The sequence below is a fragment of the Morus notabilis genome, unplaced genomic scaffold, assembly GCF_000414095.1.
Source record: "Morus notabilis unplaced genomic scaffold, ASM41409v2 Scaffold2106, whole genome shotgun sequence".
NCBI classification, from domain to species: domain Eukaryota; kingdom Viridiplantae; phylum Streptophyta; class Magnoliopsida; order Rosales; family Moraceae; genus Morus; species Morus notabilis.
Window position 1 is genome coordinate 66581 of NW_010358656.1, and position 71359 is coordinate 137939.

A 71359-nucleotide genomic window follows, 5' to 3' on the forward strand; every position below is an offset into this window, starting at 1 on the left:
CAAAATAACCCACTGCTGGAGACAATCAGACATCAATCATTTGAAGGAACGAAAGATTTATTTCTTTGCAGAATTATGACACACCAATTGAAAAGAGTGTACGAAGTCATTCTTGCTATTTAGTTTAACCAACAAGGCTTGTTTAGACAACATTTTTTACCGTGAGACTCAAAAAAATCTTTAGCAGTGGAACCCCTACTTTTAACCATTAGAATAATTTTTCAAACAGTCAGATCTGAAGCGATGTGCTGTAAACTTTTAATACAGACCTGTATAGACCTGACTATTAAAAAATTAGTCTAACGGTTAAAAGTAAGGATTTCACTGAGGATTTCACCATAGAGATTGTTTTTTTAGACATATGGCAAAAATTTTACTAGTCATTTTGAAATACAACAAAAAAATTATAATATTTTACAAATAGCAAAAAATGATATTATTGAAATAATTACAATTTTGTAGAATAAAACATGGATATTATCATAAAAATTATCATGTAATTTTACTATTTTGACATTTTAAAAAAAAAATTGTTATTTTCAACGCCATTCTCAAAAATTTGCGATGTGGTGTAATTTTCACGTAAGTATTTTACATTATTATAAACGATGTTTAATTATATCCATCTCGGTATTTCTAATAGATGTAGTAGATCTAAAATATAATCTATCTTTGATCTAATAAAAATACCACCTATGTTAAAAGAAATAAAAATATTAAAAAAAATATTAATAACCCCTTGGCCCCACTAGGTCCCGCTTTGTCAGTTTATTATATAGTGTATGCATTCATAAATCAGCTATAAATACGCCCAACTTTGGGTTCTCTTCAGGCACGCATCAAGATTTCTAATTAAAGCACTAGCTATCACTAGAAAAACAGAACTTAACTACCCCTCTCTATTTCTCCAAAGACTTCTCAAGTGCACAGAAGAACATCAATGGAGTCTATTGGAGCTTTTCCGGAAGGAGATTGGGAGTCTTTTAGCAGAATGTTCTCCGAGGATCTTGACTTCACACCTCACTTTCTGGGTCAGTGTTCATTTCCCAATTCTCACTTTGGCCAATCTTCTTCATCATTTTGCCCCAATATTTCTCGTGATCATGATCAAGCCAACACTGAGAGCCTATTTCACACATTAGATTCCCTCAACTCTAATCTCCAATACCTTTCTCAAGAAAGTAGTTACACCAGTACTTCCGCGACTCAGGAGAGTTATTACTTTAGTGATTCTTGTCACATTCCGGTGACAAATGATGTTTCATTGCCTATTTTCCTTACGGATCATGAGAAGAACAATGTTGATGGGTCATACAATATCCCTGCATTGAGTGACATTAATGTAATCATGGGTGAAGCTTTCTGCAATGTTAAGGAAGATTATGGTAATCATCGTAAAAGAATGTCCGATGCAGCGGAACTGGACAAAATCAACCCCGAATCACCGCCGAACCCGAAGAAGAAAGCCAGGGTTTCGAGCGATGTAAGTTCAGTTAATGCTGTTATATGTTTCAATGACTTTGTTTTTAAGGAAAGTTTTCTAATTAATCGTGTCACCATTTTTTTTTTTCCTTTTAAAAATGCAGGCTCAAAAGAATAAGAAAAATGTGGAGTGGCCAAAGAAGAGACAATTAAAAGTGCAGGCTCCAAATGGCAAAGAGGAAGAGAACAACACCGGAATAGATGGACAGAGCACTAGTAGTTACAGCTCAGAGGATGACAATGCTTCTCAAGAGAATAACGGCGGAGCGATTTCGGACACCAAGTCGTTAACGGCTGTTAATTTGAGCGGCAAGGCCAGAGCCAGCAGAGGCTCTGCCACCGATCCCCAAAGCCTATATGCAAGGGTACAACTATAATTAGTTCATCACCTTCAAAAATAATAAGAATGCAGTAATACATTCTTGAGCAAGTGCTCAATTTATAATAGAATGTGTCACTAATTCGTTATTGATTAAATCTTGCAGAAAAGAAGAGAGAGGATTAATGAGAGATTGAAGATCTTACAAAATCTTGTCCCCAGCGGAACAAAGGTTAGTGATATTTAGTATCCTAATCTAATAATCTAACTGTTCTTATCTAAGACATATGATCAAAATCTAATACTGATATGTTTCATAAAAATATGTCACAGGTAGACATAAGCACAATGCTTGAAGAGGCTGTCCATTATGTGAAATTTTTGCAACTTCAAATCAAGGTGAGAAATTAAACAAACGTGAAAAAACAAAAAACAAAAAATTTGCAAAATTTTGATTTTTGTTTTTATACATTGTTACTAATTCATGTGTTTTATTTTTGCTTGTAGCTTTTGAGTTCCGATGATCTATGGATGTATGCTCCGATAGCTTATAATGGAATGGATATCGGCCTCAACAAGAAGCTTTCTGAACTTGTATGACATCAGATGGAAGCTGTTGTATTAATTTTTTTATAATTTTTAAATGTCAAATTCAATCAGTGCTATAAAAAAACGAAATGAGAGGAAAATGTTTTTATTTTGTTACTTTAATGAGTATAAGTTGAGAATCACGAGGAGAATCCCCAGTATTTTCTAATGTACACGTCATCTACAATATGGAAATAATACTAATTTATAACTTCCGGCCAATGCATTATCTACGTATACCAAGCAAAAATCGAGTATTTCTTCCAACACTATTTGTGTATACGGTTTGGATTTTTTTATACGAATATATTTAACTTAGAAAATTAAAAGGAATACGCTTCTTTGATTTCCTTTTATATAATTATTTTCCTGTCTGTTAAATTTCTCTCTTAAATTGAGCCCTTCTTAATAAGAATACTGTTTAAGAAAGATAATAAACCTTGGAAATGATCAATTTCCAAGGTTTGGTAATGCAGTTTCTCTCGATCTCTTCATGCATATTAATATGTATGTCCTTAACACGAGAGTACATAATTCATACGTGTGATCTTGGAAATGATCAATAAATAATATTTGGATAAAATATATAATTAGTAGCACTTTTTCACAAAATTATTTGGACATTTTAGCATCTAACTATATAGTACGTAAGAGTTTTAAATTAATAATGGCTGGATTTGACTTAACAGGTGTAACACGTATTCAGGTTTGTAGAAAAATATATATTACTAATTAATTAAAATCTGGCTAATTTAACAAGGTTTGACTACAAGAGTGGGAGACATGATCATTTCATAATTAGTTAAGAGTTTACACGTTTACTTGTACATACAACTATTCTTCCATATCTAATATTCAGCAAAAAAAAAAAAAAAAAAAAAAGGGACGCTCATGATAAACGAAGGAATGACTTCGATTAAATCTCAATTGCTATCCGTAATATAAATACGGTTTAAAATAAATTGATTTAATACAAAGAAGTTCAGCTCAGCGTGCAAAAAGGAAAAGATCTTTGATCATGATAATATTTGTGCAGTAATATGAAAACGATTATTCCCGCAGGAATTTCATGATTGAACAGAATGTTGTCGAGCTATGCATAAAGGGTTATGATAATAATGTTATTTATATATGCATGTTAACACACATTTATAGGCATCATAAAAATACATGAAAAAAGTCGGAAGAAATATTAGTGCCTTGAAGTGAGATATATTCAGTTATACTGCACAATTTGTCCTTTTGTACCCTATAAACGTTTTAAAGTTGTTGAAGAGTTCGTTATAAAAGAGCACTAGTTGACCTTTCATTCCGATCCTGGGCAAATATCATCCATAGGCCAATTGGATTTGGTCGTTGTTGCTGAATATCTAGCTTCTATCTTAAAATGTCCGAGTCATACATCATTTAAATACAAACTTAATCACAGCTATACAAGAATATTGAGAAATCTCACTTAAACAGGTTATCCTAAAGTCTAATACCTTATAAAGTGCAATTCTTCTCCGTGACTTTTATTCTCAAATTCTAATATGGTTTCAGAACTCATTACTTAAACGAGCTGGGTCGATCCATCAAAACAAGATTAGTGACTCCTAGCGGAGCATAATCTTACAGGAGCGTATTAAGGGTAAAATGCACGAGTCTCACATCGTCTAAATACAAACTTAATCACACTCATATAAGAATACTGAACCACCCTACTTAAATAAGTTAACCTTTTAATATAGAAACTCAATATCTTATAAAGTGCAATTCTTTTCCCTCAATTTTCTCTTCAAATTCTAGTAGTATATTGGAATGTAAATCTGGATCCTTAATACGGTACTTATATTCTCATTAAAGTGTTAGATTTGTGGGGTGGTCATGAAAGAAAGTTAATTTCATTGGTGCAGATTGTGAACTTTCAGTATTTGACAACTTACACTTCGAATTTTTAATTTTGACAGATAACATTTTAAATTTTAAAATTTGTAGCGATTGTGGTTAAATAACTAATGGATGTCAATCGATAGCCGGAAATTGTCCAAGATTTTTAGACAAATGCATCCTTAACTTTTCATTGCCAATTAGACCCTGATTTTTTTAAAATTTTGACATTGTGGATTTTGATTGTAATCCTTTAATTGACGTTCGTTATTGATTGGGTTGTATTACTAAAGATATTAAAGTTTAGGGTCTAAAATGTTAAAACCAAAAATTTACGGTGCAATATGCAGATGATGATATGCTTAAGGTACATGGACGCAATTAGTATTGTATGACTTTTTTACTATTAATAAAAAGGAGTGTGTGATCAATAGGCCTTCTTTGTACATATATTGTGATTTTTACCATGTTAATGAGTGTTGTAACAAGTGAAACATTCATTAGTTGTTCTGTTTCGTTTTAGCTTTTTATTGAAGTATATCCTTATTGAAGGATATCCTACAAGTAGTGTATGTTCACGAATGTTTTGCTTTTTGTTTTTTGTTTTGTTTTAAATAAATATCTGATTAAAATCATATTAAAATAAAAAATAGTTAAAATTATACAAATGTTATCATTCAAAACAGAAATATTCTATTATTTTTCTCCCGTATCATACCATAAAATTTTGATAGTTTTCTCCCCCTTCTAAGGGGTGGTTTTTATTTTATTTAATCAAGAAACGAGGTTATAGTTACCAATAGAGAAACGAGGTTATGGAGAAATCTTTTATAAAATCTTTTGTTCTCTTCTTTTATTTTTATTTCTTAAATGAAAAACTTAGATTGAGAGTTTAAACTCCAGGCTAAGGAAGGTAGAAGTGCAAACTTACCTTTTCATATTAGTCTCTTTTTTGTTATTGACCTTTCCAATTATAATTACCCATTTATTAAAGTAGACCAACTCAAGCAACTTAAATAAAAAAAAGGGACGATTTTGAATAAAACAATATTGATTTTACATTAAATTCAACATCATACAAAATAAATAAACTTATTAGAAAGATTAATTTTATTTTTCTGCCATTTTTGGTCTCTCTTTTACCTCATCAAAAATTTTAGTGTGCTCATCAAATTCACCAATCCGTTCAATCCTCATAATTCAATATAATCTGACGAATTAGATTGGATTGATAAAATTTTAGACTCGGATTGAGATTTTTTCAATCCGCATTAATGGATTGAATTGTTGATTGAGAAATTCTCTATCTGTATAATCTGACAATCCAAATTATATATACTATATTTTGTATATATTTTTAATAATAATATATAAGAGATTTTTTTTTAAATTGTATATATACATATTTAACTATAAATGTATATTATGAGTAGTGCTGGAACTTTGGACGGGCCGCCCGCGACCGCCCGAAAAGCCCGAGGATTTGCCCGAGCCCGAACCCGACCCGCCCGAGATTTTGGGGCCGCCCGCCCGAGCCCGAATTTCACCTTGAACGGGTATTTTTCTCCCAGTTTTGGTCTCTCTTTTACCTCATCAAAAATTTTAGTGTGCTCATCGAATTCACCAATTCGTTCAATCCTCATAATTCAATATAATCTGACGAATTAGATTGGATTGATAAAATTTTAGACTCGTAACGGATTGAGATTTTTTTAATCCGCATTAATGGATTGAATTGCTGATTGAGAAATTCTCTATCTGCATAATCTGACAATCCAAATTATATATACTATATTTTGTATATATTTTTAATAATAATATATAAGAGATTTTTTTTAAATTGTATATATACATATTTAACTATAAATGTATATTATGAGTGGAAAAGAGAAAGACTGAATGTTATACTGCATATCCAAATATAAGGCCCAACCCAACTCATTTTAGATTTTTAGTAGAACAGAACAGAACCCTAATCAATCATGACGCCGCATCCTCTATTCATTCTCTACTGTCTTAAATTTTATGTTAGATTTTGTGTTGTAATGGATTGTGAAACTATTTAAATTTTATGTTATGTTTGTGTTTAATTTTGTATTTAATTTGATGAGAATATCTAAAATATAAGTCAATTTATGAATACGCATAATTCAATTTACAAAATTCAGATTGGATTAGATTAGGAGGCTCACAGCTAATGAATAGGCTCACAGTTAATGAATTGAGATTTTTTTCAATCCGCATAAACAGATTGAATTGCATATTGATTCTTAATCCGCATAATTCGATCGGTGAACACCATAATCAAATTTATTATTTTCTTTTTATGATTATTTTTATAAATGTCATCTGATCTATACCCTATTTAATATACCCTTTGATTTTTGAAAATCGTTCAAAATACCCCATACTGTATAGAAAACAGTTCAAAACACATTTTCGGTTTAATTCTGTATATTCTCTTAACTCATCTGATGATGTGGCATGTCTTTAAGAATTAAATAAAGCCATTAAAAATGATTTATTGACATGACGTGTATTAAAAATTAATTAAAATCATTACTATTATTCACACACAAAAAAAAAGATTTAAGTATTAAAGTATAACAATAGAAAAACTTTAAAAAAAAAAAATTATATTCTCTTTCTTTCCTTTTCTCTTTTCTCTCCCCCTCTCTCTCTCTCTCTTCCTCTTCTCTGTCGCAAGAAATACGTTTAATTCTTGTTTCAAACACAAAACCCAAACATCACTGACACAACAAAATCACCAAATTCATTTTTTTTTTTCAGGGAAATCAAATTCAGATTCAATCCCACTAAAACATGCGTATACATGGCGATGTAATCCCAACCCTACAAACCCTAATCTTAGAATCCCCAAATCTTCAAATCCAAAACTCCATCGAAGCACCTGTGGAAGCTCGACCAAAACGAAGTCGAACCAGAGGGATTCATGATCTGGGTTGCGAGGGGGCGCAAAGGGGAGGGTGCAAGTTGGGGCTGCAATGAGATCTGGCTTCGCGTGCGGATGAGGGCGACATGGCATGGGCTGCACGGCTGTGGGGGTGGCAGGGGCTGGGTCGTAGAAGGGCGGGGTCGGAAGGCATTGGAGGGGCGGCGGCCGACGAGGCTTAGGTTTTTTCCAAACGAAACCCTTGTTTTTATTTTGGACGTATTTGGGTGAGATTGAATTTGGATATGTTGCTTTTACTGGTTTGAAGGTGATTGAGCTTTTAAGACGTGACTTTTAGGAGAACTTATACCAGTAATAAAAAAAAATTAAATATAATTTTTTATGAAAATTTTTAATTATAATAAAATTAAAATTAAAAACTTAAATTAGTAAAATAAATTAGATTTTAATATAAATTTGACAGTTATTTAGGAGACGTTTAGTTGGAGGATTCAAATTATGATTTGAATCATAATTCATGATTCACTATAGTGTTTTCTCTTAAAAAAAAATACACGTAAATCAAAAATAATTTTAATCACATGATTTTAATTCATGAATCAAATGTCTCCTAGTATGCACTTTCTTCTTTTCTGAAGGATTAGTCTGTACTTTGAGAGGTAGAGGAAGAAGACATTTTATGAAAAATAATTTGTTGATTTATTTATTTTTTAATATTAAATTATATTTTTATAGCCAGGTTCAATCACAATTTAATATCTTAAGTTAATCTTAATGAGATACAATCGACTTTTAATATTTATTTTTTATTGCCACGTATTCACTTTCCGACCATTAAATACACGAAACTGGATGAAAAGAGAATTTAACATGTTTTTTTTATAGATCGGGAGTATTCTAATTTATTTTACAAAATCAAAGAGCATTTTAAAACAAGAGCATTTACAAAATAATCCTTCTACTTAACATACAAAACCCGCGCGTAAATGAAACGGTTGATCGGTTCTTTTGTGGTGGGACCCTTCTTCCCCTACTTGAAATGAGCAGGTTAGATCTGTAATTTCACGACTTCCTAGCCGCAAAGAGTCCCATCGATGATCGAATTGGAAATGTAACGCGACGGCAGTTCGAACCCTCAAAACCCCTCTTCTTCGGACACAAATACAATAATAATGTCTGATGATATAGTTTAGTCACCGACCCAAATATCTGAACGGAGCGCGCGTTTCCTTCGCTCTCTTTGTGGCCATGGCCGCGGTAGAGCAGCCTCCAAAGAAGCGGAGGCTATACGAAGCAGTCCAGCAAGAACCAGAGCCAGAACCAGCGCCGCCACAAACCCTAGTCACACCGCAAAACGCCGCCGTTTCGCCTCCGCCGTCGCAGGAGGAAATTCTCAAGAAGCGGAGGAATAGGGAGGAGATTCGGAGCGTCTACGACTGCTACAAGCGAATTAAGTTTTGCCTCTCGCAGAAGAAGGAGTCTTTTATCGCTCCCGACCTAGAACAGGCTTATCTCTCCCTCATCACTGCTTCTAGAGGTCCGTCTTGCTTTTCGCCCTTTTGGTCCAATCGTGTTTCCATTAATTCGCGAACTCAAAATCTAGGTTTGATACTGCTCTAAGTATTAAGTTTTAAAAATTGCTTGGGTTTTTCTTATCTCGTGAAGTAGAATCTGATTTTTGATAAGCTTTTGTGAAATTTGATAAAGTATATTTCGTGTTTTGAGATTCTAGTAGCTGATTTTTACTGTTTTTTTTTTTTCTTTTTGCGTGGAAATGGTGAATGGAATTATAATTTAGCTTTTTAAAAACAAATTTTAGTTCGTTTAAAGTAAAATTCCTAATTTCATTAGGAACTTTGGGGAATTAGGGTTTTGGCTTTGCCGTTTTTTATGTGATAATTGCATTTCCCACTGTTATAATGCCTTAAATTCTTATACTGATTGCGAAATGAAAGACTGGATAGTAACTTTCCTATGCATTAGAATCGAGTAGGTTCTCAAGTATAGTGTCAGAGACAACATCAGCACTTAAACTATTAAACTGCATATATATTTGCTTCCAGTTGATTTGTGCTAGGGTCCCATTAGCAAGAATATAGTCAAGAATGATTTGCAATGATTCAATCAATGAGATTTTTCACGCAAAACGTGAAAAAGAAGATAATATGCAGGAATATGTTTAGGTTTCAAATTATTTTTTCTTCAATGTGGTGACCTGCCTGCTAACGTTGTAGGTTCTACAAGCGTACAGCGCATTGTGGCTGACCTGATTCCTCGATATGCATCATACTGTCCAACTGCTCTTGAAGCTGCGGCTAATGTTGTCATCAACATGCATAATTGGAGCTTGGCCATGATAAATAGCGGAGAGGATGCTGAAAGTATTGCGTTTCAGACTGCTAGATCCTGTATTCTTGGCCTCTCTGATATTTGTTGCGCGGCTTGTTCAGAAGCACCAACATCGTCTGTGATCCAGGGAATTTGCTCTGAAGTTTTGCAGAACGCTCTCGCCTTTTTCATATCCTCCATTGAGGAGAAGGACATCTTTCAGTTTTTTGGAAAAGAAATTGTACAAATACAAGATTCTGCTGATAAATTTAATGAGCTGAAACAAAAATTTTCAGATGAAAATGAATCTCCGCTTATTGTACTATTCAAATTACGTGTTCTTAGTCTGTTTAGGATTTTCTTTCGTTATCCAAAAAATTTGCTTGCTGCTTGTTTTGATCTGTTCAACACTACTGCATCAGAGGGAGTTCAAAAAGGACTTTATTTTCTAAGCCAGTTGACAAGAAAGCTCGATCTTGATGAGACCCCTCCATTTGAAAATACTAGTAGTGAGCATAGACCGAGTACAAGTTCCATTGAAACACTCACCGGAGGCAATAAAGCCATTGGTGAGGAGCTTGTATCAGATGGCAACAATGTTTCTCCAGACGCATCGTCGGTTACAGACAACTGCTTCTTGGCACAGGTATTATTTAGGGTGGTTCTATGTCATTTACTTAAGCGGACATCCTAATATTTTGTGGCTAGGCTAGAATACTTTTTTTCGCTTTCGGGGTCAGAAAGTACTATTCTATTAATCAAGGATGGTGTCCATTTGCTCTCATCTTAGCTCACTAATTGCTTCCGTGACTGGATTTCTTTTTGAAATATCAGGTTCTTGGCAAAGATCCATCCTTTCGAAGTTGGATATTCTCAATGTATAATAAGATATCTAAAGTGTCATCTTCCAAAGCCTTTTCAGAGTTAAAATCTGTCATGAAAGGTATTGTTGAATCATTTGCGGAAATATCAGGTGTTGAAAACAATCGAGTAGACAGTCATGTTCGAGATTTTGATTTGTCTGAATCTTTCAGCCGATCGAATTTGGTTCCTGGTATCTCTTATCAGCATGAAACTTCTAGTGAAATGTCTGGTGTAGATACTAATACAAGAGTCCGTCGTCAATCCAGTGATGTTATTGTTGCTGAAATTGATTCAGTCCAATATTCGAGTTCTCGCAATGGAGCTAATGCCCACTTAATATCTGGCAATCAAGATAGTAGTGCTGTGAGGCCCATGGACTTTGGAACCGCAGAGCCTGGAGACATCAAGCATGGAAAGTCGTCTATGTCCAGGGATCCAATGATTCACCGAATGGTTTCACCTGTCAAAAGGACGCCATCAGAATTCCGGACTAACTCATTTGATGGTAGAAACCTTGCTGTCAATGTTGACAATAACCAAGTTACAAAAATGGACTTTTGGTCGCCCACTCTGAGATCTAGTGGAGGTGCAAGCAATCCTTTTGCGTCTCCTAAAAACCATTTGGGCACCGCTCCTCAAATTGTTTGGTATTCTGATGGAGAACCTGCAGCCATGGATGTTTTCTCTGCTTCCAGACAGCTCTGGGTGGGCCTTTTAGGACCCAACATTTCTGAAGCTCATCTAAGATTTGAACTCGAAAGGTTTGGTCCAATTGAACAATTCTTTTCCTTCCCGATGAAAGGGTTTTGTGTGGTTGAATATAGGAACACTTTTGATGCTATAAAGGCTCGGGATTATCTGCGTAGACATTTCCAATGTCGCATAAAGTTTATGGATACAGGGTTGGGTACTAGGGGTGTTATGAATGGTGTTGCTGTTGGTTCTAGTTGTCAAGTTTATATTGGAAATGTTTCAAGTCAGTGGGCAAAGGATGAAATTCTGCATGAGTCAAGAAAAGTGCTTTACAGGGGTCCTTCCATGGTTACTGATCTTAAGAATGAATGTGCATTGCTAATGGAACTTGAAACTCCTGAAGAAGCTGCTGCTGTAATGGCACATCTGAGACAGCATCGTAAGGAAAGAAGTAATCCTCCACAACCTCTTAACGGGGGACAAACTAATGTTCCACTCTGTCATATGGATGGTGCAAGATCTGCACCTACTCCTACACATGTTGATGTCGGAAACAACCATGGAAACATGTGTAACAGGTGTGATTTCCGTCATTTTCCTAACCTTAAATCTCCATTTCTTTCTTGTAGAAGTAGATTTAAAGTGGTCTTTTGGCCTCTATTGTCTTTGGATTTGTATTCTAGTACAAGTTCGTATACAGGTCCATATCTCTTCACTACTCATATCTAAGTTGCTTGATAATGAATTTCCAAGATTGCTGTCTCAAGTTAATGAGATCAACTACAGAAATATGTAAATTCTAAAATGGTACTTAGGAGTTGGGACTTGGGAGTCGGATGTATGTTACGTTTTTATTGTTTACACTGTAGAATCATGAATATACTGGTGTGGTTCTATTGAGACTTTGAATTAGTTAATCGTTTTCCTTACTGTATATTGCCTTGTTGTTTTGAGCAGTCAACAGAGAATGCACGTTTCTGCACCTTTCTCAGTGAGACCTGAAAGCCACTACATGGAGCTTGTATCTCCTAGATTAACATCAGAGAATCATGGGACTGCAGCACAAGGTGGACATCCAGTCAACAGAGCGGTGTCTGTTAGTAATGAGATGTCTGAAGTAGGTTCCAGAAAAATTGATGGTAGTGACGTGAACATGGTAGTGGATCCTTCACATGGAGGTAATAGTTTATCTCATAAGATATGAACTGGCACTTCGTATTCTGTCTCCAATCCCACTTCCTCTGATAAAGCAATTGGATGTTGAATGATTATGTTATCAGGTAGCCATGTTGTTTCTGGTGCAATGGAACAGAAGTGGATGTATACAAAACCTGAAATGGAGCTGCATCCTGCACCAGGGAGCGTTCCAAGCATTCATGTGGCAACACAAGGACCTCCCGTACCCCCTCCGCCACATATTCAGTCATCTCCCTTTATGCGACCCTCCTACCTTCCTCCGAATAGTTCTTGGGATTCACGGGGTTTGCATCACAATTTTCCGTTGAACCCGATCTCGCCAGTTGCAGTGCCTAATAATGTGCATGGTAATGCTCTTGCAGCTCCTTTTGTGCCAGCCTCTGTCACTCCACTTTCGCAAATACAGGGAACTCCAATGCAGCATTTTGACCCGACATTTTCGTTGCCCATGGTACCGCCACCACTCCCACCACCACCATTAACGTCTAACTCCAATGCAGCATTTTGACCCGACGTTTTCGTTGCCCATGGTACCGCCACCACTCCCACCACCACCATTAACGTCTTTGCCCCCTCCTCCCCCAGAGATACCACCTCCTTTGCCTCCATCTCCACCACCTTTGCCTCAAGTTCCTCCTCCACCTAGTTCTCCACCTCCACCTCCACCCCCACCTGTTGCAGAATCACTCCAAGTGGAAAGTTCAGGACAGTGTCCACAGTACCAGTGGCAAGGACAATTATGTAAAAGTGGGGTTCATTATTGCACAATTTATGCTCTGAGAGTTGATTCAGATGTTTTCAAGTATTCCAATGCCATGTCCGAACCTACAGAGTAAGGGCATTTTGTGTTTTGCTGCCATCAATTTTCCTTGAATCTGGTCTTTGTTTTTCCACCCTTTTCAAACACGGACAACATTCTGTTTACGTAAGTTTCCTGGTAATTTGGTGCAGATGGCCAGCCAAATTAGATATGACCAAACGGACAGACTTTCGGCATGTGCAGTCGACATTTACTAACACTCCACCGCATAAAGTGAGTATCATAACGTTCCCATCTGATCCCGCAATTATATTTCATCAATTTAAATGCGTTCTTGATGGATTTTTTTGGCTTGTAATGCAGAGGGAAATATGCAGACTCTTCCCATCTTCTCCCAACGACCATAAAGGAGTGAGTTATACTATTTCCATAAATTGCGTTGCAATATAGTTTCATTAGGTGGTTTTTGACCTCCTAGGCGTCCTTTGTCTATTTGCTATAGAACACGTTTCTGACATCTATTGCTTAGACTTTCATCAGTAATGTGTCTTAACAATTTTTGTTTCTGCAGTTTCAGGATTTCATATCATACTTGAAGCAGAGAGAATGTGCCGGCGTGATAAAGATTCCAGCTTCGAAATCGATTTGGGCAAGGCTGCTCTTCATCCTTCCTTACTCACTTGATGTGTGCTCTATGCTCTCAATTCCACCTAGTACAACACCAGATTGTCTCGTTGCTTTGCTTTTGCCCAAAGAAACAAATTTTGAATGGGTATAATACCGTGACAAATTAAAATTTGAGCGCGTTCTTGAGGCCTAAATTTCTTGTTTTGTACTCTAGCGCATTGCAATTTTGACAGTCCGTTGTAATACGCGGGCTTTTGTTTAGGTATGGGCACATAAGTGGTCAAGTGCTGAATTTTGTTGTGTATATATATAAGGGTTAATTTCAATAATAACACTCCTGAGAAAATGATTATTAATTTTAGCACCATTTTTTTATACTTTCACAATTAGTATCACCATGCCAGTAAAAGTGAGATTAAGTTATTTTTATTTGAGTTAAAATAATAATTGTGCCCCATTTTAATTTTAAAGCTTTGAATATATATTATAAAGCCTTTTATAATTTAAATATTCAAAATAGAGAGAGGAGGAGGAGAACCAATGTGGTTGTGCGCAGAGACCAAGAAATCCTAACGACCACTACCGTTTTTGCCGGAGAAATCAACCACGAAACAGGCGAGGTCAATGGCGGATTTCAAGACAAATGTAAAAACTTTGTTGGCTTTTCTTGTTTATTTGTTTTTTTTAGGTATTTATTATTTTTTTTTCTTTTACCATTTTTTGTCATCTTAGAAGAAAAAAAAAGCTTTGGAAGAGGAAATAAAAGCATATAAGGTCAGTTATTTGAAATTTTTTGTTGTCATTGTACTCCTTATTTGGTCTGACTCTGCTTGATGGCCAGTCATATCATTATGACCGATCAGTAGTTGTATTATGACCGGTCATAAGACAGGCACAGCGTGCAGTCATAGTACTATGACCGGCCATCAAGCAGGCAGACTCATAGTGTGATTCTTGACTGATGAGCCTGCGGTCATAGCATTATGACTGTCGATCATAGTACCGTAACCGCACTATGTGAATGTCTTATGACCGGCCATCAGTCATAACACTATGAGCGAGTCTGCATGATGGGCGGTCATAGAATTATGATCGTCGGTCATAGTACTATGACCGCTCAATGGTCAGGCTCTTAGTGTGCCAGTCATAATACTTTGGTTAACAACTTTGTTTGCTTTTCTTGTTTTTTTGTTTTTGTATTTATTGTTTTTTTTTTACCATTTTTTTGTTATCTTAGAAGAAAAGAAAGGCTTTGGAGGAAGAGATGTCGTTGATAGAATGTGACATCATAGTTAGACGATATATTCACAGGAGCTTCCCCGTCTTTAACAACATATCTTAAGGGCAAACTTTTTCCTTGTACTTAATGAAGACGTTCAATCCAGCAACCTTTCCTAAATAATTTCAAAAACAATTACTATTAATCAACATGCAATTACTCCTAGTTGTCATCGAGTCATTAGAAATAGCCAGTCATAACACTGTGTAATGGCCGGTCATAAGGCAGTCATAGTGTGCCAGTCATAACACTATGGGTTATTTCGGACGGTCATATCACTATGACTGCCTTACGGTAATAATATTATGACCGGCCATTTTGACTCATATTGTTATAATTTAACTGACTGGTCATAGTATTATGACCGGACATATGACACTATGAGTCATAATACTGTGACTCCCAAGGTCAACTATGTCTTTGACGTGTTGGTCGTTACAATCAGTTTACATATCAGTTATAAACAATCCAAAATCTCAAATTAACGAAGGATATTTTCAATTCCTATCACATTAAGTTTAACCCGGTCATTTTTTTCAAGTTCTATATACTAAGTCTCCCGAAAATAAATTTAAAAAGACAAAAGTAAAAGAAAAACAAAAAAAAAAAAATTGTGTACCAACCTCAATCTGTGCACAACCGGAATAAGGGCGTAGGGAAGAGAGAGACCAAGTAGAGAGAGAGGCCAAACTTGAGAGAAAGAGAGATAGAGAGAGCTGAAAATGGGGTGTAGAGAGAAAGAATGGACGGGAGAGAGTTGAGAGTTTCTTTGAGGTGCTTTTAAATGATAATTTTGAACTAAGTGGCATAAAAGTCATTTTACCTCACACTGCTGACATGACAATACTAGTTGTGAAAGTATACAAAAATAGTGCTAAAATTAATAATAATTTATTCAAGAGTGCTATCATTAAAATTAACCCTATATATAATCTATAACTACATATTAAATCTGAATGTGTTTACTGTGCACTAAGACACAATTTACTGTTCCTTAAGACACAAAATCAGTATTCAAACTTTAGTTAAATTATTTTGTCCTTTTGCGGTTTTTTTCCCTCTCTTTTCTCGGTTAGAACAAGTAATCCGGTGTGGTTGGGCTTACTAAAACAACACGCATAATAACTATATATTAAAATCTCAATTGCTTACTGTGCACTAAGACAATTTACTGTTTATCAAGACACATCCCGTTCATTTAATTGATTCGAGTTGAAAATTTAAGTTTTATTATAGTAAAAAAACTTTTAAAAATAATTATATTTAATTTTTTTATTACAATAAAAAGTTTTTTTATAAAGTCATATCTCAATTTAAATTAACGAAGTAAGTGGACAAAAAATTACTGTTTAAACTTTAGTTGAGTTATTCTGTCTTTTTGTGGCTTTTTTTCTCTAATCCCATGTGGTCGGGCTACTAAAACAACACGTGTCGCGAGTGGATCGGTTGTTCACTAAAGTGGATCCACGTGGCAAGCTTCGGTTAGTTCATTGACATTCCTCACCATGTATCAGCATCTGATTAAAGGAAAAAAAGAATCCCATGTAGGAACAAAACACAAAATCCCACGAAGCTCATAAGTAGTCGATCCACCACGTTTCGCGCTGTGATTGGTAAATGAGAAAGTGGCGGGGCCACTTGTTGCGCGTGGTGACACGCGTGCCCCCTGCAGTACGCATTGGAGCCGTTAACTTTTTTAATCTGGCGGCTTGAAAATATTTCCGGTTTATTTTTTTATTATTATTTACTTATTTATTGTTTAATTTTGTTCATTTTGGTACGTTTTGCACTAGATTTCTGACATTACTCAGATAAAAATACTATAAACAATAAAATTAAATTAAACTAAAATACTCTAAAATAAAATAAAATCACACCAAATTAAATAAAACAAAATAAAATTAATTTAAAACCCAACTAGTTAAAAAAAATTTCCTATGTCATCGCTTAATATTTTTTCCCGGTATTGTTTTCATTTCTTTTAAGTTGTTTTTTTAAACTTCTTTCTCTTTAAAAAAAAATAATTTGTATAGCTTTTATTTTTAATTAATCACACCCGCGTACCGCACGTTAACACTACCAAAAAAAAAAAATCTTGTGAATGTTGATAAATCTATATAATCTTGTTGATAGATTTATTAAGATACGCTTGTTTCTTCAAAGTAATAGGGTTATTTATTAAACAAAAAAAAAACGAAACAAAAAATGATGGAATTTACTACAACCATGAACACTTTTTCTTATTTTTTATACGTAAAAAGTAACGCAACAACCAAGTTATAAGTTAGATATTGTTGAACATAGACCTATCACGGTTCATTAGGCTTTAGTGGCCGCACGTGCTCAGTTAACAGAATAGTTTTATCTCAAGTCGTTTTCCTAATATATTTTATATATTTATCTTCCTTAATATTTTTTGTTAATCACATTTGTTCTATGCTTACTTGCATCCAATAGAGGCCATTTATAGATTATCATTTTTTTTTCTTCTCATGGCTCTTTACGGGGAAAAAAAAAAAGAAAAGAAAAAAGAAAAAAAAGTTTTTCTCATGGTGTTTAGATGTTGATGAATATGATATTTTTGTAATCTTAGGATAATTAGGATTTATATTTTAGTTTAAATTTTTTATTTTAATCTTATTTTGAGTTTATCATTATCATTCATATTTTAATTTAGTTCTTGTTCTATTATGATTATTAGTTTTAGTCGTATTAGAGTCAAACAACAAAAAGCTATAAATTAGATACTTCATGACCTTATTATGGCATCATTCAAGAAAAGTTGAGTCTTTTAAAATTTTGTTTTTGAGGGATGGAAAAATGATGTTAATCATATTTGTTCTATGCTTACTTGCATGCAATAGAGGCCATTTATAGATTATCATTTTTTTTTCTTCTCATGGCTCTTTACGGGGAAAAAAAAAAGAAAAGAAAAAAGAAAAAAAATTGTTTCTCATGGTGTTTAGATGTTGATGAATATGATATTTTTTTAATCTTAGGATAATTAGGATTTATATTTTAGTTTAAATTTTTTATTTTAATCTTATTTTGGGTTTATCATTATCATTCATATTTTAATTTAGTTCTTGTTCTATTATGATTATTAGTTTTAGTCGTATTAGAGTCAAACAACAAAAAGCTATAAATTAGATACTTCATGACCTTATTATGGCATCATTCAAGAAAAGTTGAGTCTTTTAAAATTTTGTTTTTGAGGGATGGAAAAATGAAGCTTAATTAGCTATTAAAAGCAACTTCCATCAGTTCGAGTGTTCCCGTGGAAGAGGATATCATTCCTTATCGCTGATGGAAGTTGCTTCTACAAGCTCATCTAACTTCAAATTTCAGTTTTAAGTTCTTTGTTTTTTTTTTTTTTTTTTTTTCCCTTTAATCGTCGTTTTTATGGGTTTAGAAGTAAGGATGTTTGGAATCTATAAACTGTGAATGAATGATTGTAAAACTATTTCTGTAGAGATTCTTTAATGGATATACTAAAGAATTAACTTTCCCCTCCTTTTTGTGAACAACTTTTTGTTTAAGCTTCTTGTACGTTTGGAATGTTAGTGTCTTTTTCAGGAATATTATATAGTTGTATAAACGAGACGGTAGATTTTATGCAATGGTGTCGTTTTAAAGTCATTGTCGTTGCTAAGAATAATTAATATGTAGAAGAAGCAGAAGAACAAAATTTTTTCCATCCATGATTGTACATGAAAATTTATACCTGCACTACTTGTATTTGTACTATTCCTGTATCAAAGAGTTTGGTTTCATGATTCGGAATCCGTTTAAAAAGTAATACTAAAACATATAACCAATAATCATGTTAATGGATTTCGAGCAAAAAAAAAAAAAAAAAAATTATCATGATAATGGATTACAACCAACAAGTTCTCTCTCTTTCTCTCTCGTGAGTCTTTTCATGGTACGCAGATTAGTGAACTTGTGTGTATTATAACTGGAAGATTTTAATTTTGAGAATCTCTTCTTTATATTGTAAAGAAAAATCTAGGTTGAGTATGCTTCGTTTTTTTTTTTTTTTTTTTTTTTTTTTTAAAAAACAGCATCTAAATGTCAATGTTAATATTGAAATTAATAAATGTAAAAATTACATATTTAAGAACCATCTTCAATACAAATGTCTATGTCTATATGATATTTAGTAGGATTTAAAAAAAAAAATACTCCTAAAGTACGTACATTGTTTCAAAGTCCATCCTGATTTTTTAAAACAGTTCAAAACACTTCCCGATCTATAAAAAACATGTCAAAATGCTCATTCATTCTAATTTCATCTATAGTCCAAACAATTTTGCTGACGTGTCATGTAATTAAAAATAAATTTATTGACGTGGCATGCCATTAAAAGTTAACTAAAGATATTAGTATTTAAAAAATAATAAAATATTAGAAACATCAATGAACGAGTAATTAAAACAAAAGAAAAAAAGAACCTTAATATTTCAAAAAAAGAAAAAAAAAACACCCTTAACCTCATGTCCTCACCCTTGCATCATCTCCTTCCACCCCCAAATCCTCAAACGCATTCTTAACTAGTATGGCTGTGCAGGGTTTGGATCAAAGTATTAGTTCAAACAGGGCTGTCATTTTTAGACTGCCGGTCCGGTTCCACGTATGAACCATTAAGAAACGGTTTAAAACCAGACCATTTTCTTAACGGTCCAGTCTAGTTTGAAATTTTATATTCCCATTTAGACCAGACCGGACTGTTAAGAATATATATTTTTTAAATAAAAAAAACCTCTAAGTCAAAACTACGTAGTTTTAACTCCTCTCATTTGCACATACCTTTAAGACTTTGGGCGACCATGTTATTTACATTTAGACTTTGAATTATTGTATTGTTATTAATTGTGGATTTAGACTTTAAACGATTGTATTATTATTAATTGTGAGCTTTTGCTTTGGATTGCATGTTGTTGTTTAATAGTTATAGACTCCTGCTTAGGACTACATATTATTTTTGTTTGTAACTTTTAGGATGCTAATTTTAAAGAATAATATGTATTATGTAACATATGATTTTACTCATTAGAAAAAAAAAATACACATATGCAATAACAGTCCAAACCGCGGTTTAATCGGATTGGACCGTTTGTTAATAATTCGGTTCGGTCCAATCTCAGCTTACTAAAGGTCTGGTTTGGTCTAGATTTTTAGAAACTGGTATTAATGGTCCGGTCCCAAAACCTAACGGTTTGCGACCGAACCAGACTGTGAACACCTCTATTAACCAGTACCAAACCCAAATCTCCACCTCAACCAACCATGCTCACTCATCTTTCCTCCTCTAGTCTCGCGATTCCTTCTCTATCCACAAAGACTATTGCAACCTCGTCCTCCCTCCCGAGTCAACTCGCTCATTTTGTCACTGCCTAGGATATGAATCCAATTGCCATTTTGGTTCCCAGAAATGTGAAGAGAGAGAAATGATTTTCTTTCCTTTTAGTTTTTTTGAATAAAGTTGGTTGGGCGATTCTCTTTCTTTTGGGTTTTTCAATTTTTGTATAAAAGTTGTTTGATTTATTTAGTTTTTAATATTTAAGGCGCTTATTTATTTATTTATATTATTTTTTAATATATAATCATATTTATTCATTTTATTAGAACTAAATATCATCAAAAAAATTTTAATTAGATGACACGTTAGCAAAATTATTGGGCTATAGACGGAATTGGATGGATGTGGCATTTTGACATATTTGGTATAGATCGAGGGTGTTTTAAAAAATTAAAGGACACTTTAGAATAAGACATATACTTTGGGGAGAATTTTTAAAAATAGTCCTATTTGGTATTAATAAGTGTAAAAGTTACAAGTTCATACTTACTATGCCTGAAGAATTAGGCCTCTTTTCAGACTAAAAAATTATTAAGGGAGATTTTTTTGTACACTTAGTGTATTGGTAGGTCAAGTTCTTTTAATTATTGGATTTGCATACTTTTTGACTTTTACGTGATGTTATGTAGATCTGACGGAAAAAAAAACCTAATCTACCTGTATGTTAGCGTATCAGAAAATGTCTCATTTATTACTTAGGTGTTTTTCTTTAGCAACATTCAATTTTTTCTCATAGTTAAAACTGAATACAAAACCGTAAAAAAAAAAAAAAAAACTGACTACAAAAAAGTACAAGAATTTTATTATAAAAAATAAAGATTCAATTTGCTTTTTGACTATTAAATAAGGAAAAACGTCTAAAAATATCTATTTCCTATTTTTATGATGAATTCATCTCTAGTTTTTTTTTTCCTAATCAATTTGCTTTTTGACTTTTAAATGAGGAAGAATTAGTAGTTTTCAGGAGAAGGTGATTTGCTATGTTGAAGGGAGTTAAATTGTTTTATCATTCTTCACGAGAAGAATTTGAAGCATCGTGCAAAAATTAAAGATGAGTGGTGCTCGCTGAACAAGTTCATTGAGTTGATTCTACACGGCGGTGACAAAATCAAAGAAGGAGTTTTATTTAAGTCCGTTCAATGTTTGTAATCGTTGAGATTTAGTGGATTGTGCAATGTCTAAGCGTGACTTTGTACATGAAGGTTTTTACTGAATCACACTAAAATTACATGTGTTCATATTCATTTCACGCTTTCGGTAATTTAATTAATTAAATTTGGTGAATTAATAAAAACGGATCTTCACTAGGAAAGGGAAAAATTGTTAGTTTTCGAAACGATTTCGGATGTGGAAGCGTGTGATTAGCAAATCGTGTATAACAAAAATTTTCAGAAAACTTTGATATACTTTATAGAATACATTAATTTATGCACGAATAAATTAATCAAATTAATTTATTTACCTAGCGACCGATTAGGACGATATCTTGAATTCTTTGATCTCGAACGTTCCTCGGTCCAAGCTAGTTTAGAACACCCGGATATTCTTTGTCATTTTCTTGAATCTATAAAGACGTGTATGTGGGCACACCTGAAATAAATCAGGATTAGTGAATAAACAATCGAGGTTTCCACTTACACCAACACATGCATGATGTGAAATTTTTAGAGAAAAATTTTTCCTTCCCACACTCTATAGAAACCGGCCACTAATGATAAGAGAGAGCAAAAATAATCTCTTATTTTATAGAGTAGTAGTCAGACTCTCAGAAGGAGTCTAATCTTTATCTCTAAGATAAAGCTTGTTAATTATCTTCCACTTCAAATTTGATTTTGAAACAAATCCACTTCTGATAATCTCTTATTTTATAGAGTAGTAGTCAGACTCTTAGAAGGAGTCTAATCTTTATCTCTAAGATAAAGTTTGTTAATTATCTTCCACTTCAAATTTGATTTTGAAACAAATCCACTTCTCCCTTACCATAATTGGCCGGCCACCACAAGGAGATTCCTCCCTGTGATAAGCACATACTGCATATAAAGAATATGGTAAAATTTTACATTTATCCTGCAGTCCAAATTTAAATTCCAAAGGGATTCACACTGTGTTGTGCGTTCACACTATGTGAACCTTCACATGTGTGTTTTAAAATTCAAATTTAAGCTTAAACTTAAATAATCACATTATTTAATTTATAATTAATTATCCTTTAGCGTTTTTTTTTAGAATTCCATAATTATAAAATTCTCATTTTGCCGTTAGTGTCTTGTAGAATTACAAGGATGACGTGTGGACTCATGAACCTATAATTCTGAGCTCCAATAAAATTAATAATTAATTAAACTCTTTAATTAATTAATTAATTCTATTAATTCAAAAAGTTACTCCACTATAAACTTGAAATTGCACTCTCGTAATTATAGACATAAATTACGTCTAAATTGTGTAGTGTCCATTTGATATAATCATTGCATATAGATTAATCCTCCATAAATAATTCATAATTAGAGCTAGGTGAAATCCGTTAACCTCTCTAATTACATATTTATCCTTGAGTAGCATTGATTCTCTAATGGACAATGATTCATAAAATAAATTTATGAATCGAAGCGCTCCTACTGGTCCAAGTACCAAATCAACCCTCAAAAAAATTATTTATCCACTTCTTTCTCAAGAAGAAATGGATTTCATCTCGTATAATAATATTCGCGGTAACTTACTTCATCATGTCTCTAAAATACATGGAATATGACTCAGGATCTCAGAATCCGTACCGAGTAAATTAAAAGACACAAATCCATAAATAGGAGTCTCTTAAGAACTCTCAGGATTAAGATCATTCTATATATGACCATCGGTAGACTCAATTAGAATTTCTATACTTAACGAAAATTATAAGAAATTCATATTGTGTATGTGTCCTTGTTCCACATAATCTCATTATGCGTAATACACTCATTCAATATCTCGTCATATTAATAGTGCGGATACTACCGTTCCATTCTAAATGGGAATGACATGCATTAGTAATGTTTTAATTAAAGATTTTGAACTTTAATTAAATTTATTACAAATATCGTTTTGATTATTATCCTTAAATATTATCCTTTCGCATATAACACTTATACATAATATTTAAGGTCACATAAATAATCATGTAATTTTCACTGATATTCATAAAATATTCATAAATATATGCACAAAAAATAATGAATACACTCTTTTATTAAATAAATAATAAATATCCTATTACATCTTATGCTTCTAAAACACCATTTCCAACAAAAATGGGTACCAATCATGGGTAGTTGGAAATGAAACATGCAAAGTTGAGAAGGGTGTCCAAAGAGCAACTAGGTTTGGATGATAAAATGATTTGGTTTATTCTCTCGTGATATGATCAAATCACAGTTAAACCAGTAGTAAAAAATGTGTGCTTCTCACGTGTGACTCATGTAATAAAATAGTTATACAAATCCACGGGAAAAAAAGGAAAAGAAAAGAAAGAATAGAAAAATATTAATAATGCATATACTGTCATTAGTGACTACATTAATAATTAAATTATATACATAATAAATTAATATGCTAAATAATTAAAAAACCGTAATTATTAATTAGTATATAAGTAATTGCTATGTTAGTAATTTAGTCATAATTTTAGTCTATAAGTAAGTAATTAGGGTATCAATAACAAATATTTAATAAATAAAATTTAAAAAAGGAACTAAAATGGAAAAATAAAGTTTTAGGGCAAGAGGCGAAAAAAAGACTAAAATGAAGAATAATTAAGTTTTATAACAAAAGAGACCAAAATGGAAAAATAAAGATTCAGAACAAAAACATAAAACTAGGGCAAAAAGGATGAAAACAAATAAATAAATAAGTTTTAGGGTAAAATGAACCGAAATGGAAAAAAATTAAAATTTAAGGGAAAAATAAAAAATGGTAAGAAAAGGACTAAAAAGAAATAATAAGTTTTTGGGTAAAATGGACCAAAATGAAAAAAAAAAATAAAGTTGCGTGGTAAAAAAAGGGTCAAAAAATGACCATATAGATGAAATACGTAAGTTTTAGGGCCAAAAAAAAATCCAAAACGGAAAAAAAACTTTATGACTAAAATAAAAAAGGGTAAAAAAATGACTAAAATGAAAAAATAAATAAGTTTTAGGGTAAAAGAAACTTAAACAAACAAACAAAAAAGAAGTTTTAGTGCAAAAATTAAAAAATAAAAATAAAAAAGGTCCAAAATGAGAAAATAAAAAAGTTCTAGGACAAAAGAAACAAAAATGAAAGAAAAATTAGATTTCAGGACAAATATTTGAAAAAAAAGGGTTAAGATGAAATATAAATAAATTGTAGGACACCAAGTAAAGATAACAATTAAAAATATAAAATTTTGGGGAAAAAAGTTAAATTAAAAGAGAATATGGAAAGGAAAAAAAAACCTCAAAAGTAAAATAAATAAATAAATAAATAAATAAACGTCACTAAAAATTGGTTTTTTTAACTCTATGCGTATGGTCCATGCACCAATCTGGGCTGTTGGTTTTTCAATCTAATGGCTTGAAAAAATTCCCAGTTTAATTTATTATTATTATTATTTGTTATATTTATTTATTAATTTTGAATCGATTTATGGTTCAATCGATTTATGGTTCAATTTTGTTCGATTTAACATCATTTTACACTAAATTTTGACCCTACTTAGATAAAAATACTATCAACAATAAAATTAAAGTAAATACACTAAAACAAAATAAAATCACACCAAATTAAATAAAAAACAAATTAAGTAAAATAAAATATAATTAATTTAAAACACAACGAAATAAGTCAAACTTTTTCCTTCTACCTTTGGTTAAGATTTTTTTTCTGTTATTGTTTTCATTTCTTTTACGTCATTTTTTTTTACTGCTTTCTCTTTAAAAAAAACAATTTGTACAACCGTCATTTTTAATTAATCACGCGGACATAGCGCATGTTTAACACTAAAAAAGAAAAAAGAAAAAAAAGTGTTGATTTTCGGTCTGATTTTGTTCGTTTTAACGTTTTCTGCCAAATTATGGAGGCTGGTCAAATAAAAGTACTATAAATAATCTGAATCAAAAATTAAAATTAAACAAAAATACGCTAAAATAAAATCACACTGAGTATATCGAAGGCTTTAACGATGCCCTAAGTTCAGGCAAGGTGAGTAGACCTAGATCTCCTTTCTCTTTGTGTCCATCCCTCTTTCTTTCTCTGTTGATTTGCTCCCTCTGTCTCTCATCGGGACGAATGCCAACCGGGCTCCCTCACGAATGCCGTGGAGATCACAAACTCTGTTGATGAAGCTCTTGTCTCACACCTTCGGTGGTCAGCTTTTGTCTCACGCGATCTACTTCGGCCTCCTCAAACCCAAACCTCCCCTTTTCAAGGCAATGCATATCTACACCTCCCCCACCGGCAAGAGTTCTTGATATTCTCGACGAATAATGATAACTCTAGAAATTAGAGTTATCTTAGGCATTTCTTAGCTTAAAGTTTGTGACTAAGGGTAAGTTTGTTCGTTTTTCTGTGTTTTATTTTCAATTGTTGATTCTTGTGCTCTGTCATGCTAAAATCAGTATGTGTGCTAACTTTGAGGTACTTTTGAAGAGAATTGAATAAAAAAGAGCTGAGTTGTGTTCTAAGTTTTAGTGGTGTGATTTTAGGAGCATTTTGCCGCAGCAAAACTGGCAACAACAACTTTGTGGATGACATCAACGTGCGTCCTTGTGATGGAAAAAAGACACAAGTTCACAGAGGAGGATGCTATGCAGAGTCATTTTGGACCCAACCACTCACTTAGTGACACATCAACATCCTTTTGTGCCCTAAAGAAGAGTACAACCATATAGAGGAAGCGTCGCAACAAGGAGGAGAAGAAATAAAAATTGGTACTATACATAGAGGAAAGAGAAAAAGAGGGCAATACTTGGAGAAAGAGATTTTCCAACCTTCTTCATCCCGTGGAAGCTTGCTTGAAGAAGAAAAAATAGGAGAAAAAAGAATTGAAGCTCAAAACCAGCTGAACTCCTTTTCTATCTCTCTGTTGTATTTAAGTTCTATATGGTTTTGTAACTTTGTGGAACAATGAAATATACTGAGAAATTGGTTTTTATAATTACAATTATGAGCTAAGTACTTTTTAGCTAGGATTATTGATAGAACTAAGGTTGTAAGGATGATGGCTAATTTGTGAACTGTTTAAGATTTTATTCCTGTTCATTCATGTGAGTGTGTGCTTATTTCTATTTTTGATTGGTCATCAATTATAGGGTATTAGACTGAGATTAATACTGGAAAGATTAATTTGAGTTGGATCTAACATGGATGATGCAAGTTCAATATTCTTGTTTAAGTTTGTTGATTTGTGAATAGTATATGAATATATTATTCATCTTGCATAACTCGTTAAAACCAGTTCTGAGATTTGCATTATGAGAACTAGATTCACATAAGAATATGCTAGAAATGGGTTGAAGAGTTTAAGTCATAATTAATTCAGAAAGATTTTATGCAAAAGTTGAGTTTTAATTAACAAGAGTAATTATGCTATAGCAATTTATGCATCATTTTCTTGCCAGACTTACAATTCTTTGCTCATTTTAATTGTTGATTCAAAAACTCATTGTGAAATTCTTGTTTCCTTATCATTCTTACGTGCAGTTAAATTGTACTCATTCCTTACATCAATTTAGTGAGCTCTTACTTGGTAAATTCTTTTAGTTGATTTGGTACTTATATGACTTCTATAGTTTATTTTTGGTGATACAATCTCTGTGGAAGTGATATCTGCATTTTGATACACTTTATTTCTTATACAATCCATGCACTTGCACGTAACAAATAACAACATTTGTTCCCTTTTCTTTAAAATTAATGTTTATTTTATTTTTAAAAAAATGCAAATTAATGTTGAATCTAGTGTGAGAGGTCGTATTTTAATTTGGCAGTCCTTCACCTTTTCCAATCGAGATTCAAATGAAATAGTTATATTTATATCCCACTGGTGGGGAGAAAAACGCTCCCTACCACAGAGTTTCTCAAATTTTTTATAAGCAAGTTTTTATTTTAGTTTCACAAAAAAAAAAAGGCAGTCTTATTTATGACCGTTAATAAAGTTAAAATCGATCAGATTAAAAAATAAAAAAATAAATAATTTTGATATTGATCTAATGACTAAGGTTAAAGAATTACTGGTAATTTATTTATTTATTTTAAAAACTTTTTTTTTTCTTTTAGGGGAAACTGAACAGTATTTTTTCCGTCAGCTTGTACCACAAGTTACTTGCATCTATACCAAAGAAAAAAATAAATAAATAAAACAGCCAATTAGGACATTAACAGAGACTAGGGAAGGGAGTAGGGATATCGGAGCAACACCAGAATCGCGCAGTGTTTATGCAAACTCTCTGAGCATTATGTCTCATAGGTTCGCCCATGGTGGTACCAGGCAAACAGGAAACAAGGGTTTCGCCAAAACTCAAAAGATCTTCGTCGCCAAAAATCATGATCAAAACCAAATCCCAACCTCTCGGCCGCCGAACCCTACCCCCACGCTCTCCAATTCTCTCAGGCAATCGCTTTCGCATCACTCCGACACCGCGAGCAAGGTTCGCTCCGGCGGTGGCAATTTCGTAATTTACTTGCCCCAGGATGAGGCGGTGGCGGCGGGCCTCGGCGCCGATGAAGGCGGATTGGATCCGGTGGAGTCTCAGCGAGTTGTCGATCTTTTGAACAGAGAGCTTTCTCGGTTGCTGAAGTTGAGCCCTAAGGAGTTCTGGAGAGAAGGTAAACCATTGGAACCTAACATCAGATGTTGAAAATTTGTCGATTTGGTTGATTTGGTGAAGAACTTAAATTGAAAAAAAAAAATTTTGATCGGATATTTTTGTTTAACTCCTTTTTCTGGTTCGTATTGTTATCAGTGGCTAGTGATACTTCTTTGCATGAATTCCTGGATAGCTTTCTACAATTCAGGAGCAGATGGTACGATTTCCCTCACCATGGGGCGAAGGAAATGGTTGCCGGAGTTATTGTTGGAGAGATTGAATTAAGCCGCCGTGTTTTTATGGTATTATATCGCATGTAGGTTTCTCTTCCCACGAGGGACTTCTTCATGTTGTATTTGTGGTTTTACTATGTCTTTCGTATTGCCATTTCTGTAATTCATTATCCTTGGAGTTCTCTCTGTTGCAGATCTTCCAATAGAGATCCCGGGGCTCGTGCCGCCGACAGCCTCAGTCCTAAAGACCATGGAGGTGGGTTTTTTCTTTTTTTTTTTCCTTTACAGTTTGTTTCATGCAGTAATGTTTTGGCTTAGTTTATTTCTGTTCTCCTACCTTATTAGTGTACAATTTTTTTTTTCTCCTTTCTGAAGTTAATCGTATATAAGATTCAAGCATAGATGCATACTACCGTAAAGCTGTTAGCATTGCACAACACACATTATGTTTTTTTTTTTAATGATTAATCCTAAACCTTTCTATTTTGGTGCATTCAAACTTATCAACTTGAGTTTATAGCACAATTCTTTATCCATTTCGTAAAATGGAGTAAAATCATAGTTAGATGCAGATTACTTTTGGGGTATTGGTAATAGTTATTTGGTTAAATATTTTAACACGAACATGTTCATTATACTATAAAATTGTCTTAATATTAATGCCAAAAAACAAGCATTGATTTTCTTTCCAATGATGATATGTTTTATAGTAGAGCCTCTTTCTTTTCATTAAAAAATAATAATAATAAAGGAAATACATGTGTTCACTAACTTTGTATGTAGTTCTTTTGCAGGAAAAGAGGTTGCTTGATTTGCCTAAACTATTAGATATATGCGCTATATATGGCCATGAGAATGAGGACTTAACCGGGGTTTTGGTAAGTAAAATCAGAAATGGTCGTATCTTTATACTTGGTAGTGTTAAAGATTGCCGTCCAGTCTTCTGTATTCCTTTCTTAAAGAAATCCCAAAGTCTAGAAGATTTTCTGAGGAAAGCTACACAAGATCAAACATTTAAGTACTGTACACACGTATGCATATGTTTTACACATGCGCTGTAAATTTGCATGTGTAAAAAATGGGTTTTAGACTTTAGTCGGTTGATAAATTACCTGTACCAATCTCTTGACTCTGAGGGTAGTAGAACAAATTCCCTTTATTCTTCAAGCAAATACTCCGTTCCTCTCTTTAACTCATATCTTGCTATTTCAGGTTAAGAATGCTTTAAGTGCCCAGCCTCGTATCCATGAATACTTGAGTTCAGTGGTGTCTCAGTTCCTGAGCATTGTTAACACAATGCATCAACGTTGCACCTCATCCCTCGAGGTATTTTCCGAGCCAACTAAGTTCACAAATCGAGTTTTGAAATTACATTTCTGATTTTTATTGGTGTTGATCCGATGTTAGCTTTCTTGGAAATTCGTGTTGAATAATGCTTTAGTTTCTCTCTTTTCGCTGGAAATAAAGTAAATTGTAGTTTAGCTGTCGTCTTAATTTTTCAATTCATAAAAGAGACTTTTTCCCCCATGTGACATACAGGCTCTCTCTTCTGGGAACCACGGAGACCATGGATCTAGTCGTCTTTATGCTGATATGCTGGAGGTGAGTTGCTTTCTATTTTTTAATCAGGTGAAGGAACGTGTTCTTGTTTTTAGATTTTACATTCAAGTTGTCTTCTCAAGGAAAAATTTATATGTTTTTTTTTTTTTTTATAGTCAAGTTGTCTTCTCAAAGAAAAAATGCATATGCTTTTTGTTTGTTTACTTATAATTTTTTCTGTTTCCTGCACAGGTAATGGACTTCATAAACGATGCAATTGTTTCCATGGATGCTTTTGTAAGTGCATACAAACCAGCAGCTGTGTTCTTCTCATTGCCGGTTGAAATGAGGTAGCTGATTTAGCACTATTTCTAAATTCAATTGTGATTTGTGAAAATCAACTTATAATTCATATTGGATGGAAGGGAGTAGTTGCTGGTAATATATTAATGTCACCAGCTAATGCCAGTTTGTTCTAACAATGTGCTCTTTCTCACCCACCGAAGTACATAATCACTCTGTTTAGCCTAATCATTTGATAACTTTATCCTGGATTTTAGCAATTTGCTACTAAAAGTTTCTGTAGTGAGGGAATATGTTACGAATTTGGTCTCCTCTATCTTCAGACTCAGATTTTTTTCTTTTCTTCTCATCTAGCATCATATTGTGTTGTAATGCAGAGAAGGTAACGAGGAACTGCTCTGCACTCTTGCAAAGTTGCATGATTCATTGCTTCCTTCGTTGCAGCGGGGTTTCCAGATTATGTTAACATCTGGAGAAGATGGAATGGCCACAAATATTCGTTTAAGCTTGAACTTGCTAGCAACGAGAATAATCAAGTTTGGTTGGAACTTATTTGAATTTGCCTATCTAAGTGACGGGGTGTTTGGAGATAATCTCCCCATTCCAGTTGCCACAAAAATGTTTCCAGCAAGTATAGAAGATCCTGCTATAAGGGCGGATATTCTTGTTCAAACTTTCAGAGAAATTAGTGCTGTTTCAGTATCTGTTCAAGAAAACAACAGTAGAGAAACATTTCTTCAAAATATTGAAAAGATATTTCATCTGATGAGCAAACTGGAGAGCTTACGTAATACCGGTAAGTGCTTGTGGGTTTTTTTGTCTCTTTTTTATTTTTTATTTTTCCTCCTTGAAAACATTCCAGCCTGTTTTACTTGCTGTGTGATTGAGGATAAAATTATTCAAAACATTTTCTAGGTTCAAATGCACAAGAAAAGGGGCATAATACCTGAAATATCAACTTTCTGCCTATTGTTTTGTAGGATTTAGCATACAACAAACAAGCTCATGAAAAATGTTTTAGGTATACAACAGACCTAGGAAATAGGAATGACCAACTGTCCAAATTATTTAAAACATTTTCTAGGTTCAAATGCACAAGAAAAGGGCCATAATGCCTGAGATATCAACTTTCGGCCTATTGTTTTATAGTATTTAGCATACAATAACAAACAAGCTCATGAAAAATGTTTCAGTATAGTATACAACAGACCAAGGGAATAGGAATGATCAACTGTCCAACTCAAGGACAGTACATCCAGCTGTGTGAAGAATGTAGTTGGAGAGGAAGCTATTTGTATTTCCTTACATTTTAAGGCATAGTAACGAATTTGTTACCCACACAGATGCTATTGTCAGATCCATTGTCTACCATCCTACACAAATATTTACGAAGAGATTGTTTGGTATCCTTTTGTCATGCAGGATGGATATTCATGGATAGCGAGCAACTTGAGTATGTTTCGGGGATATTCATGCACTCCAAGAATGCCACTGTTAAGGAGTTCCCCAACAGGCAGAGTCCTGGGACAATTAACAAACCAGAAATGGATGAAGATGCCGCAATTGTGGAGTCTAAGATAAGTCAGATAAAGGATCTCTTCCCTGATTATGGAAAAGGATTTCTAGCTGCATGTCTTGAAGCTTACAACCAGAATCCAGAAGAGGTGATTCAGAGGATTCTCGAGGGGACTCTTCATCAGGATCTTCAGGCCCTGGATATTTCACTAGAGGTGATGCCTACAGCCAAGACTGCTTCAACTGTTAGCAAAAATGACAAAGGGAAAGGGAAACTTGTTGAATCGGCACCAGTTTCCTTCACCAATTCAGTGGCTGGAGGAAGGGTGCAACAGAACGAACGTCCTTCAGTCTCATCTTCATCTTCCCAGGGAAGGTTTGTTAGGAAATTCAAAACTGACGAGCCGGACTCCAATACCCTTGATAATAAAAATGAGAAGGATTCGGCAAATATTGCGGCTCTTTTATCACAATACGAGTACGAAGACGAGTACGATGACTCTTTTGATGATCTAGGTCTGAGTGTAGCAGAGTCAGGGTTAGAGGAAACTGAGATCTTCGGTGACAAAATAAGGTCCGGAAAATCTTGGGAGAAAGAGACTGAAAGCTCTTCTCAGAATCCCTCTAACAGTTCAAAATGGGGCTCAAGAAAGAAACCACAGTACTACGTAAAGGATGGTAAGAACTACAGTTACAAGGTTGAAGGTTCAGTTGCGGTTGCAAATGCTAGTGAAGCGTCCCTAGTCACTCACGCTCAAAAAGAATTGATTTATGGGCTCGGACGTGGTGGCAATATTCCGCTGGGTGCAGTGAAGCAGCTGATGGAGGCCACCGAAGAGCAAGATGAGCAGCAGCAAGATGTTTCTGCGACGGACAGAAGAAGATTTGGAAATCAAAGGGGCAGGGGAAGGAGAGGAGATGGCCAGCAGAGGGATTCAAACGAGGAGCAAGATAAGCAGTTTGGTGCCACTGAAGGTGAAGGCACAGAGAATGCGGGCAATTACAGGGGAAGAGGAGGAAGGAGAGGAGGGGGAAGGAACCGTTACAGGAAGGACAGGGCTGTTGCAAAGCACTTTTCTGGGTTAGGTGGTTATTGACTTTTACAGGCGTGGAGGAACTCGCCATAACCCTTTCCCACTGCTCAACTTCTTTCATGACCAATCAGTTTTGAAGCTACAAATGACTATTGGAATTATAATTTTGGGTGCCTAAGAGTAGATGGCTAGATGCCATTTGCAATTGCTGTAAATTAGGGTTGAGAAATTTTTCTTTTTTCGTTTTCCCCGACAAGTTAAAAGGATTTTACATATGTTACCATTTGCTTGAAATAATCGCAACGGTCCAAAGAAGGATCAACTTGTGACCCCCTTTCTTTTCTTTTTTTTTTTTTTTTTTTTTTTTTTTAAAATAACACCCTTTAATTTAAAACGAAAGGTATAATTGATAAAAACACCAAACGATATAAATGAATTTTAAAATCTTACAAGGTCCGATATTCTTGATATTTTAAAATTCGGCCGGAGTTGCTTTTTCTGCCGCTCGTCCTGAACCTTTTCTCCAGCACAATCTTAGCTCATCAAGACTAATCCTGGCCATGAAACTGCGCGACCTGTTTAGCTTTTATTACTGTCAGGAATCTTTACCGCATAGACTCATTAGCCACAAAAGTTTTTATCCACTGGGATGCGCATATTGATATTAGCATTTGTTTCTCTTGCCCGACTAATCAAAAAATAGACACCACTTTAACTTAAACATTAGTCAATTGCACACTTCACTTTCATGTCAATTGCACATTTAGTCACAAGACAAGTAATTAAATGAATACTTCAGCAGTTCAAGTAATGTTTAAGCGAAAATGACACCCTTTAATTTAAAACGAAAGGTATAATTGATAAAAACACCAAACGATATAAATGAATTTTAAAATCTTACAAGGTCCGATATTCTTGATATTTTAAAATTCGGCCGGAGTTGCTTTTTCTGCCGCTCGTCCTGAACCTTTTCTCCAGCACAATCTTAGCTCATCAAGACTAATCCTGGCCATGAAACTGCGCGACCTGTTTAGCTTTTATTACTGTCAGGAATCTTTACCGCATAGACTCATTAGCCACAAAAGTTTTTATCCACTGGGATGCGCATATTGATATTAGCATTTGTTTCTCTTGCCCGACTAATCAAAAAATAGACACCACTTTAACTTAAACATTAGTCAATTGCACACTTCACTTTCATGTCAATTGCACATTTAGTCACAAGACAAGTAATTAAATGAATACTTCAGCAGTTCAAGTAATGTTTAAGCAGATTATTCATCTGTTTAACCTTAATCTGTAGGAAATGTTCCGGGTTTTTATTTGATTCACGCTGTCAGCAGAAACAAACAAAATTTCCAATGTTACCAAGTTACAACATTTTCAATCCAATATGCTTGCATATTAACCCAACAGCAAATGAGGCAATGCCTATTTTATCAGCTACTATTTGATCAATTAGGCTAGTATGTGCCCGAAAATATAGGACCTTAAACTCCTGTTTAATCGTAGTAAAGGTATTCAACAATAGGCTTCCTCGTCACCCCCATTAACTGCGAAATGCCCAATATTTTTACCCTGAAAACGAGAAGGGGAAAAAAAAGTACTAAGCAAGCGCTACACAAAAACTTAATGGCTAAGAGAAGCTTAAACTATAAAATAAGTCATGCTCTCATACAGCCCCAAGCCTTAGCTGAGGGTCCCAAGATTCTTTCATCCCAGGGCACAGTGTAGGGGCGTAATGTAACCGAACAAGAATGAATAATCCACATGATATTAGCCGAGCACATATCCCCAAAACAAAATGCGGGTAAATGAAGCATGTACTTTGATTATAACAGATTACCTCTGATAACATTCGCTGCTTGTTTAGATGTTGAGTCCTCGCTTTGTTGAGAAAAGAATTTGGCGACCTGTGCATTCTCTGCAGGTAAAAGAAACGTTGATTAAACATAACTAACAAAAGACACTTAACAGGTAGGTAGAAAGAGAAAAGTTCCTTGCAGCGAACGAAAACCTTTAGGGTTAAATTACAAGTAACCGAAAAAGGAACTTCATCATCTTGTGCTTACTTATAATAATAATAATTATAATTGAAAAAAACATCATTTTGTGGTAGCATGAACCAACCTTTTCACTGCTAGACAAGCGATGTTCATGGTCCGTAACATACTTCTTAGGAGTAAACCCAAATACATCATGAAGGAATTCATTTTCCTGTTTCAGCAAACGAGTTGAGGATATAAGCAAAGCAATTACACAAGTTAACGGATAGCCACAAATGGCAAGGGAGGACCAACCTGCATGTGCTTGACAAATCCTCCCCCAAGGAAGCGCTTCAGAAAGTTCAGCTGTTCACATTTAGAGAGATCAGCGAGCTGAAAATATACTGAAAGAAAGCTGACACAAAATGAAAGGCGCCAGAGGTAGGGAAACAGATTAAAACCTGTATCAGTTTAGACCATGAAGAGGTCTCCAGTGATCCTCCACCAATCTTCACAGAAACTTCGGGACAATAACCATCCTACCAAAGTAGTTACGACTGTTAAGAAAATCCATACGCACAGAGATGTCCATTAAGTTAAAAACAAAGAGATGTACCTCAAAATATTCTAACACATCTCGAAACAGGTTCCGCTGGTTATTAAGATCTTTCTTAACAGAACCTTTGCCACCTGCCTCAGCTGAAAGGTTTCTTACTTGACTTATGATTTTGGCCTTCAATCCCCGTATATGCATATATTCCCGAGCTTTACTTCGTTCCTCAGTCGATGCATCACTAGGACCTTTAGCTGCACCAGAGAACTTCTCTAAACTTCCTATCTCAAAAATTAAAGCCAGCGCTTCACCAGCAGCAATTCGTACAGCCCGGTCATCCTTGTCAAGAAGACTAGACAAATACGATAGTGATCTGTAGTGTTGGCCAAAGAGTTAGTCGATTGCATTGTTGAGTTTTATTATTATTATTATTATTATTATTATTATTATTACTACTGTTACTACTGTTACTATTACTATTAGTATTACTGTTATTATTACTGTTATTATTACTGTTATTATTTCTGTTACTATTACTATTATTATTACTACTATTATTTGAGAGTTCCTATTAACTATAACTTCACACGAGCCTTTGGGTTCCAAGAAGGCGTTTATGCATCAAACGAGAAAAATGCTTGGACTTGAAAGTAAGGCAGGTGGGGAAAGTCGATAAATTGGTAAATGAAGATAAGAACATATTACTCTTGCCAATCTTTGGGATTGAGTTTCCATCCATCCATGGTTGTAAGAAGAAAGGACCATGCAGATACCATTGCACTTATTACGGGACCTGAGGGCTTGACTGCAACTACCTATAAAGGGAAATGTTGATTGCAAATAAGTTGTATAACAAAAACTACAACATACAATGAATAAATTTACAAAACAAATAAATAGATAGAAAAATAAATATAATAACATATTCGGGCTCAACAGAGCATTAAAAAACAATTATACCTCAAAGTCAAAGTTCTAGCGAATAAACTGAAATAGAATGACTAAATACTGTCCAAATATGAGGAGACAAAACATACATTGGAACTGAGTTTTGGATGAACGACTTGCCACATAACTTGCATTGATCTCTCTGTCTGTTCTGGGTCATTGCCACCAACGAAAGTAATGATAGCCAGACACTCTAACAACTACAAGCATTGCGCATGTTGCACAAAATAATTCAAGTTACCAGTTAGCACTTAGAAGCATAATAATTTAGGTGGTACAAAAGCAATTAAACTCAAAACATAAGCAATGCAGAGCATATATCTACCGATATCTTTGAAGATTCGGAGCCAGACTTAAGAGCCTGTGAGAGAGGAGGGAATGATTCTTCCAGTATCTCCTGTGCATTATCCCCGAAACCAAGAGTCAAAGCCAACAGTCCTAAAGAAATCAGTTACCAAATAATTCGGTCAGTATAATATACTATAGGGAAAAGTTGCAAAAGTGTCCAAAACAAGGATTTAAAAGCCAAACCAATTGCATGAGACGCCAAACATATCTCTTTGGGAGATCCTCTTTTGAAGGAATTCAGGCACCGTTCCAATAAAGTCACAAATCTGAAAAACATCACATTAATGCGAGAATCCAAACATATATCCGTAGAGAATAAAGAAACAAGAAAACTACAGATCAACTAAAGTCAAAATTTCCCTTTTCCGAGGTCGATTGAAACATAATAAACATGCCATTATCGCCCCATTTTAAGAAAGAAAGCAGCATAGTAAAACTTAATAGAATAGCATAAATAAAAATACAATATCTTTACTTCTTTTCCACGAACTCATGTTGCAAGGTGGTATTGAAAGCTCCAATAATTGACGTCAATGCATTTTCTCTGGTGGAACCCCTTTTGTACATGAAAGGAACAAATAAATAATGAGGCACCATTAAAGCAATATTCAAATTTCAACTAATAACTTTTACTATAAAAAAAATGAAAAATAAAAAATAAAAAGTTACAACTAATCACTTCGATCGACCCAGCTTCATTATATCACATTCATATTATAAAACAGAGTTTTTTTGAACAAATAGGCAACAATTTAAACAACTGCCCGTTACTTGGATTATCATCAATTCTTTCGCAACCAAACTTGATAACAAAAATCAATTAACCACAAAAATATAACCTTTTCTCGTATAAAGCCTCAAGAGCCTGGTCAAGTAAACTATCTTTATCAACTTGCATTTCTTCGTTCCCCATCACCGACATACGATCGGAACGACTAGTCGACGACGAACTCACACTACTACTATCGTCGAATTCATCACTATCAAGCATCGCAGCATTTTTACGCTGAGAATTACCTGTTTTTTTTCAAATTATATTAGAATCAGAACCAAAAAGGACCGAAAAGAACAATCGCGATTATAATTCCAATATCAATCGATTTCTCAAATTGACCAGGCCAAAAGAAAGAAAAGAAACCGAGTGGAAAAACCCATAGATTTAATTAGGAAATCATGACAAAATTAACAAACCCTAATTATCGAATGATAAAAAATTAGGAATTTTGTTCTTTGAATAAAGGTAAAAAAATAAATAAAAAAAAAGACTTACGCTTTCCCATTGCTGACTACGTGAGGGGTGAGAAGTGTCAGAAAGACGTACAAGGCTGAATCAGAAACTGAAGACGAGAGCGATTTGAGAATATGAGATCGCAAGAAGAAACGAGTGGAATCAAATCGAAGAAACAAAACAACGGCAGAGAAAATTCGTAGCAGGAATTTGCCATCAAAATATAGATTGAGAATTAGGTTTTGCTTTAGGGTGAGAAACAAACAAATCGGAAATTCCCTTGCGAGATTTTGAGACAGAAAATTAGGATTATATAAAAGGAGTTCTTGAAATTTTTTTTTTTTTTTTTCCCTTTCCAATTTTATAAGACGTTGAAATTTATTTTTAATTTTTAATTTTTAATTTTAGTTTATTTTTAAGGGAAATATTCAAATTGAGTGGTATCGCGTGCATGGAATATTCGGTGAACGAACAGAGCCCAAGTAATAGTGTGGATGATGACGTGGAGGCGTGAAAAGCGTGGAGAGTTGTAAAAGATGGCAAGATGAATCCGGAGAATGGGAATTGTCGCCGCCCGCGCCAATTGGGAGGTGGATTTACGGACACGACGATATGAAAAGGACGAACACGTGGATAAAATAATGGATTTTTTTATTTTTCTTTTTCTTTTTCCTGTTTTTACTAGAAGTGGAGAATGGGAATTGTCGCCGCCCGCGCCAATTGGGAGGTGGATTTACGGACACGACGATATGAAAAGGACGAACACGTGGATAAGATAATGGATTTTTTTATTTTTCTTTTTCTTTTTCCTGTTTTTACTAGAAGAGTCTGCTGATAAATTGCAAGCTTTTTGGAACCTAAACACAAACAGTAAAACGATGTTTATCTTTTGTATTCGTGTCTGATTTTAAATTATAATTTATAATTTTTTATAATAATTTTTTATAAAAAATACATATAATTCTAAATATATAAATTAAACGTCTTTTAATATTGTCGTTCTGTGGTTGGTTTTTATTATTATTATTTTTTATTTTAGTTTGATGGAGCCGTGGTTGAATTGATGACTATGTGTGAGTGAGAACAAAACAACATGAAACGACACACGTCGTTTCAAATGTTAAGATCCTTTCAAGTTTCAACATATTAAAACGCGTGTCGTTTTACGCTAACAGTACTGTTGCGTTCTTTGAACTTTTTTCCTCCTAAAAATTTAAATTTAATTTTTTTTATTATAATATTTTTTTCTAACATACACCATTTAAATTGAGTTGTGTCGATTGTTTACTTGTCATCTTCTATACATAAAAACAGGTAATAGACAGCTGTTATATATATATATATATACACTGCTTGTCTTTTATGCTAAACCAATACTAGGGATGGTAATGGGCGGCGATTATTTTCCATTCCTATCCCAGCCTCTTTTAACTATCCCAATCCCTGCGTAAAGAAGAGCGGGATCAGAATCAGAAATTTTTGAGGAGCTTTTTTCATATCCAATTCATGTCTCATTATATAGGATTATACATTTTAAAATTATAGTAATTAAAATAAAAATATAGTAGAAATTTATTATAAATTTAAACCAAAGTAAAAGGTTCCATAATAAAAATCAAATTATTAGCATATTTGCCAAACTGAATTCAAAAATAATAAACAATACATAAACGAAAAAAGTATAAAAACATCAAAATATAAACGTAAATTATCATCACTTATCTATTCTTAATAGCTTTAAAAGAAAATGAGTAGGTACTAGACAGTGCATCTCTGATTTCTGTGTATATATAATATAAGAGAAGATTAATAATTATCCTTTTTCTCGAAATAAGAAATTATAATTGGTAGTTATCCTTTCTCAATTAAAAAATATAATTATCTTTTTTTAAATAAAAAAATAATTTTAAAAGATTATATGTATATATATATTTACATAAAAATAATATATTAATATTGTGGAGGAGGTAGAGTGAGAGGATTAAATTTTATCTCCATCCTCATTTCCATCCCTAATAATTATCCCTCATTCCCATCCTGTTCCGGGCGGGATTATTGCCATTCCTAACCAATACGTCGGTTATTTCTTGCTGGTGAACGTATATTGCGATTTAGTTATTGTTTCAACATTAATTGAAGTTTTCATTTAAAAAGCATTAACTGAAGTCTCTTGTTAAATAAATTAGCACTGGTTGTCGTTGTAAATCGTTTTACTCTTCGGTAATAGCTAGAACGACATGAAACATTAACAGGAAACGACATTTTTTAAGATGAATGACAGGAAGTATTTTCTACACGACACCATGTCGTTTTGATTTGTCAGAAACGACATTAAAGCAGAACGACATCTTGTTAAATATTACAACAAATAAACAAGTGTTGAAACAAGGAATGTCTTTCATACGTTACTGACTATGGAAACGACATATTACTTTTAAACGTAAACAACAACTATTACATTTCAAAAACATGTCTTTTGGTGCAAAACAACGAAAAAATAAATTAAAACAATAACGAAATGTCGATTTATTATCCAATGACAACAAAAATAACGTGAAACATTTACAGAAAACGATATTGTCTTTAGACATAAGGACAACACACAAAACAAACAGCTATAACTTTGAAACGAGTCTCATTTCATTTTGTGCTTGGATGACAAGTATATACTGTTAAAAGTATAAACTTATTGTTGGTTCATCTTCTAATTGCTTAAACTTTTAGGATGAATTAATAATCTAATATGATATTAGAGTGAAAAGCCTTGAATTCAAACTCATGTAATTACACTCTTTATCCATATTTAAATTGTCATTATGTGTTGGGTTTTTAATGTATCTCAAGCTTAAATATTCATATATTGGGTTTTCTGATTAATTTACCTACACGATTGTATATTGTCCAGCCCATACGTGAGTGAGAGTGTTAAAGTATAAAACTATTATTGGCCCACCTCCTAATAGCTTAAGCTTTTAGGATGGATTGTTAAACTAACATGGTATCAGAGCGGGAGGTCTTAAGTTCAAATTCCCGTAATTGCACTCTTTATCTCCATTTAAATTGTCAGCATGTGTTGGGTCTTTAATATATCTCGGGCTTAAATATTCACGTGTTGGGCTTTCTAATTAATTTACCCACACGATTGCCCATTGTCCAGCCCACGTGAGGAGTAGTGTTAAAAGTAGTGCTGAAACTTTGGATGGGCTGCCCGTGACCACCGAAAAGTCTGAATTTTTGCCCGAGTACCGAACCTGAACTGCCTGAAAATTCAGGCTGCCCGACCCGACCCGACTCGAAAATTAGCCATGGACGGGCTTCTGGCAGGAGGTGCCTGCCCGATGCCCGACCGGCTACCCGAATTTCAAATTTTTTTTATATTATATTTTGATGTTGTATTTGTATAATTACAATGTGTATATTACAATTTGAAATTTGAATTGAACACACGAACTATATAAAAAAAATTACTTCTTCATTGATTTTTAAATTTGTAATTCATGATTACCTCGTTAAAAACCTTACCAAGAAAAACCCAATTAGGATAAAAACTTGGTAAGGAAAAAAGAGTGCAATCATTGTGGGACAAATTACAAATTTGACGAACTTATAACACTATACAAATTAGAAATTATAAAGTAAATAAATATTTACAAATTATAATAATAAAATTTAATTTAAAGCAGAATTATCGTCTTGAAAATTAAAAGTTAATCTATTAAATTCGTCGATCCATTCTTGGTTTGCCGGTGAGACTGTATCGTGTAAGCGTTGGTTAGAACGGTCCCAATCCTTGATGCACACCAAAGCTTCAACAATATCCTGCTGCAATGCGTTTCTCCGTTCTTCAAGTATTCGGCCGGTTGTACTAAATACTTGTTCGGCTGCAACAATGGAGACCGGGATCGAAAAAATATCAATTGCCAGTCGTGTTAGGATCGGCCAAGTTAATGCTCGTGCCCTCCACCACTCAACCAAATCAAACATTTCACTACTGTCTATAACTAAGCCATCACTCAGGTACGCCATTAACTCGTTGAATCCGCCGCCACCTCTTGATGAAGATCCACTCCCAGATTCTTCTTGACCTTGAGTCGTCGTCGTCGTCTTCTTCTTCTTAGACAACCCAAAAATATTCAAGAATAAATGCAGATTGTCGTCTCGTTGTTGCGGTTGTTCAACATGAGGTGTGTTTCTAAACCTACTTTCGTAAGAGATATATAGAGAATATATTTTTCCTTTATAATAGGAAATTGGTCAGTAGTATCGATAGCTAAAAATTCACCTAAGTTATCTAATCCACTTTCTAAACCTTCTAATTTTAATCTAGGGTCAAAAATAAAACCGAAACCATACAACATGGGTAATTTAGACCAATATTTTTTAAACTTCTTTTCCATAGAGGCGATAGGAACTCCTAAAACCTCGTGTGTCCTAAATTCACTAAATAAAATAGACATTCTTAAAAGTTCTCCTAACGCTAATGGTGAAGTTGGGTAATAAGTTCCACTAAGCTTTAAGGCAACTTCGTGAAATCTACCTAAAAAGTTATACAAAAGTTCGACAATTTGTCAATCAGTTTCATCTATAAATCTTGTTCTTAATTTTGCACTAACATAATTTGTTATAGCATCTTTATAGGGGATGCATTGTTCAAGCATTATGTAAGTGGAGTTCCATCTTATGGGCATATCTAAGGCTAATGCTCTAGGATTTTGATTACATGCTTGTAGAAATCTAAACCAATATTGTATTATTTGATTACTACCTTGAATCCAAGCAATGTTATCTCTAATTCTTTTAATATGACCTGACATTGATTTTAAACCAGATTTTACTATTAAATTAATTATATGATATGCACAACGTTGGTGAAATATATCATTATTACCGAATAAACTTAAATCATTTTTAAAAAGTTCTATTGCTTTAGTATTTGCAGTTGCATTATCTAATGTTATGGCCATTATTCTATCTCTTAAACTATATTTATCAATAACAGATAAAATTGTGTTATATATTAAATTGGCAGTATGTGATCCTATAACACATTTCAAACCTAAGATTCTCTTATCCAAATCAAAACCTTTATAATAATATCCGGTTACAGCTAAATAATCCTTGTTGGCAACAGCGGACCAAATATCCGCCATTAACACAACACAACCGCTAGTAGAGTGTAGAAGGTTGATTAATATTTCCTTTTCTTGTTTATATAATTTTAATGCATATTTCCTAATAGTAGTTTTAGAAAAAAATTGTGCATTAGGATTATGTACAATTTTAATATAACGCTGCCAATTTTTTTGTTCAGTAAAACTTAGTGGTTGATCTAATGTGGCTATTAATCGTGCAATTTCCATACGATCAACTTGCGGATCGTATTTCCACGTGCTTAGACCGCCGGTTTGACGATCAAATGATAATTGCGTTTGGCGGAGATCAGCTCCGCTTCCTTGCTTTTGAAGACACTTTTCAGAGTGTATTCTTAAGTGTGTAGTGCCGTGAATAGTGTTACCTTGTAATTTCTCACCACAATATTTACATTGAGCTACGTATTTAATGTTACCATTATTGTCGACCTTCTCGAATGTGTTGAAGTGCTCCCAAACTACTGAGGTAGGCTTGCATTTCTTCTTAGAACTTGCAACACTTGCACTAACACTACCGCTTTCCTCTCCTCCACGGCCACTTGTGCCACCACCATTACATCCCCGACCTCTAGTATGTCCACCAGGGGTCAGATTTGCAGTTTCATCAGCAACTCTTTCCATAGTTTGTGATTCCTGCGTTTGAAAAACATTAGGAAATTACTCTTCTTCGATGTTGAATTGGGCATCAATGGGAATATCACCACCATAACCAGAAGAAGCCATTATGAAAAATAAGAGAGATTGAGAGCGCTTTGAGAGAGCTTAAGAGAGATCGAGAGAGATTTAAGCGAGATTAAGAGAGAGTTGAGAGAGATTAAGAGAGATTTGAGAGAGATTAAGAGAAATTAAGAGAGATTAAGAGAAATTAAGAGAGAATGAGAGTTTTTGGGTGAGGAAAATGGTTGGGGGAAGAGGGGTATTGATAGGAAAATTTTTGGGTTGAAAAATAAAAATTTTCCCCCAAAAATTCGGGTCCAACAGCTAGTATATTTTTCGGGCAGTTCGGGCATAATTCGGGCAGGTCGGGCAACGGTAAGAATCTGACCGTTGGGTTCAAATTTTCGGATAAAATTTAGGTTCGGGTCGGGTTCGGGCAACAAAGATCCGTTTTGTTCAAAATTCGGGCATTTTTCGGGCTAACGATCACAAAAATTCAGGCAACGGTCTAAAATTTTCAGGCAACTTCGGGTAATGCCGGAAAATTCAAAAAAATTCCGGCGAACGGCGGGGGACGACTTCTCCACGGCGGCGAGCAGTCGGGGGAATGAATATTTTCAGGCTGCTCGAGCCCGTACCTGAAAAAACCGTGGTCGGGCGGCGAGAGGCCCCTGCCCGCCGTGCCCGGAAATTTTTAGGCGGCAGGAGTTGCAACACTAGTTAAAAGTATAAAATTATTGTTGACCCACCTCTTAAACACTTAAGCTTTTAAGATGGATTGGTAAATTAACGTATACGATAAGCGCAGGTAAACTAACATATACGATAAGTGCAGGTATTTCATTAAAGAACGTTGTGTCGTTTTCCCATTTAACAAAGAACTGACTTGTGAATTACAAATGAGATTTTTCTTTCTCCTACAAACCTTTCAGAAGGAAATGACATGCACCTAGTTTTTATACTAGAATAATGACATACTTGTAAACAAACACGTTATCATTTTAGTAATTAAAGGACTAGTAACATGACTAACGACATGTTGTCTAATAACATGCCATTTTGTGTATCTACAAAAAAGCAGCACATCGTTTTCATTGAATAACTTTCAAAGGGCTATGAGCAACACGTATAAAAAATAAAAATAAAAAAAAAGAACTCTAATATTTGATTTTCTGTTTTTCTAATAGACATATTGATTAGCGCCCAAAATTGATGTTCACAAACGGTCAATTATAGCACAGAAGGGCGGTCGTATCCACAGAGAGATAATAAATTAGCAAGAATAACTAACAGAATAAGAGCGTTTGAGAAAAGTGAATTAAAGAAAAAGAATAGTTTTTGAGATTTTGTTGCAAATAAAATAGAAATGAGGGAATTTGTATGAAGAAAATTCAATAATAAAAACGGTAAGGTGTCGAGAATCCCTAATGTTTCGTTTACCAATTCCAGTTTTGATTCACAAAATAAAAGAACTGAATAAATTAAATCTCTATGTTGACTCTGGAAATATTATTATTACAAGTTATCTAAAATCGACAATATATCAATCTGACGATATTGTAGTAAAAGACAATTTATAAAATAATTTGAATAACAAAACATTGCATGACAGAATTACATAAAAAAAGTGTGACTGAACTTATATAAAAATTGGCACACAATATTTTGAAAAGTAATAGAAAAATAGATGAGATTTAATTCATTCAGATGTTGAAGTTTACAGAACAAGGAATCAAAACCCCGAATTGGGTCACTCAACAGAAGTTCATCTCTAACCTCACCAAGAAAACTCTAGCCTATCTTGTAAAACATTCTCACAAGTTCTAGCGAGAAAATATGAGACTGACAGCAAGACGACAGAAAACTGAATATTAAAAGCTTTTTAAAACCTTAGGCTAACCCCTTTATTTATAGTGTTCAGAGGTTGCCTGTCAAATAAGGAAATAAATAGTAAAACTAGAAAATTACAAAAGAAAAGGAAACAAAATAAAATTACACATAAATTAGGAGAAATCATATATTTGATTTGGAAAGAAATCTGGTAAGTTGCGGAGAAGGAATCCGGATATAGCACCAGAGGGACACGTGTCGAAGCTTGATTGGATCAAAGGAATAAAGCACCACGTGTCGCGCGCGGAGTGGAGGAAGTCTGCTAGCGTTGGAGACAGCTGGGGCCCGCGGAAGCCATGTGTCGCGCGTGGAGTGTGCTGGCACGGAGCAAGAGAGCTGGGGACCACTGAGACAGCTGTCACACGTGGAAAGGAAGGCCGGCTGATGGCTGCAGACGCGGGACCCACACTACGGAGGAGTTGGATGCGCGCTGAAGCTGCGTGGAGGGAACGCGCGCGCTGAAGATGGACGTGCTGAAAACGCGCGCGAGGAATAGTGAGGAAACGCTGGAAATGCTGGGGCCCACGCGGACTGATGTTGGCTCGGCTAAGCTGCTCGGCTCTCTCTCTGTGATTGGCTTGTGCGGCTCGGCTGAGGCTTGGCTCCGGGTGATTGAAAAGTGGCTTTCATGGCTCATTTTTGTGTAGCTTTTTATACTACTTTTTATTAAATAATTAAGCAAAAACTAGACAAATTTCAATTAAAATATTATGAATAAAAATAATGAAATTGCTTAATTAAAGCTTAAATATTTTAATATTATATAAATCAAAAGTAATATTTATGGTGCATTTTCATGCACTAATCACATATCAAGAAGAAAAGTAGGTCATTCTTCTTCTTCTTTTGTTTGCTAATGAAGAATCAAGAATCAAAGTAGGAGCTGAATAACTTGAATCTGGGATACGTTGTAGTAGAAGCCCAGGGCTATGGACGTTTTGGGCCAGATTTTAAGCAAAACGCCAGAGAGGCCAGTATCGAGTCTTTCACATACTACACGTACTTGTGTTTTTAATCTATTTCTTATTTGTGAATGGGAAATTTTATTGACACACAAAATTTTTAATTAAAAGAAAATTATTGAACTTACTTTTATGAGTCTAGATGTTTATCCCTTACTCTTGATTAATATCATTTTGACAAATATAATTATTTGACTAAAAAGGATATTAATTAAGAGTAATTAAGTGCATTTATCTCCTTTCCCCTTTTTATTAAGATACCCCAAAATAGTTAAAAATTAATATAATTTTCTTTTTAAAATTAAAATCGCATATAGTTCCATAAATATCATTATTTCCCTTTGTGAAAACTGTTCTCTTTGGTCGTTGCCCTTTTAAAATAATCTAAAATGAGCTTTTCTTTTTCAAACATTTATGTAAAAAGGCTTTGAAGTCAATCAATTTCGACCTAAACAACATTTAAGAATTTCCTTGAGGCTAGATCCACATATATATACAGCATCCTTCGTGTTTAAACTTGTCCAATTACATAAACCTGTTGCTTCATTATCATTTTTTTTTTTTTTTGGAGCTTGTAAACCTGCTTTATTTTGACCCTAGCCATTAGCCAATGATCTTTGGGGGAAATGAAAATTTAAAAAAAAAAAAAAGAAAAAAAAAAGAAGTGAGCACATCTCAATAAAATGAAAACCTAATGAAGCATATAACATTCAAGTGCCAAATTAATACCAACCAGTGATGATGAGGATATGAAATACTAATAAGATATGTATATTAAAGGAAATCAGAGATAATGGTGCGGTCAAACACCGAGGATGAGCAATTGCTGCATAATGAATGGCAATTGTCGTCAGAGCAAAGTGTCAGCCGATCGAGGGTCCATGAATTATAACCGAATAATATAGCATGGGGAGCACTGTTTTGCTTTTTCTTTTATTTTATTGCATACAGCCTAAAGCGATTATGGTTCATCTTCTTGTCACAATACCATTTGTTGTTTTTTCAGTGTGGTGTCAATGCGCCAATTCATAATCAATCCTGAAGGTCCATATGTTGGATTCGAATGAGATTCTTTGTCCAGTTTTAATTTCTCTCTTCTTCTTTTTTTTCCATCAATAAACACAATGTGTAAGATTTTTGAATTAATTGAGCAGATAAAAGTTTGCCAATCTTTAATTTCATGAACATTTTTTGTGATTCTAGTATGACTACTGTATATTTAACGTACTATCAATCCTGTTAAACAAATGAATTAGACTACAGCTCCCTCTTATAAAGTTAGACAGAGGAAAATATTTTTTTAATACAAAACGAGATGTACCTGCAACCCTCCACCTAAACCCCCTAGTGTTACTAGACCAAAATTAAGGGATTAGATTACAATGATTGAGGATAGTAGTATAAATATCCCCGGTTATTTGACACAATGGTGATTATTTGTTATTCTCGATAAAATTTGTTGAGAAAAGTAGATGTGCATCATGTTGTTTCACATGGAAAGTGAATGAGAATGTGCAGTGATTTATGTATATGGAAGGATCTTAGACTCAATAGGTTAATATTTTGGGTCAAGTTGAACTCCTTAAGTGTGTTGGGCCAGTTTCACATGTGATTTCTCCCCAACAGGTGTATCAGAGCTGATAGTTTGAAGGGGTTAAGCGATCACACTCGGTTTTAGTTCTCATATTGCCTCCCATGGCGAGTTGGTGTTCTTGCAGTTGGTGTTGGTGCAGATGCAGATGGTGTAGCATTTGGTCGACTCGCATGGTTTCAATTCTCTTTCCCATGTTTGAGTTGGCTCCCGTTTAGAGTGTGATGCTTGGATACACTGGCTACTAGAAACTTTGGTCCAAGAGGGAACTCAATAAACATACACATGAGAGAGAGATTGTTGAGAAAAGTACATGTGCGTGCTTTTCCACATGAAAAGTAGCAGAATGTGAAGTGATTTATATACATGAAATGACCTTAAACCCAATAAGTTAACTTTTTGGGTCAAGTTGAACTCCTAAGTGTGTTGAGAAAACTACATGTGTGTGTTGTCCTACATGGAAAGTAGATGAGGATGTGAAGTAGTTTCTATACATGGAATGACCTTAAATCCAATAGGTTAACTTTTTAGATCAAGTTAAACTCTTAAAGTGTATTGAATCAATTTCACATGTGATTTCTTCCCAACAAAATTTTAGGTTAGAATTAAATTATACGACAATAAAATGAAATGTACAATGTAGAAACCGTTTCATGAGTGATTCATTATATGCTACTTTTCAAAATGCACTATCTTTTTCAAAAATAAAAATTGTCTAGACAGGTCATCTTTATTTTCATGTCTCTTTTTAGTCATAAAAAAAAAAAAAAAAAGAAAAAACGCATTTTTATTGCTTTTGGGACAGAACTGTTGGAGGAGATGGTGGAGGATATGGGGAGCAGCCATGTGAGCACAGTTCCCGGTGGTGTTTGGGGGAGTGTGGGAAGTTTGAATGGGAATTACTGGGAATTGAAGGGGTGAGATCAAGGGCAGTCAAAACATTGGGAATCCCAACTGATGATATTCCTTCCTGACTTACTGTTAAATACAAGGTTAGTTTATATTTAGGAGGTCACTTTTGTTGAAAGAGATGGGCATGGGAGTTAGTGTGTGTGTGTGTGTGTTTTGTGGGGCATGTAACACATAACCCTTTCCTGTCAGAAGTTTTTAAGGCACCAACCCCAATCATGCTGCTTTCTCCTCCATCTTTCTGTGCTCTTCCCCCCTCTCATTATTTCCCATTGTTATTTCCTAGCTACCGTAATAACATACATACATACATGTACATGTACATATACACATACATATATATGTCATGTATATTGCAGTTGTATAAAGAATATAAATACTTGTGTTTAGTGTGTTTAGCGAGTCTAACCTCTTGTCTCTATTTCTTTATCTTATAATTAGCTATCTCTCCACTACTAATTATCCGTCATATCACTTTAAATTTAAAACACTTAAACTAAGGTATCAAAATTTAATTAAATAGACAGTTAATGAGACAAAATGAGGCAACTAAAATCTGGACTAGAAACATATTCATAGAAATGTGTTACACATATGTATGTACAAGACTTCTTTTTTTTCCAATTAATCCATATGAGTCTTTCACTATCAGTATATATTGTGAATACCGTACAGTATTATTCCATATGTATAATTTATATGTATGTTGATAAATATTGTTCAAGGGTCTCCAAAGATAGCGATAATTCACGTTAAATTAAACTCGAGGACTTGTAACGTAAACATATCTTCCAGACTCGTTACTTTCAAAGAAAAAGCTTTAATTTGCTAGCTAGCTTTCAATAATATGGCTTCATTATATCAATTGAAGAAAAAAAGAAATTAAGAAAAAGCAACCCCAGGCATAACAAGGAAATCATACGTTTTGGTGAATGTCGGTACTAAACAAATTGGGAGAGAGAGTGTGAGTATGTAGGTAAACATCACGAAATAATTTCGAATATATTGCTTGGTTGTTAAGCGTCTCAATCTTCAGGTATGCTAAGGAGTGACGTGTTTGCCTGCTGGCTCTGCCAAATTGTTTAAAGCATCCATGACCATTATTTTTGAAACCCATATATATATATATATTATATCTACATAATATTATTGCTATATTATATATTTTGCTATAATTGTTTCTGTTCGCTGGGCTGACCTTTTTGGTATGCATGCATGCATTGTTATTTGTTGCCCTAGGGGTCCTCTAATTTCTCTCTGTCCTTCCCCATGTGGTTTCCTTAATTAAAGAACCAACCAACAACATATATGCCTATGAATATCCTAATTCTAATCAACATATATTGCCCTAGGGATACGTATATCCCTTGTTTATAATTATCATTAATGAAGAATATATATATATATATGTATATATGATATAGATTGTATGCGCGTGTGTGACGATTGATCAAGAAATATAGTCCATATTGTTATCATATAATGGTGTTGCATCCATAAAATATCAATCAAGACAATCCTAAAAATTTAACATATAAAAAAAATACATACGCATGCCCAATTATAATATATGTTACTATGATGTCTATGAGAACCGATTGTAAGTCTCTCTACTCTCAGTTCTTATCTATCCGTCTGCTTTTTAAAAAAGTAAACTCATACAGTGTTAAAATGGTACTATATATATTCTGATCAGTCACTAAATAGTTAGCGCAGACTAAATGTGGGTCCCACACAGATCCTATAATTTGACCTATATATACACTAATCATGCAATAATAATGAGCACATTTGTTTAGATCTCATGCATGGGTGGACTTGTACCCTTGCATGATGATCAATAACAATAACTCAATCTTTTAACACAACTAGGTAGCTTGCTTCTTTATGCGAAGTCAAAAGATGAAAAAAGAATAAGAGGCGCGTGTATAGGGTGGCTTTTTTCTATACTTTAGGGGACGATGTTCCCCTTCCCCTGACCCTGTAAAGTGCTTTCTAACCGATCCCGCCGTTGCTAACAAACGACCAAGCTAGCTTTTTGAAGTTGAAGGTCATGCATATATATAGATATACAAATATAGATATACACCAAAGCATGGCCTTCTTTTCTAATTTCTTTGCGTGGGCCTTGCAATCCCAGTCCATGCTAATCACTAAGGATTTGTTTGGTAGATGGATCCAGAATCATGATTCTGGATCCTAGTTCAAAATCAGTATTTGTTTACAGTTATTCTAAATCAGTGTTTGGTTTGCATGATTCAGAATCTGATGTGATGTTTTAAACCATAATTACTCATGATTCTAAAACCACCACCCCCCTCTTGATTCAAGGTGATTCAAACTCTTGATTCTGAATCACGATTATGGTTTCAGAATCATGATTAGAATCACTCTGATTTGAATTCTCGTACTAAACGAACCCTAACTTCCCCGATGTTATATTTTTTCAACTTTAGAGAATATAACTGACTTCTCCCTGGACCCCACAACAATATATATTGTGATGTTGCGTCGTGATATAATTCGTTTGACAGATCAATAATCAAATGATCTACGATTTATCTTTGCTACGATCTATCCGAATTCCCAACAGTTGACAACTCAGATGCCTTTTTATTTTCATATATTTGGGAATTTGGAATATGACACTGCAAATTGATCTAATGATTAATCATATACGCTTACAAACTATATATAAACTGAGTTGCTTCTTCTCAATGTGGAATTTTTTTTTTGAAAGCTTTTCAATGTGGAAAATTTACCTCCAGAAATAAAATAATATTGAATATATTGGTGTGTTAATTCTGATGATCATCAACTTCAATTTGCTTGAGCTTCAGCAACATGCAAATGAAAGTCATCTCCAATTAGAAATAACGTGGGGAAAAATTCTATTATATGGAGTGAAAATTTTTGGCATCAATGGCGCTAGATAGTCGTAATTATAAAATTGATATGTAAAATGTGAAGTTTACAGATATAATATAATAGATAGTAGGGCAAAATTATTGATGTTTTTTTTTTAAATCTTAAATCATCAATTTTTTTGTTTTTTTTGAAACAAAATCATCAATGTTTATGTGAGAGAAAATAAACTTGCGAACCTAAACCATCGGAGTTGCATAATAGAACTACCATAAAAGTTCAATATTAGTATCTTAAAATTAGACCCTAGCACAACAAGATGACCATACCCCAAAGTGTAGACAATTGACAAGAAAAATATTTGTGGTTCGTTATACATCGTTAAAATAAGTTAAATTAACATAAAAAAAAAACTTCAAAACTAATTTTTCTACGAGAAAAAAAATATATTTAGAATAAAAGTGATGGTAATGTATTAAATTTTCCCAATAAAAAATATTAAATTGCCCCGCTAATAGAGAAAACTATTAATAGGAATGCGCCCTCAACTCAAGACCGACATCATTGATTCAATCATTAATTTTTTTAGAGCTAATTTAGTCGTTAATTTTACTATGACTTTTGTTACATATAACAGAAAATGGGAATACGTTTCTGCCATTTATGAGCATGGAAAAGTCTAGCTTTTGTATTTAAGCAATGAAACAGGATATTAACGGTGGAGACCACATTTTATTAATAATAGTGCTTAATATTAATAGTATTTTTAAATATTTTTATTTATATTTTTTAATGTTGACACCCTATTAAACCAAACGTCTGAAACAGAAATTTCTTAATCCAAAAACGAAAAAAAAAAATTATAAGTCTAGTTAGTGACTCACGACGTGATCAAAGACAATAACCTTTTCATTTGGAAAATTAGGCAAAAATTAGTTGATGTTTAGTACCTACTGATGATTATCAAAAGCATTAAAAAAATGCTTATTTACCTTTTATCGTCCAAGAAAAAAAAAATAAAAAATAAAAAACCTACTTTTCACAATCGACGAGGGGCTGCGATTTGATTGGTCTATGGTCCACGTTGAGGAAAACAAAGCCCCAGCCAATAGAAATACGACGATGACAATCCACTATGAGTGCGGTTACAGGTACGGTCCCATGTACGGTTGCCCGCCAGAAAGATGCCACAAGCTCTATGTTTATTGGACCGTGCTTTTCACGTGCTAATACTCGTTAGTCGTGTATAACGTACAGTTCTTTTCTTTTCTTTTCTTTTTTTTTTTTTTTTTTTTGCGCGCCAATGTTCTCTAGCCGATTCCAGCCAAAGCACTCGTGCCCTGAAACAAAGGCTTTCTCTTCCCAGTCAAAATCTGGTCAGTAGTCACTAGTCATTCTTTAATTTTTTGAAAATAAAGAAAATAATAAAAAAAGCAGACTTTTATAAGTTTCAAATAATAATAATAATCAACCTTTCGTAACAGACTGTATGCATAATTTATGAGCCCTTCTTATTTAAAAAATAAATAAAAATAAAAAAATTATGGGTCTTTCTTGTCAAAGAAAAAAGCTTCTACAATCTCGCCAAATTTGTAGTATACAGAAGATTCATACTTTACCCGATACACCCATTTCGCTCCAATCTACAACTGTCAAAGCAGGATCGTTATTTTTTCCCGCTAAATTGTCGCCCCCTGTTATCTCCATCTCCACATCTTCCTCTGTTTCAAGTCATCGTGGTCAACCAACCACGTTCTCTCTCTCTCTCTCTCTCTCTCTCTCTCTAAATCTTGGATACGGGTTTTCCTTAAATTTCCCTGTTGGGATGCAAACGGAGGAAGCTTTGACAAAGATGGAAAACGACTCTCTTTCCAGCCTCCATTCCCGAGAAAGTGAGACCTCTTTGGATGAAGACTCATTCAATATCAGCTTTAGGCAGTACTGTACTACTTCAGTGGAAGAAGAAGAAGAGTATGTGGAAATCCTCATGGAGAGAGAAACCGAGTTTGGGTTCAAAAAAGATCTGTCTTTTGTGTTTGGTAACTTTGTCAAATGTCATCGCTTAGAAGCAATCGCTTGGATTCTCAAAGTATTAATAATTTAGTTTTAACCCCATTTCTTGTTTTCTTTCATTTGAGCTACGTTTATATCACAGTTCTTTGCTAAAAACTAACTCATTACTTTGATTGGTTTTTTTTTATTATTATTTTATTTTTCTAAAAATCAATCTAGGCCAGAGCAATCTTCGGATTTCAATTCCAAACTGCGTATTTGTCCATGACATATTTTGATCGATTTCTTATGAGGAGGCCTATCAGTGTAAGTTTCTTTTTTTTTTTATTCACTTCTCAAAATGACTAATTTTTCTTCTATTTTCTTTGTTTGGCTGGATCTTGATCTTGTTGATTAACTAATCGATTTTTTTTTTTTTTTGGTGCAGGATGAAGAAATGTGGTTGATTAGATTACTGCCCGTGGCATGCCTTGCTTTGGCTGCAAAAATGGAGGAAGCGGAAATTCCGTCGCTATCGGATTTTCGATTCGAAGATGATGATTTCGGAATCAATTTGATCGGAAAAATGGAGCTTTTTGTATTGAGCACGTTGGAGTGGAAGATGAATTCAATCACTCCTTTCGCTTTTCTTCATTACTTCATCACAAGGCTATGCCAATTACAATCTCCCCCAACTAACATACTTTCTCGGACTACAGCACTCATAATGGCTACAATCAGGGGTATTAATTTCGCAAATATTTCCATTAAATTTATTTGTGTTGCTCGATTCTAATGAGTTTTAAAAGGCATTAATAACTTTTGGTTTATCATGTAGAAACCAATATAATGGAGCATAGACCGTCTGTCATAGCCGCCGCGGCAACCTTGGTGGCATTGGAGCAGAAATTATCAAGAACGTCACTGGAATCCAAGATGAATTCCATTTCTCATTGTAAATCTCTCCAAGTTGTGAGTGATTTTATGCTTTTTTACTTCTTTTTTTTTTTTTTTTTTGAAAAAAATTACAAATATGAAAAATAGAGTTGGCCTTTCTTTTTGCCACAGGAAGACGTATTTTCATGCTACAATATAATACGAGAGCTAAAGATTTATAAAGAATCGTCACATTTATCAATGATCAATGATGTTATGGAAACTTCTTCAGTAACAACTGCCTTTAGCAGTGACAGGAAAAGGCTTGGGCCAAGGTGTTGCGGTCAATATTATTATGGCCAGAAGCGGCTTCGGTAGAGTAATATGGAAAAAGAAAAAGAATGAACCGATTGCCAAAGTATTGTTTGTGGCTTTTTTGTGATATAATGTGATTATAGAGTTCTAGAGAGGAATCTTTAACTACTATTTCAGACTGGCATCTCAATAACAATCACAGAAAAAAAAAAAAAAAAAAAAAAAAAAAAAAAAAAAAGAAGAAGGAAAAGGAAACAAAAAAGGAAAGGAAAAAGGAGGAAAAAGAAAAATAAAAGCAGAGCTGATATGGGGCTTCTTATAAAAGCTGATTATACAGTTAGTGAACAAAGTCAAGGTTGGAAAAATGGCCAGAGAAGAGAGATCTACAAATAGAGTGGTTTGTGTAGCAACTCTTACACTCACTTCCTCTTTTCACTTGTTCAATTGGTTATTTGATTTTTTTTTTTTTTTTTTTTGTTACTCTTTACCTCATCATTCATTCTTGAAATTTCTTTTTTTTATTATTTTTTTATTTTTTCATTTATTTTGGAGATACTTATTTGTTTTCTCTTTTTTCTCCCTCTCTTATTGTGAAGAGGGGTAAAGGAGTGTCTGCTTTTGTGACATCTCTTACAAAGCCTATACTTTTGATGGGATTTGGTTTCTTGGTGTCTTCGCAAAGGGTGAAAGCAATGTTGAAGCTCTGTCTGTGTGATTTAATGGATATGTATCGGATGTTGGCCATCAAATCAAAAAAAAAGAGAGAAAATAAATTTATGTATTTTAAAAAAGAAAAAAAAAAAGAGAGAGTTTGTAAAGATGATTGTGACTTCATATTGGTTTGAAAGTTTGGGGGATATGGCCGAGTAAGGCGATCACTAGCTTTGCTGTGTTCGTGGAATCAAAACGGAATTTCTATGTTGATCACGCTTTTTTATGGAAAGAGATTTTGAGTGCTGTGGATAGATTTTTCCATGCAAATTTTGTTCGTACGTTGACCTTACATGTTGGAAAGAGATACTTTATATTATCAACTTCAAGTCAATGATCCGTAACATGGAAATCTACAATTATCCTTTTTAGTTTTTACCATAGTGACCGCCAAGGGGAAAAAATGGTGAAAAATAATATCATGAAAGTTACCTTTACCCAACTTCAAATTTAGTTTACCATATTGTCTCCAATGATGCTTCCATTTACTAAGTTGTACGTGAAGTGCAGATTTTTTTTTTCCCCTTTTCTGTTGGTATTCTTTCCTGAAAAGAAAATGCTTTAGTAGGGCACCAAAAAAATTTCGGTACATTTCGTTAAATTTGCATAATCTTTTGATTTTGTTATAATTCTGATGCATTGATATAAAGAAACACATAGTACAACGTAGTATTAATAGAGATGCCCTACTCGAAAACTCCTATAAATATCTTCAAACCTTTGGAAAAACATATCTTTATATTAAAAAGAAAAAGAAAAAGAAAAGGAAAAAGCAAAGGTAAAGAAAAGAAACTTATGCTTCGGAAAAGTTTTTCACTTTTGAACTTTGCTGTTGCTAACGCACATGCTCGTGGCGGCAATAAAGCTTCTACAACTGCAGACAATAGAACCGCTACGACACAGTTCTCCAGTTTTCCAGATCAAAACTGGGATGAAAAATAGAAAAGAACAAAAAAATTTGTTATTTTCCTTTTGGGATATTTGGCTTAAGGAAGGCCAAGATCTCACCAGGTTGGAATGTCGTTTTCTTGGCCCCTCTTTTTATAACACCAAAAAAAAAAGGGTAAAACTTTGCTGTGTGACCAAGACTTGGCCAAGTGCTAGGTCCCTTTTCCCCGGCACCTGTGTCCGCTAAGAAATGGCATATATACGACTGCAGCCAAAATTTCACATCGTATCCAAATTAACTCTGCACGGGTTTTCGTTTGCCGTATGTGGGCTATGCCAACTATCCCAAAACTATCCTCTCAAAAGTCTTTTCACATTACATTATGGCAAGTGTGAATTTTGTTGGAGTTGAGATTGTTGATTCCTACTAACCAATCAAACAAGTCATCTGCTGGCGTATAATATGCAGTACAGTACCAGAAATTTTTACCGTTTCCAATTTGCCCGTGAACCTCACGCACCTACTCTTGCAATATAAACGTGACGATAAAAAACTATCCCTTCAGTTTACGTTTAAGTCAACAATTTTGATTTATTGGCAGAAATTTTATGAGAAAAAAGTTGTTAAATTCAATTTTTTGAGACAAAAAATACTATGGCAGGATCATTAGAATAATGAGTTTGAGCATAAGAGGACTAAACATGGCCTATAAGCTACTCTGGTGAGACTAAAAAAAATAAACTCCCGACAGTTTTATTATTTTCAGCCGTTAAATCTATATCAAAAGCTGTTAATTTTACATATTTTTTTCTATCTAATGTAATTTTCACTTGATCTAACAATCAAAAACTAACAATACTAATAGAACCGTTGTACTGTGAGAAACACCCTAAAAAACTGGCGCCTTTCTTTGTGGTTTCATCTCAGGTCCTATCCCTTGATGGGGTACTTCTGCAGAAAGCATTAATGAGCGAGCAGGCTAAGAAGTTACAAATACAACATGAAAATTTTTACGTGTATGTGTATACAAAACCATATTATTTCCAGCTGGACTATGGCATGGCATGTGCATAATTTCCAAGAGGTGGGTGGCGGATAAGAATTAATAACATAACCATATATGATAATCAGACAAGAGCTACAATTCACGAACCCAAAATTAAAATCCTCCTACAAAACGTACGAGTTGTCAATGCAATCGGCTTGATTAAGTAGAATAAATTCTACTTATTTGGTTCATAAGTTAAAAATCATAATTTATGATTTTAATTTTTAAAATTTATATTTTTTATGAGAAAAAAATACTGTAAAAAATTAAAAGTTATAATTCAAAATTAAGGGTGAACCCTTAAAACAAACATTTCATTAGTTTCGCTTGCCTTTACTTTACATCAGCATAATGCATAATCACAAATCATCCCGATAAGGTAAAGAACTAACAAAAGTTTAGCCTCCATTTTTAGTATGGGAAGCTGAATGACTGAAACAACTCTTTGATGTGTAAAGAATCAGTTTGATAAGCTTGTGACATTTGACAACATCGCAAAAGTATTTTCTGACATAAACAAAAGCAATTCTAATTTTTTCTTTCTCAAGCAGAAAACCCTAGTACGAACGGAGTCAACTTAGCATTTGGCAAAGTTCTACAGGAAGAGGGGTTTTTTTTTCCCCCTTTTACCTTTTCTGGCTGGTAGTTAAAAATCTTCCATAATAGAGTGCTAATACTAAAAAGCTTTGTTGTTTTAGAAAAGAAAAAAAAAAAATGTTTCCTGTGAGAGTGGTGGAATTGGAACAATAATTTGTAGGCGTTTTTAAAGTTTTCCTCGGCAGATTAAAGCTTTCCCCATAGACTCACATCTTTGAGAAGTAGCTGAAATGATTTTGTATATTGCCAAATGCCTCAAGGTTTGTACAAAAAAACTTCAAATCAGCGACAATTCACGCTTTTCCAAACGCACATTTAATGCAGGAAGCTCAAATCTAGTTAGTGAAAACTTCAATAGCGCCTCAAATTATGTCCACACCAACCAAGCAACAAACAACTTTGTAGTATCAGTCACCTTCTTTCTTTTCTTTTCTTTTTCTCTTTTTTCTTTTTTGCCCTTTTTTCTTTTCAGGCTTGGTTTTGGGGGAAAGGCACCGTTAAAAGCCATCCATTAACAGCTAATGCCAAAAGGACGGACCCTCAACTCAGATGTACTTATTTGCCTCGTGGTATGTTAGATCCTACTGGAATCATCTTTAGTGCTGCTGCAACTGGCATGCCAAGGAATCCGAGGAAAATGCTGACAATCCACTGTTGTAAACTGAGAGGATGTGTGCTTGCAAATGTACCAAGAAACTCGACGATTATGATTTGGAAGATAACAGTGCAACTGATCACAGCCACAAACACATAATTGTTCAGGATTCCTTTGAACACATTTACCTTCTCCATCTCCCTAGAGCTGATCTCATTGAAAACCTGGAGAAGACATATTAGGACTCAAATGTAAGTTTAGAATTCATTTAAATAAAATACCACGGATTGGTGTGGTTGAGATTGGCAAACCAACTTATCTTAAATATTTTAACTTTTTTATATTCAGAATCAGAATAATAGAAGTTAAGAAAAATAACTGATAGGCTGACACTGAATTGGTAAGGCCGGCATGTTAGACATTATTGCTTTTGAGAGTGGGAAAAATAATAATCAGGATTTTAATCCATTACTATGACATCAAGCTTTTTCGTGGGGGATTCAAGCTGCAACAACAATTAGGATATCTAGTCTTTCACTTAACAAATTCCTAGTAGAAAGAGCTACTCATTGTTAGGATATATTGGGCTTCCATCGGGTTTTTATTGAGGTTCCTAATCCTAACTATTAACGATGGAAACACGTTTTCATGGAGTCAAAATCTCAGCATTCAATGATTACCTGACAGAATACGAAGGAGTTGAAAATGAGTGTATTCAGTATCAAATCAGAATCCGGGCCACTAAGCTGAAAAGCTGCTTTTCCTCTTGTCTGTAGGTACCATATTATTAAGAATTGATACAAGGACTGCCCCAGGACATTCCTCCACATCACATTACTGATGAAGTTTCCTTTTCTTCCAACGGGCAATCTCTTCATCAAGTCATTGTTTGGAGGTTCTGTGGCCAACGCAAGCGCTCCTAGGGTGTCCATGATCATGTTGACCCAAAGAAGCTGAACAGAGCATTCCCTGAGAGCATGTGTCAACGCAGATGCATAATGAGAAGCATAAAACGTGATTTAAAAGGGGAAAACACTATCACATGGAAAGAGAAACGAACATGATTTGCTCACCTGTCAAACAAGCAGAAGAAAAGTTGACGATAAGGGCAACCACATTTACCGTTAGTTGGAACTGAACAAACTTTTGAATATTTATGTAAACTGAGCGTCCCCATTTGGCCACAGTCACAATTGTGGAGAAGTTATCATCCAGAATTATCACATCGGCACTTTCTTTGGCAACCTGAAATGTTTTCAAAGTGCTTTAAGAACAACTAAAGTCAAGTAAAAGATTCAAACTTATCTAGAAAACGATAACAAATAAATGAACTGGGACTTGAAGTCCATAGAGAGAAGAAAAAAGGTGCGCAAGAATAGATATACACGTAGACACAAGGAATGGAGTTTAAGCCTATAACTCGAGGGCAAATAAATGAGCTGGGGTTCATTATTGGTTTTATAGAAAATCTAAAAGGTAGGAGCGGAACTCAGGCATTAGGAGATCAAAAGCATCAAGGAATGGAGTTTAAGCCTATAACTCGAGGGCAAACCATTTTAGACTTGAATTTCTGAACTTTCTGGCCTAAATGCTCAACCTCAAAAGAGCGTAAAAAATAGACTATTGAAAATTTCATTATGCCCCCCGCCAAGATGCGTACAAACTAAGACTAAGCAAGAATTTAAATTTGATTAAAAAAATTAAAATAATAAATTTGATTAAAAAAAATTAAAATAATCAGCGAATAAGATCACAAGAAAAGTGATCACCTCAGTTCCAGCAATGCCCATTGCTAGCCCAATGTCAGCTTCATGAAGTGCAGGAGCATCATTTGTACCATCTCCAGTCACTGCAACAACTTCTTCAAAAGTGGTCCTCAATTGTTTGACCAGGGTGTGTTTATCTAATGGTGAAGATCGAGCCATAACCTGTAACACCAAATCACATCGTGGTATATAGAAAATGTCTATAAACTAGAAGCCCAAATTCGTACAGATTATAAGGGCCAAAGGATTCATCACGTTTATTACTATTGTTAGCAAAATCCTTTGCAATCCTTTGCAATAATAAGCAAGCTTCGGCGTTATAAGTTCAATCTGTCCACCAAATCTAAAGTCTAGCACACTTTAGGAATTTGAATGGATTTAGCCCCCGGTATCTATGTAAAAAAACGTAGGAGGCAATTCAGCACAACTCCTTTATTCTTGTCCCCATCTTTAAGAATAAATGAGATGTGTTGAATTATAACAATTATAAGGGCATAAAGTTAATAAGCCACACTATAAAACTTTGAGAGAGAATTATTGAAAGGAAATTAAGAGCCACATCTACCATCTCAGGTAACCAATTTGGCTTCATGCCAAACAGATCAACCACAAAAGCCATTTTTCTTCTTAGGATGCTGAATGAAATGTACAAAGAAGCTAAGACGGACCTACACATGGTCTTTATAGATTTAGAAAAGGCATATGATAAGATACCGAGGGAAGTTTTATAGTGGGTGCTAGAAAAGAGAGGAGTGCATGTGAGGTATATCAAGATAATTAAGGACATGTACGATGGGGTGGTCACGAGTGTGAGAACTGCTAGAGGCTACATGGCAGAGTTTTGGATCGGCCTTCATCAAAGATCTGCTCTTAGTTCTTATCTTTTCACCATTGTGATGGAGGAGCTGACAAGAGAAATCCAAGATAGAGTTTCTTGGTGTATGTTTTTTGCAGACGATATAGTTTTAGTTGATGAACATAGAGAATGAGTTAACCGTAAATTAGAATTGTAGAGATAGATTCTCAAGGCGAAGGGATTTAAGTTAAGTAGGATGAAAAATGAATACATGCATTGTAGGTTTAGTAACTCAAGTAATCAGAGTGATGAAATTTTTTTAGGAAGTTTAAATACCTTGGGTCTATATTGCAGTACGAATGAGATATATAATAGGATGTTCAACATAGGATTAAGGCATGGTGGGTTAAGTGGAAGAATGCTACGGAAGTTTAAGTGGAAGAATGCTACGGAAGTTTCATATGATGGCAAGATGCCTATTAAGTTGAAAGGAAAGTTCTATAGGACTGCAATCCGCTAAGCTATGTTGTATGGTAATGAATGTTGGGCCATTAAGAGACAACATATATCTAAGATGAGTGTGACAGAAATACGTATGTTAAGATAGATGAGTGGCCATACGAGAATGGATCGCATAAGGAATGAAGTTATTCGTAATAAAGTAGGTGTAGCACCAACAGAAGATAAGGTGTGCGAAGACCGCTTGAGGTGGTACGGACATGTTTAACGTAGGCCGCTAGAAGCACCAGATCATGCTTGGAATGACATTCTTATACCTAATACTAGGAGAGGGGGGGGTACTAGAAGCACCAGATCATGCTTGGAAGGACATTCTTATACCTAATACTAGGAGAGGGGGGGGTAGACCAAGAATTACGTGGACCGCAATAGTTAGGAAAGACATTTTAGATCTAGGCCTTGAAAGTCTAATTTCGAACAGAACTACGTGAAAAAGTGAAATCTATATAGCCGATCCCAATTAAGTTGGGATTAAGACTTGCTGTTGTTGTTGTTGTTTCCGAAATCATTAACATGTCAACGTCCATTGGTCTTGTAAAACCATTCACAAAAACTTACTATATTTCTAATGAACAGCTTAATTAAAAAAAATGCACCTGAATTTTTGGAATAATTTCTCGCATTTCCTCTTCACTCTTCTCGCGAAATTCTGGTCCTTCAATTGCCAAACCATTCTCAGTCAAAATTCCACACTCTCTTGCTATTGCTTTTGCAGTGTTTATGTTGTCTCCGGTAACCATCCTAACTGTTATACCAGCTGACCTACAGATGGCAACAGATTCCCTGACCCCAGGACGAACTGGATCTTTAATTCCCACAATTCCTATGCAAGTGTATCCTCTGGTAGGAATAGGGTTTTCAGCAGAGAACTCACTTTCAATTTCCATGTAAGCAAGGCAAAGAGTCCGAAGAGCTTCATTAGCAAATTGTTCGATAGTATTTTCCAACCTATTAACGTATTCTTTGTCAAGGGGAACAACCTCACCTTTCGAATCTATGACTTTGTCACATGCAGCTAAAATTATCTCAGAAGCACCTTTACAATGCACTCGGAAACCACCTTCAGCTTCAGGAAGTTCTAGAACTACCCCCATCCGCTTCCTCACTGAATTGAAAGGTTCAACTTTCACAATATGACATGCCTGTCGTTCTACTTGGAAATCACCACCAAGCTGCAGCCCAAATTCCAAAATAGCCATTTCAGTGGGTGTTCCCAATATCTCATTCTTGTCATCTTTGTTTTTCACCACTTCTCCTCCAGTGTTATTAAATATTGATTGAAGTAGGATTCTCAAAGCAGAATCTGGAATTTCGGAGCAGAAGTTAGAAGCGTCCTTAGAGCTGCCTACTTCCTTGGTCTTTCCACAAATGCAAGCTTTAACGACAGTCATGTGGTTTGTTGTCAATGTCCCAGTCTTGTCACTGCATATAGTAGTAGAAGATCCCATAGTCTCACAAGCAGCCAAATTCCGAACAAGTGCCTTATCATTCATCATCTTCTTCATGGCAAAAGCGAGGCTCAATGTCACAGCCAAAGGTAGCCCCTCCGGAACAGCAACGACAACAATTGTAACAGCAATAGCAAAGAATTCTAGAATTTCCATTGCATCATCCCCCGACCAGATCCACTGGGACCCTTCTTGCAGCTTGCGGGTAAACAATCCTTGCACCAAAACAGCAAAAGTCACAAGAGCAAAAAATAGACCAATCTTTCCAATTATGGTTGCCACACCATTGAGTTTCACCTGCAAGGGGGTTTCATCATTTCCTCCTTCACTGAGAGTAGCCATCAACTTTCCCCACTGGGTCCTCATCCCAACAGTAGTCACAAGCATCTTGCATGACCCATCCTGTACTTTAGTTCCAGAGAGAAGAAAAGGATTCTGAGAATTGACATTAACTGGCTCACTCTCACCTGTTAAACTGGACTCATTTATAATCACAGAAAACCCTGATATGAAGAGTCCATCAGCTGGGACTTGATCTCCAATACTTAGATGAACTATGTCACCAGGAAGTAGATCATAAATTGATATCTTCTGCCTGCACTCATCTCTAGTAACCTGAACTGTAATTTTTTTCTTCTCCCTGTCCAAATCCTTAAACTGCAGAGATTGTCTATAGTCGCTCGTGGCTGTAACAAAAACAACAAGCAAAATGCTGGCAACAATTCCAAGCCCATCATGAGCACCCTTTGGCCATCCTTCCGTTGCTAGACCGACAACCAGAGAAACGAAGGCACAAAAGGCAAGTATCATCAGGGTCATATCCTGAAGGGCTTCCCACACAAAAGTCAAGAAACCCTTGACCGGGCTTTCAGTGAATTTGTTAATACCATAAATTTCTTTCCTTTTACTCAGCAGTTCCTCAGAAGTAGAGATTCCACTGGTTATTGATGTAGCAACCTTGCTAGAAATTCCCTCAACTCCACCGTGAATTTTCAGCTTCTTCACGTCACGCCCTTCGACCACAGATCCCAATTCATCAGCACAGATTTGAAAACCCGCATCTTTGACTTCCTCAGGTACAGTGTATTCACTAGTCAAAGTCAGGCCTATAAAATCAAAGGTGGAGCAACAATTTAAAAACAGAAACAATTAACAAAAAGACAGAATCCTTTGCTGCAAAGTTTAATCGGCTTCTTTAATATATTCATACCATGAATAAATTGTAGTGCTGCTTGTGAAACCAAAACTGCAACTCGAAACTTCTCCTATCAAATTCAACACGGGAAGAAAATAGCAACCATGTTACCAACATGAAATATAGACACACACACACACACACACATATTGTAAGTTAAGTATGGCAGGTTGGTTAAGATTTCTCATCATACAACGTTTTATCCATTCTAATATAGGCTAGACTGTAATTTCAGACCATGTAACCATCATACAGATGCCAGATTTGCAAACCGTGCGATTTGGATAGTGATTATCATGATGGTTCTACCATTACATCTTATCAATCGACCTAGAACATTCCGGAACTGGCTAAGCAACTTAAATCAATTGGAAATGCATAACATTTACGCATCATTAAAATTAAAATGAAAAAAAAATGTTTCACTACACATTATGAAACTACTAGATTTCAGTACGAAACATCATGCCGATATGCATGATACAATATTTCATATGGGTATTGCTTATCATTATGTCTAACATTTACGATGCTTGAGTGAAATCGCTAAAACAACTGGACTCACAGCACGCCGGCTGCCCTGACCACCCCGAATTCCACTTCAAAATATATAATCTCAAAATATAACTTCAGGGCTCTTTTATTTTTTATTTTTTGAAATTAGCTTCTTTTATTTTTAACTAATTGGTAAGTTCTCTGTGGCAATTATTTTAAAAATAAATAAATAATGGAATGGAAGAATTAAGTTCAGGTTCAGATCGTCCACAATCTTCTCTCATTTTGCTAACAATCATCAGAATATATGTATCGAAATAGAAGATATGAAGAAAAACAATGAAGCTTTAAACTAACATTGGAGAACGTGATCCGATCTGGGACAAGCCCAAAAAAGTGGATTTTGATATGAAACGCATATCTACAGGCAATGATTTGAGGCTCGGATTGATTGCATAGGAAGAAGAAAAATAAAAAGGAAAAGAAAAGGAGGTCCAATAATTTGATCCAAATCCATTAATCCTTTACCAATAAAGTAGGTATTTAAAATCACAAGCAACTGATTCCACAAGAAAAGGAGACATAATTAAATTAATCGTTCAGGTCAAACAAGTACATATCAACGACAACCGATTCAAAGAGGAGAAGTTTTCGTAGATCACAGAGAGAGAGGAAAAAGAGGGAGAAAAAAAAACTCTGTTTTGGATTGCTAAAAATGCAATAAGATAAAGTTTGGAATTATTATTATTATTATTATTATTTCTCGTTATTTCGGAGAAAAACACTTTAAACCCTATCTTGACCCAGTCCACGCTAGCAAACTTGTACCCTTTTTTTTTGGCGATAGGAGTAACCAGAACATTTAAATAGGACAATCTCCGCTCCTTCAAGGTATAATTTTCTCAAGAAACAAACAGATAATAAAAGGTTTAAGCATAGGAAAGAACCTGATTAGATCGGCGTATAGCCTCGGCCTCATTGCGCTTGTCGAGATTAGCAGTGAAACGGAAACGGCGTTTCCGATTCTTCACAACCCAACAGAGTTTCCTCCATCTCTGAAGCGCTTCCTCCGACGAGTTCTTCGCCTTCACATCCCCAAAGTTCTCGTTCAAATAGCTCTCCATCAAATCTCCCTTCACCAAAACCAACACAACATATACACAACGATCGAAGACAACCTAAAATAGCAACCCAAAAAAAAAAAAAAAGAGGAAGAAGATGAAATTCGTTCCAAAAAAACAGTTCTAGTCTCTGATCTGGACTTGGAACAAGAATCTCTTTATTCCGTTGTGCTACCAGACATCATTCTTTTGACCAAAAAAAAAAAACGATTCGATTACAAGACTGGAATTTCTTCCTTCCAAATCTCTTTATCTCTTTCTTAGGGTTGAAGTTTTAGCTCTGGTCTGTGCGAATCAAGACAAGGATGAGAGTTGACAAATTCACGAACCGAGATACCTAATCTACTACCTTTCTTTTTCTAGTTAGCAAATAAATTATTACTGATTAGTAATTGCTGGAGTTGTTGAGTTTTTTTTATTTTTTAAGATATTTTTAATTAAAAATATGTTGTTCGGATTGACGCGTGATTGGTTGGAGAAAACGTGCCCATGTGGGGGGGGCTACAAGGGGCCAATTGGTGACTGACCGTTGGTAATAGAACGTGGGTCCATTATATGCCCTTTTCTTCGGTGTTATGAAACAATGTGCACTTTTTGAAAAAAAAAATGTTGGTACAATAGCAATCTTTATTTTTCTCTCCAAAAAAAAAAACACATTATTCTTTTGTTTTTCCAAATTTTCTACCTTTGTCATTGTCTTAGTACTAAAAAAAGTATGGGCCGGTTCCTTAATTTAAATTTTTAATTTAAGTTAAAATATTATTTTATATAAAAAAATTTTATTATAATAAAAATATTAAATGTGATTATTTTTAAAAAAAATTTTACTGTATTAAAATTTAAATTTTAAATTTGAATTAATAAAATAAACGGGTAATAAACCTAAATTCGAAAATGTTCTTATTTAACCATAATTATTTTTATTAAGAGATGAAACACGCCAACTCAGCCATCAAGAGATAATGATTTGAACTTTTTTTTTTTTTTAGACAGGGTTGCGTTTGATTAGAGAGATTCGGAGAAGGAAGAAAAAGTAATAAGGAATCCCTAGTTCACTATTAGTAGTAGTAGTAGTAGTATCACCACAAATAACGTTTTATTAAAGTCTCGTTTATTTTAGAGATTTAAGTTTTCAATTTTAATATTTTAAAGTTAAAAATTTTAAAAAAATATCACATTTAATTTTTTTATTATAATTAAAAATTTTAAAAAAATATTATATCTCAATTCGAATTAAAAATTTAAATTTACAAAACGAATAAGGCCTATAACTCTCTCATGTACCACTCAAAAATAGTTTCCAAACTAATGAGGTTGAGATTGTGTCTTTTATAGGTTTGTCAATTGTGGCTTGGACTTTGATGACTTTGGACTTTTTGGATATTAGATAATGAAATCATGGATTAGATACCTTTCACTTATGATTCTACTAGTTTATTAAGATGGTCGTTGGGTTAAGAGCGTGAGGGCTAATCTCCTTTTTATTAGCAAAAAAAAAAAAAAAAATTTGTTCAACTGGGATGATTATGTTAGGGAATAAGTGAATCCTTAGACCGCATTATTTTGTGCGTGTTTGAAACTATTTTTAAAACGATTTTCACATATTTTAAGAAATAAAAAATTAAAATGAAAACGAAACGGTGTTTTGTTTAACAGATGTTTTGAAAACGAAAACAGTTAGAATGATTTTTGTGAAGGAATTAAAAAATAGTTGAAAGTTGTTTTCATTTTTTTATTTTCATTTTTAATACGTATCAATAATATTATAATATATTAATTAATAAACACAATTTTACTATTTTATTATACTCAAAACAATCTCTTAAAAAATTAACTAAATACAATTTTAAAATCAGTCTCAAAATAATTCTAAAAACAATCTTATTTTTATTTTTTATTGAAAATAAAATCATTTTAAAATTAAATCCAAACGCTTTCTAATCCTCCTATAAATGGACAAAAAGGAGAGGAGAGCTCATTAATATGCATACTTCATTACATTTTCGCCTTCTCATCTAATTTGTATTTGTATTTTTGTTTTTTCTTTTTTTAATAAAAGGAACCTTTGTGTGTCTATTAATTTACTGAACAGAATCCCTAAATATTGATTTAGTATGTGATATATGCGCAATGGAGTAATTTTATTAAAAATATATAATCATTATTTCTACTTTTCTATCTTAAATCAAACAAAATAATAGTAGTGAGATTGTTCATTCTTCTCAATAATTAGTTTTACTACGATGATCAAAATATAACCATTTTACTCTCATAATTTTATTTTTATAGAGTTATTTAAATACGTCATCTTCTACTTTTATAACTATCTTTTTATTTTTAACTCTTGTGTATAAATTAATATGGTTAAGAAAAAACAAACAAATCAAAAAATATATAGAGGTATCTTCCTTCCCTTCTACCATATCAAACAACTGCATAGAAAACGAACGAATTTATCTTTCCCACTTTTTTTTTTTTTTTTTCATTTCTTATCCTTCCTTCCATTCTACCTTTCTCATACCAAATTGGCAAACACTCCCACGCTTGTAGTGCTTACGAAGCTACTTTCTAATCGTTCAAAGTTGAAACATTTGTTGGAGAGATCAGATATGCATTAGTTGTTGTTGTTCCTGATCATGCCACAAGTCATACCATATCTTATCCTCCACACGTCTTGACAAGCAACCAATTCTTGCGCAATTTACAAACTCATACATTTTTTTTTTCTCTCTCTTGCCGTTTTATCTTTTCTTCTGAAAAAGCAACGGGACCCAGCATTTTTTTTTTTTTTTTTTTTTTGGTGTCTGTGTTTGACTGTTTAGGCGTAGCAGTCCAAGAGTTGGGCACTGGCCCTCATTTGAATTGTAGCAAAAGGCTGTTCAAATTAGTAGTGCCATTGAATAGATACATAAATTGGTTAGTGAGAATTAAGAAATGTCTCGTATATAAGGCCAGCAAGTAATGCTAAAATTTTGTTAGTTTAAAAGTAGTACTACTAAAAAAGACGTTTCCCTAGATTTCCGAGTATATGTTTGCTGGCCAGAGAATAACTCAGAGGATTATTATCATTAATGTCCTTTAAATTTTAAAGTCATTCTCATTTTATCTTTTGAACTTTAAATTATTTTCACTCAGCTTTCTTTATTGTAATTTCTATTAAAAATAATAAAAAAAAATAACACAGTCACATAGTCTTTCTGTGTAAGTTTCTATATAAAAGAAACAGATAAAACCACACGATTACACTTCACCCTAAAATTCAGAATTTTAGAGACAAAGTGAGAATTTTTAAAATTTAAAATGTAAACTGAGAATGACCTTAAAATTTAAAAACACCCGTGAAAATAATCTATAACTTAATATCGAATAGACAACTATGGATCCAAACTATAAAAGGCTTTACGGTGAATAAGAATAGATCCGATCACAAAGACCGGTATAGATTCGATCACAGAGATGGGTCTACTAAATACTCAACTTGTTAGAAGAAATTTTCTTGTGGAGCAATAATTTATGCAGAAATTAATCAAGTCAGTGCTCTGCCCTGAGCGGCGCGTCACGCCCTGCTTCCTTGTTGTGAAGTTTTTTGTATTCCAATGAAAAATCACTAGTAGTCTACTAAACTACTATCGGTAGCATGGTAGGCCACCGTTGGTATACGGTAACAGCCATAAAATATAGTAAGATATTGAAATACTTTTAGTATCACTGTAGACTATCTTTAATGTCATGACAGGATATCATCAGTACCACAATAGAAGTACCGTTACAACATAGGTTCGTACTCAGTAGCGTTTGGTATGAAGATTTAAGAATCAGAACTATAATTTTAGTTTAAACATTTGTTTGTTTATAAAAAGTAAAAAATAGTTCTTAAAAATTAGTGTTTAATTTAGATGGTTTTAGTTTAAAATTTAAATTTTGATGTGATGTTTTAAATCATAATCACCCTAAAAAATAAAACCACATCTTCTTTGATTTTGGATGGTTCAAACCTCTAACCATACATTTAGTTCATAGATTCAAAACCATGATTCATGATTCTCTTTTTTTAAATTTAAATTTTTTGTGAGAGAAAAACTCTGTAAAGAACCAAGAACCGTGATTCAGAACCAAGAAGAAACCCTTGAAACAAACAATTTTTTAAATTTAAATTTTTTGTGAGAGAAAAACACTGTAGAGAACCAAGAACCGTGATTCAGAACCAAGAAGAAACCCTTGAAACAAACATCCCATAATTCTTATTCCGGTTCCATAACTATAGTTTGGATCCCAACTTCAAACTATAAATCACGATTCTAGTTCTAAAACTGAAACTACCCTAATTTAAACCATCGTACTAGTTTATATGGATTCAGCAAAAAACTATTGCTTTATATGGTCTATTAAGAGTTTATTTTTTACATAGAAAAAATAACTCTCCATAAGTTTGTTCTTTTATTATGCGTCTGATTAATAAATGCTTTTTACAGACACCTTCTTAATTTTTTAAATTTAACAATTTGATCTTTATTCTTTTTTTTTTTGACAATTGACCCCTTAAACATAAAAATCTTGGCAAATACAATTTTACAATTTTGATTACGAGACACACATGTAGGCATTTATTGAGGACAGTAAAAATCATTTATCACCCTTGAAGCGTCTTTTAAAGACAATTAACTATTGAAAATAAAGTGTTGTTTATCAAAACTGATTATGTTCGGATATATTAGATTACTCTCTAACATCAATATAATTGAACAAATAGAGTGAGAAATGGTCTTTAACTCTCAACACACGCTCGCGTGCACATCACATGATCAGAATTGTCAAAAAAATAAACGTTATTTTCAATTAATCTTTAATTGTAAAGATTTTAAAATTGAAGTGGTTAATTACTAAAAAAAAAAAATAGAGATCAAATTGTTAAATTTAAAAAATTAAGACGGTGTTGTAAAAAAAAAAACAGTCAACAATAAATCACATAAAAATATGTGTGCGTGGATAGAAGGTAGATGACATCATGGAAAACGACCTTATCTTACAAAGTAAAAATCTAAAGTATGAAAAAAGACTCATTCGCAATAATGTTGCACGCATGCTGGTTAGTCTAATCCGATTTGAGATTTGTAAATTATAACTTAGATACTGCGGCGATGCCAAAATAGCAGTTATTGCCAAAATCACATTGTGATAGGCGACACAAACCAACTGGATACACAT

The 71359-nt window shown here is 34.1% G+C and overlaps 6 protein-coding genes across 8 annotated transcripts; 4 read left to right on the top strand and 2 right to left on the bottom strand.

The window, feature by feature from the left end:
- The first annotated feature begins 940 nt into the window (after positions 1 to 940).
- LOC21388732 (transcription factor bHLH85) lies at positions 941 to 2401 on the top strand. The gene is made up of 5 exons (XM_010092931.1): positions 941 to 1483; positions 1587 to 1847; positions 1968 to 2033; positions 2135 to 2200; positions 2309 to 2401. Exons 1-5 carry the CDS (start codon positions 941 to 943, stop codon positions 2399 to 2401), a joined length of 1029 nt encoding a protein of 342 aa, XP_010091233.1.
- A 4510-nt stretch (positions 2402 to 6911) lies between these two features.
- Positions 6912 to 14002, top strand: LOC21388734. Of its 2 annotated transcripts, XM_024162251.1 has the most exons (10): positions 6912 to 7393; positions 8220 to 8709; positions 9407 to 10146; positions 10335 to 11635; positions 12015 to 12235; positions 12338 to 12705; positions 12785 to 13086; positions 13206 to 13287; positions 13378 to 13425; positions 13586 to 14002. In XM_024162251.1, the coding sequence occupies exons 2-10, from the start codon at positions 8421 to 8423 to the stop codon at positions 13790 to 13792; spliced, it is 3558 nt and encodes a 1185-aa protein (XP_024018019.1). In that variant the 5' UTR covers positions 6912 to 7393; positions 8220 to 8420; the 3' UTR covers positions 13793 to 14002. The 2 variants fall into 2 exon arrangements, with proteins under 2 accessions (XP_024018019.1, XP_024018018.1); XM_024162250.1 differs by lacking the exon at positions 6912 to 7393 and having other exon boundaries at positions 8103 to 8709.
- Positions 14003 to 27650: 13648 nt separating this feature from the next.
- On the top strand, positions 27651 to 33507 carry LOC21388735 (activating signal cointegrator 1 complex subunit 2). Of its 2 annotated transcripts, XM_024162252.1 has the most exons (9): positions 27651 to 28100; positions 28238 to 28397; positions 28509 to 28570; positions 29098 to 29192; positions 29527 to 29640; positions 29854 to 29916; positions 30106 to 30203; positions 30534 to 30952; positions 31579 to 33507. In XM_024162252.1, exons 1-9 carry the CDS (start codon positions 27731 to 27733, stop codon positions 32766 to 32768), a joined length of 2571 nt encoding a protein of 856 aa, XP_024018020.1. In that variant the 5' UTR covers positions 27651 to 27730; the 3' UTR covers positions 32769 to 33507. The 2 variants fall into 2 exon arrangements, with proteins under 2 accessions (XP_024018020.1, XP_024018021.1); XM_024162253.1 differs by lacking the exons at positions 27651 to 28100; positions 28238 to 28397 and having other exon boundaries at positions 28528 to 28570; positions 29109 to 29192.
- Positions 33508 to 33525: 18 nt separating this feature from the next.
- On the bottom strand, positions 33526 to 38126 carry LOC21388736 (interferon-related developmental regulator 1). The gene is made up of 13 exons (XM_024162254.1): positions 37810 to 38126; positions 37379 to 37556; positions 37015 to 37095; positions 36723 to 36805; positions 36517 to 36629; positions 36281 to 36391; positions 35949 to 36058; positions 35307 to 35616; positions 35152 to 35229; positions 35006 to 35056; positions 34836 to 34922; positions 34552 to 34629; positions 33526 to 34283 (listed from the first exon to the last, which is right to left on the bottom strand). The coding sequence occupies exons 1-13, from the start codon at positions 37817 to 37819 to the stop codon at positions 34227 to 34229; spliced, it is 1347 nt and encodes a 448-aa protein (XP_024018022.1). The 5' UTR covers positions 37820 to 38126; the 3' UTR covers positions 33526 to 34226.
- A 15517-nt stretch (positions 38127 to 53643) lies between these two features.
- LOC21388737 (cyclin-D5-1) lies at positions 53644 to 55037 on the top strand. Its single transcript, XM_024162245.1, has 5 exons — positions 53644 to 53880; positions 54024 to 54108; positions 54239 to 54526; positions 54622 to 54755; positions 54852 to 55037. The coding sequence occupies exons 1-5, from the start codon at positions 53644 to 53646 to the stop codon at positions 55035 to 55037; spliced, it is 930 nt and encodes a 309-aa protein (XP_024018013.1).
- Positions 55038 to 57954: 2917 nt separating this feature from the next.
- On the bottom strand, positions 57955 to 66552 carry LOC21388739 (calcium-transporting ATPase 1). The gene is made up of 7 exons (XM_024162249.1): positions 65981 to 66552; positions 64554 to 64608; positions 62492 to 64449; positions 60584 to 60742; positions 59875 to 60059; positions 59495 to 59783; positions 57955 to 59038 (listed from the first exon to the last, which is right to left on the bottom strand). The coding sequence occupies exons 1-7, from the start codon at positions 66155 to 66157 to the stop codon at positions 58775 to 58777; spliced, it is 3087 nt and encodes a 1028-aa protein (XP_024018017.1). The 5' UTR covers positions 66158 to 66552; the 3' UTR covers positions 57955 to 58774.
- Positions 66553 to 71359: the final 4807 nt, after the last annotated feature.

Coding starts and splice junctions, on each gene's coding strand:
- LOC21388732 (XM_010092931.1), top strand. CDS start 941: ATGGAGTCTATTGGAGCTTTTCCGGAAGGAGATTGGGAGTCTTTTAGC. Junction 1,484..1,586: donor AAGCCAGGGTTTCGAGCGAT/GTAAGTTCAGTT, acceptor TTAAAAATGCAG/GCTCAAAAGAATAAGAAAAA. Junction 1,848..1,967: donor CCCAAAGCCTATATGCAAGG/GTACAACTATAA, acceptor TAAATCTTGCAG/AAAAGAAGAGAGAGGATTAA.
- LOC21388734 (XM_024162251.1), top strand. CDS start 8,421: ATGGCCGCGGTAGAGCAGCCTCCAAAGAAGCGGAGGCTATACGAAGCA. Junction 11,636..12,014: donor CATGGAAACATGTGTAACAG/GTGTGATTTCCG, acceptor TGTTTTGAGCAG/TCAACAGAGAATGCACGTTT. Junction 12,236..12,337: donor AGTGGATCCTTCACATGGAG/GTAATAGTTTAT, acceptor TTATGTTATCAG/GTAGCCATGTTGTTTCTGGT.
- LOC21388735 (XM_024162252.1), top strand. CDS start 27,731: ATGTCTCATAGGTTCGCCCATGGTGGTACCAGGCAAACAGGAAACAAG. Junction 28,101..28,237: donor TAAGGAGTTCTGGAGAGAAG/GTAAACCATTGG, acceptor TATTGTTATCAG/TGGCTAGTGATACTTCTTTG. Junction 29,917..30,105: donor TTTATGCTGATATGCTGGAG/GTGAGTTGCTTT, acceptor TTTCCTGCACAG/GTAATGGACTTCATAAACGA.
- LOC21388736 (XM_024162254.1), bottom strand. Junction 36,806..37,014: donor CATGAGTTCGTGGAAAAGAA/GTAAAGATATTG, acceptor GATGTTTTTCAG/ATTTGTGACTTTATTGGAAC. Junction 35,057..35,151: donor CATGGTCTAAACTGATACAG/GTTTTAATCTGT, acceptor AAATGTGAACAG/CTGAACTTTCTGAAGCGCTT.
- LOC21388737 (XM_024162245.1), top strand. CDS start 53,644: ATGGAAAACGACTCTCTTTCCAGCCTCCATTCCCGAGAAAGTGAGACC. Junction 54,527..54,621: donor CATAATGGCTACAATCAGGG/GTATTAATTTCG, acceptor TTTATCATGTAG/AAACCAATATAATGGAGCAT. Junction 54,756..54,851: donor ATTGTAAATCTCTCCAAGTT/GTGAGTGATTTT, acceptor TTTTTGCCACAG/GAAGACGTATTTTCATGCTA.
- LOC21388739 (XM_024162249.1), bottom strand. CDS start 66,157: ATGGAGAGCTATTTGAACGAGAACTTTGGGGATGTGAAGGCGAAGAAC. Junction 60,743..62,491: donor AAATTATTCCAAAAATTCAG/GTGCATTTTTTT, acceptor TTGGTGTTACAG/GTTATGGCTCGATCTTCACC. Junction 59,784..59,874: donor TTGACAGGTGAGCAAATCAT/GTTCGTTTCTCT, acceptor ACATGCTCTCAG/GGAATGCTCTGTTCAGCTTC.